Here is a 61,653-nt window from a genome sequence, read left to right as displayed (position 1 = left end):
ATCTGTTGTTTAAATATGACGCTGGCCCAAGAACATGGATTGGTTAGCTTAGCACAAAGACCTGAAACAAGGGTAAATAGCTGGCCTGGCTCTGTTCAAGCGTAAAAAAATATCTTAAACTCACGTTTTATCTTTATACATACAAGGACTTAAGTGTAGAAACGAAAAATTGCACTTTTACGGGGTGTTACGTGCTGGATTATCTCTTGGCCGAGAGCAGTGACTCCAAGCCCCCAGGAATGGAGCTGGGCTGTGAAGTGATTTTTGCATAGTTGTTACTATGGTATTGCAACTTCAGGGTTCATGACATGATGCACAACGGCCCAAAGAGCATTTTTCCCATAAACAGTCATTGGAAAAGAAGCGGCTGTAAAATGATCAATACATTTTTTTCTGTTATCACACATTCCTAAGAATTAGTCTTTTTATCATTAGAATTTGATTCATTTGTGAAGTCTAGAGGAGCCATATGATTAAATTATTTTGTCTCATTCATGTCAGCATGGAGTCAGTCTTGGAGGAGCATGCTCTCAGCTGACTCACCTGCAGAAGGACTCCAGTGCATTTGCCCATAAATGCTTAAATGTGAAGAAAGGCACAAAGGCTTTTTTCACAGTCATACGTTGTGACCTTGGCAAGACCCCCACACATAACCCCCTGCAAACTGTCCTTTTTACACATTGGTTGTTGTACTCTTTAAACGAACAAGAAATTTTTTTTTACGTGTGGTTAAGTAAATAAGTGCTGGCAGGCTAGCTGTTTCTTCCGGTTTCCAGGCCTTATGCTAAGTGAAGTTAACCATTTCCTAGCTATAGCCTCATATTTAATGCACAGATATGAGACTGGTATCAATCTTCTTATCAAACTCTCAGCAAGAAAGCAAATGAGGTTATTTCCCAAAATGTCAAACTAATGCTTTGATAGAGGGCATATTATATTGTATTAAATGAATTAGTATTAACTGATACAGTATACACTGTGACAATTTTTGTTGCCTTGAAACCTGCAGTATTTCTCCTGTTTTAAAAATAAGTAAGTTGTGCCATCTTTCTTTAAAGCACATTTTAGACTTGTTATGCCTACAAAGGCCAGGGGAATTCTGGGCCTAAAATGAAATAAAAGTAATATGAAGGAGTGATAAATAACATAAAAAGTGATTTAAACAGAAAGTGATTCATGGAAATGTTGTGGAGGGACACAATTTTAAAAACAGCAGGCTGTTGACTGTGGCTTGGCCTATAGAGCTTATGAAATAGAGAGTGCATTATTTAATGCGGTTAAAGTGCTTTGGCCTCCAGATACCAGTTTCCTTATCTGATTCTCCATAGGGCTATTTCTGCTACTTGGTTTCACTGGTGCTATTAATGAGCAGAATAGGCACAATAGCTGAATTGCTCTAATTACCTCCATTAGTGTGCATTTAAAATCCAAGATATTCAGCCCAGCAAGACTTCATTTAAAAAAAAAAAAAAAAATTCAGCCACCCTATGAAAGCAGCTGAACAAGATTTGGATTCATGCTCCTAAACCTCTTTACCCAACCTTGTATGAGTCTAACATGTTCTAATTTGTCTCCCTTTCATCTCTGATTACATTTAAATACACTGTATGGGTCTCCCAGTGCCGTATTGAGTTAATCTCTAGTTTTAAAAGCAGGTATCGTATCTAAACTAAAGCTAAAAACAAGCTGGTTTGCCTCCGTCATCATCTGAACCTGAGGCCAGATTCCCTTACAAAGTGTGGGTCTATATCATCAGGCCTGTTTCCACTTCCTCTCTCAATGGCAGACCTGGGACTGCAACGTAGATGTCTATAACAGAAGCACCACGTTTATCATTTCCAAAATGTAAAAAGCAGAACGTTTGGTTTTTTTTTTCCATGTGCAACCCAGGAAGAAGAGAAAGAAAGAAAAGGTCTGTTCTCGGACAGAACATCTGAACAGTATGTTGATACCAAAAAAAGCATTTCTTGATATATCATTCAAAACTGCTAAAGAATAATTAAGTATTTTAGAGTCCATTTTTAGAGGAAGAAAGCAGTGACAGATGGGTGATTTTATTCAGCTATTTTTTTTCTTACCTGGCCTGTCACTCACTCAGTGTTACTGGGGATGTCAGTCTCTCTTTGCCTAGAGCTCTCCCGCCCCGAATCAGCAGCGGGGCAGCATCATTATCAGGTGATAATAATCCAAAATATCTCCCTTGCAGGTGCCAGAAATCAAGATGAGATTATTATATAATCCAGGGTGACAATCCAGTGTACAGTGTTGTTAAAAAGTGAGGTGAGGTGCACTTCAGCGACCTTGTGGATGGGTGGACAGAGTGGGAGGGAACTACCAGGGGGGGAAAGTGTTGGGTTTCACTGCGGGACAAGGTTGCTTCCACTGTTCTCAACTGGGCTGCGCTCACACATAAAAAAAGGCTGAGAGGCACAGCCAATTATAGACCCAACTTTCTGGATATTTTTGTCCTTTTTTCTCTCGCCTGTATGGCTGCACCCGCCTAAAGGGTTGCCCTCAAAGAAAAGGCATGGCTTCTTGGCAACCGCCTCCACTGTCCGGCCTTTGCCACTGTGATAGCCACAGCGGAGCCGCCCTGGGGCTGGTGGTGGGCCGGGCCGCGTCGGCTTCAACCAGCCACACACTTATGAAGAAAGGCTGTATTTAAGTTGGGGAAATGATTACAGAACACTCATGCTTGCAGCTTTGTGTTAGATGTCTGTTCTTGCACTGATTTACAGGAAAGCTCTGTGATCTATATTACTCATGTCTAGCTGTTTTGACAAGTTTACAATCACGTCAGACTGTACGTTTTTCATTCTTTTAAAGACATTTTCATATAGATCATATAAAATGTACATCTTTTTTTATTTACTGTATTTACTAGACTCAGTAGTTTCTGCTGCTCTTAGTCATACTTTTTGTTCTTTTTTTTCTTGTACCATGACCTTTACTGTTTCCTTTTTGCTTATTTCCTTATTTCCTCAGAGAGTATGAAAGTTTTATTTTATCTAGTATCTATTTTGAAGAGCTTATTATTTATTTACAACACGCAAACACTCACACAAAACACAGTGCAAGTTTTTATATTCCCCCTTCATTTTTTTTACTTCTATCCCATCTTCGTTGATGGAAAACAGTACTGCTTCCGAACCTGTAGATCTATATGTGGTTTGATTTGATAAACACTTCTAGAGGATGAGTGTGATTCACATTCAGTGTACACTAAAACAATGTCCTTATCATGTGTGGTCATGTTCCCTAGCAGGGGAGCAAACTGCAGTGAAACACAGCAGCTCTGTCTCTGTCTGTGTCAAACATCCTGCCTTGCAAACAGTCTGTGTTTCTCTTCTAAAGTCCTCTGCATCACCAGTCTCATGTTGGCAGCTCTTGGTTGAAGTTCCCTCTTTAAAGTGCTAGTACAGCTGTCACCACATACTACTGCTGCATTAGAAAACACATCCAAATCTGCTGTGGAGCTGTGGACGCACCAAAATGCTCTAAAACACAGAGCCAATATTTGAATGTCATGGACAACAAACAAGTTGGCCATTTCGTCCAGGCCTATTTACTCTGCCTTTGTAGCCAATGAACATGAGCGCAGGCCAGGCTATGTATAGGCTCAGTGTGAAGTGGATGGGAAGTGGGCTGATGATTCGGGGCAGATGCACGTTATGAGTGATGGTGTCAGTGTGAGGAACCGTCTGTCGCCTTATGTGAGAGGGCTAAAGAGGTGACCAGCATGTAGGTTGAGCAAGAGGCTGCGGGCACCGTGTAGGGTTGGAGAAATCCATGTCATCTGACAGACTTCCAGCTTTCAACCTCCCACATCAGAAAGAGGCTATCCCTCTAAAATATATTCAAAATAGTAATGTGTGTGTTAGTGTTGGAGCAGAACAGATATTTTCATTTGTTAAAGACAGATCTTAGGTTGAAACTTTTCAAAACACCACAGTAACAGCCACATTCATTTTTAAACGTTAGTATAATTATTCTTAAAAAACAAAACAAAAACAAAAAAAAATTGTTTCATAATCTCTACTCCCAGATGCCTCCCACTCGTCTTGGTGTGAAATTGGCTGCACTGCTTTACAGGACAAAACAGCTTAGGGGCGCTGTTCTTACAACACCAACACGGTTTTGAAGAGTTGTTGGTAATGGCAAATTCAAAGCAGTGACTGATTGCCTGTAGACTTGCACTCCTAAACTTGTGGGGATTTTTCTCCTATGAGTTGGACCACAGAGGAACAAATGAGTTTTAAAGTTGTACTAATCAACGTTTTTATTTTAACAATGGATCAAATGACCACACTTAAAGGAGGACTTCAATGATTTTACACATCAAAGTCTGTTTACAGGTGTTGGGGAGTGCCACAGGATATGTAAAAAGTTGCATAAAGCCTTTTGTGACTGTAGAGGGAACTGTGTGAAGTCTGATAAATTGACTCAAGTGATGTCATTTGAGTCAATTGAACACTACAAGTTTGAAAATGAAAATCATCTGGGGATGTGGACTGAGTAAGTGAGTTTACCAGACCTCTGTAGACTGTTCCTCATCTCTGCCTGAGGCTCGAGCCCCAACTACTCTTCGGAATTGTGAATTAACCTTATCAAAGCCAAGAAGCATATTTTTTATGCAAGTTTGGTTTGACAAGTTTTCTATGGATGTTTCAATGTGTTTTTTCTTTATTTTTCTTTGGCCTTGAGCCTGGGACATTACTGGAGCACTTTGTAACTTTTGTGAATGCAAACTGACAAAAGTACGTGAAGGAGGAAGCTACAGACTTTTGTCAGTTTGAATTCAAAAAAGTTAGCTCCAGTAATGACCCAGGATCAAGGCCAAAGAAAAATAAAGAAAAAAACATGTCGCAACATCCATAAAAAACTTATCAAACCAAACACGCATAAAAAATACGCTTCTTGGCTTCGATGCTATTCCTTTAACCATGATAATCAACAGAAAACCCCATGTTTTTATCCGTCCAAAAAAAAAAAAAACCAAAAAAAAAAACCCCCTCTAAACAGTAAACTGTGACACAAAGCCCAGTGGAACAGAGGCTATATCTCGGCAATTTTGGCTCCGTAGGATCTCACAGCGCTCAGCCTGTTTTCTGGTCAGATTCCCCTGAGTGAAAGACAGAGGGGAAACTCACTTTTTAACATGTTTTTTCCTCTTCAGCGAAGTTTAGTAAAGTAAGCAAAAAGCACTGAAGAAAGAAAGATAGTCCTCCACAACAAGGCAAAACACAGAAATGTGTTCTCACATGACTTACACATGATCTGCAGACATATAAGTCATATAATGTGGAAACTGATTTGACAAAGATAAATGAATGATGAATGAACCAGGTAAGACCACAGAAAGCGGGATCATAAGCCTACCTGTCTGGCTAATGACCAAAGGTCAGTTCAAGCATCATTCATGGAGGACTTTGAGCACCACCCAAATCTTCCAGAGTGCAGAGCATTAGAGGACCATCAAACAACAACAAAAACGCAGCTCCTACTTTTTGAACAGCTCTCCGGCTGAGAGCTGGAAGTCATGTTTTAAATTAGAAAAGCAGAAACATTAAAAATAGATCTATTAGGGGAGAGTGAATGGTTTGGTTACCTCTTTTATTATTGAAGTTATATCCAAAAATTGGGAGAAATGAACACGGGACGTTGAGCAGGTAGAACAGGTGGGTCTTCATCATATAAGGATGTCTATTGACTACTGGTTAATCAGTAAACATCCTTTAATTTAATCCCGAAAGCCACAAAAAATATTTTTTCTATGAGGCATTTTTGTGCTTTCATTACCATGGATCAACTATAGTGCTCTAACTCTTCATGTTTTGTGCCAGAAACCTAGCTTTGTGCTGTGCCCGCCTCACCTAATTGAATGAGTGCATACTCTGATCCGGGGAATAGATTTTGGAAATGGGACAGTTCATAACTCAGCGCGACCTGGCATATATTTTTTTATGACACACTGTTCATATATTTATTTATTTTCTATTTTGGGAGCACAATAAAAAAGCCCACTGGACCATTAATGAACTTGAGATCATTCTGGCTTGATGCCAACAATAGTTAAGTGAAGTCAAGTCAATTTTATTTAGCGTCAAATCCTAACGGAAATTATCTCAGGGCACTTTTCATTTAGTGCAGGTATAGAATCTACTCTATAATATTACTTACAGAGACCCACAGATGCTGTTTATATATATATATATATATATATATATTTATATATATATATATATATTTCATTTAACACGGAAAAGAAGAACTAACATTTTACGTTCCCCCTTTTAGTATTTAAGCAGTATACAAATAGTTGATCAATATTTTATAACACAAGTAGTTGTAAGCAGATACAAGGCCATTTTAAGTGTTTGTTTTGTAAGTTTGTAACTTCTCCCGTGAGGGGATACACTTTCCCAGTCATGTCAATGGGAAATGGGTCTCCACTGTGTTTTATATTATTAACTGTGTTTTGCTGTATTGTCATTCACTATCTGTTCATACAGCTGCCTCCACTTCTGGGCGTCCAGGAGGAGTTATGGTTGTTGATAGATACATTAATAAACACTTATATCTGCTTACAACTACGTTACAAAGAGTTTTTCTGGCTTTACTTATTGTCTTTTTGTTAACTAGCAGATCTATTAGATTTGCACCCATCAGCCACAATAATAAAACTAGTTACTGGCTTTATTGTTGTGGCTGCATGGTGTATATATACAGTGCTTTGCGAGGAGAAGGTTATTTTTAAAAGAAAAACTCCTGGGAATTACTTTCTGAACCTTGCTTTATTTGCTCATTTTGTCATGTATAACTAGAAAAAACAAAACCAGTTTTGTAGATGTGAGATATCTGGGCTCATAAAAAGGACTAGTTCTCTAAAGCAATTTGTAATGGCACCGCTTTAGAATGCATTTGGTGCTCAGTTTACATTATTTGCTTCACGTTTCCTTCATAACACTGTTTATTAGACTATAGATTAGCTGTTTCTGCTGGAGCTCCACATGATACAAGTGCATCTTTAAGAGCCCCAAGCTGCAAAAGTGAAATTTCAAGTTTAATTACAGTTGGAGGCGTTCCACAGGGACTGCATTGTTGTGCTTTGTGATCAAGGGTTTTTTCCTCTTTAATCTCCAGTTAGAAGCACTTGTCTTTACACCATCAAGTGCATGTGCACTGCTTCCAACTTCAGCCGACTGCCGGTTCAGAGTGCATCCAGCAGATAGCTGACTGCAGTCATCCTGATGGCTCTTCCTGATGCTTCCATACTCCCAAGAGGCTGCAGGAGGCCCCTGGATGCTTTTTCCAGCGTGCGGCTGCCCTCTCAAAGCCCTCTCTGCCCGCTGCCCTTTGCCTTGGACACTTTGGGCCAGCCTGCCTTCATCTGCAGATAATCCCCCTGTTGACGTGTTTGAATTGCACTGATCCTCTTCTAGGCATTGTGCTCTCCTCAGCCTCATGCGCCTCATGCCCGTCTCCTGCTGGAGCATGCTGGGGTTTTGGCGTGTTGCCTCCCCACCACGTGCGGCCTGAGCTTTAAATCGGGCCGAAAGTAAAGGAGGGGCAGGTTTGCTGCACAGGGGAGCTTGGGTACCTCGGCACACCACATCCTCCAGATGCCTGTCTCCATTCTGTTCTATGGGGCTGGAGCGTGTCAGCTGGGGCCTGTTTTGCTGTTGGGCTTTGAGTGGCTGAGTGGAAGGAGCAGAGGGGCACACTGCAGCTTTCAGCGGTCTCTGTCTCACACAGGACTTCACCTTCCTCGTTTGGGGTTCATTCAGAGTCACATCAATCTTACAGGAAGCAGGTTTAGCTTCTTGCTGGATAAACTTAAGTTTTTGCCTCTGAGCCTCCCTCACCTCCTCTGGCAGATCCAGCGGGGCAAGCTTCAGCGGGTGTCTCACAGGTTGATTCTCAGCCTCTCTCTCTAAGTCAGGCCGGGGCGACTTGAGCAGCAACAAGTCCAACTGTGCTGTGCCCTCCTGGGTCGGCGGGGACGTCGTAAGATGACCCACTGCCTCCTTTCCATGTGTCGCTGACAGATGGAGGCCAGGTGTTTTTGAAATGCGGCCATTCTTAGCTGCCAGTCTGAGGTTTTGACCATTCAGATGCAGCATGGTATTTTTAACTTGGATTGTCAACATTTCTTCTCGCTGGGAAGCCCCCTGAACAAAAGAGACAGCAGTGACTCATTTCAGGCTTATTTATGAAATGATAATTTGGCCTCCCATACTACCTAGAATCCTTCTTTACCACATTACTGCAAAAGATAATGGCAATTATCCAATTAATAACAAGTGCAACACTCTTATAAAGATAAATCATTTCTGTACCACTTTCTATCAAGACACACACTATAAAGAATTTAGGGTTAGGGTTAAATATAGCCCCTAAACCTAACCCTATTCCAAACTAAGTAAAACGTCATTCAAGGGTCATAGGTTTCTTACTTTGTAATAATCATAGACAGCAGTTATAAACACATATTAAGTCATTACTAAATGGTTCTTTCACTACATTCATTGAGATGATTTTGGACTAAATGCTTCGCAGCTATTTCCCCAACCTGGGAATCGGAACCGCTGCAAAGGGTCATGAGACGACTGGCCACCATTTCTCAGAAGCTGATGTCATCAATTGCTTCGTCCCACTAACAGTCCACAGCTTTAAGATTTTCAATTAACTGCCATTTGTGACAAAGAGAAACAGCAGACTGTCACATTTGAGAAGCTGTATCCAGAAAATGCTTGAGATTTTTGCTTGAAACGTTACTGAAACAATTAACTGAATATCAAAATGGCTGCTGATTAATTTCCTGTCGATCAACTAACCAATTAACTGACTGATTAATCGTTGCAGCTCTAATGACTTAGTGTTAGAGCCAAAGAAGCGAGCAAACAAGCAAAGAGGCTTGGGTATAACAGTTCCAGATGGCACGGAGGTTGTTGACGTGTATTGGAGAGCTGTCGATGGTGAACTACAGAGAGGGCTGAAAAGATAAAACAAGTTATGCTGGACACAAGCCACGGGGATTGTCCACTACCTGGCTGACCAACCAGTTGTTCTTAGAAAAGGCTCGATAGAAAAAGCATTGACAAAGGATTCATTAACTAATGACTAGTATGCCTTATTGGAAGGTGGTAACATAGCTCTCTTGGCACAGAGAATACTGTATTTTGATGCTTTGGCAACATTGTTTTTGGAACTTTCATGCCAGTAAAGCACCTTTATGTAATATATGTGTAATTAACCAGCAGTGCCCAAAGTTTTCTAAGATCTTAACAGATTATTTGCACAGGTGCAATAAAACTAATAAAACTTCATCTTTAAAAATCTGCACAATGCATCATTGCATGAAATGTCACATGACATATACGCCTGAAGCAATCGAGAAGGTTGCTGGACCCGACATATTGAAAGCACGTTCCCTCACTTTCACTGCACGTCGCTCTCGCTAACATCAGTCTCGTCGATTGCCGGGGACGACAACTGTCAGGAACTAGATGACAGGTCGTCGATGAGTGACCCCAGTATACTCACGGGCTTGGCGAACGTCTCTCGCTCCATTGTTTGTCGAATCATTTCCTGCGGTGCAGAGGTGCAGTCCGGTCCCTGTGACCGTTTGGCCAGCGTCACCTGGCCGCAGGCGGAGTGACGCTGGGGCTGGAGCAGGGTTTTAGCAGCCCTAATGTAATTAAGCAGATTAGGGTCACGGTGCAGTACGGTGATCTCTAATGACCTCCACCTTAGCGGCAGCCATGGCCAGACCGTGTTGACAGGGGCTTGTTTTCATTACAGGTTGATATAAAATGAGCCCTAAAGTGCAGCTCAAATGACAATAAAGAAGTTAAACGGAATTTCTGTTTTCCACCGGCCACTAGATGGTGCCAGAGACCTCCTTTGCATATCAGCGCCAACAATGGAGTTTTGTGGCCTCATCATCATCATCACCATCATCATCATCTGTAGAACACCTCCAGCTGTCGCGGGGCTGGTGGAGGGCACCACCACAGAGCCTCCTTTTTACTCCTTTAAATTCAGTCCTGTGTCCTTACATAGTCTGTACGAGTTGTCTTCAAATTTTAATATCATGCTCAGATAACAGTGAAATTATTTCAGCGTCTCCATGGGGTTTCCCTCTCCAGTTTACAGCTGTTTAAACATGTCATAAAATAGGACAATATATTGTTAAAAATATCATGTTATCACTGTATGCAGTATTTTTTTTAGAAAATGTTTATGCCAGTGGTTCTCAAGATCCCCCAACAGAGAGACCCAAGAAAAACTTTGAGGAGTCACAAAATAATTGTATTATACAAAATAATATATACTTGTTTTTTGGATGACATTTTTTCTTTTTTTTCCCTTCAGGCCTCCAATCTTCCACATGAAACATTTTGAGAAGGAAAATCAGTTTTTGGTAAATAAATTATGACGAGGGGTCGCAAGGATACATTAACTTTATTTTAAGGGAGTAAGTTAAAAAGGCTGGCAGCAATAGTTTTCTTCCCCATGTAACTTAATATTGAATTGCTCCTTAAAGCTAAATGAGAAATGACTAAACTTACTATTGTTAATTTTGTGTAGTAGCAAAGTGCCTCTATAGTGTTTTTAAATGCAATCATTTTTAAACCAATCATTTACACAGTGTACAATGGAAGTGCACAATATTTTTGTGGATGCTTATTATTCTTTTATCATAATTATTCCTTTATGAAGTGCACTGATGAGATTAATCTAGGTAAAAGCCTTTATATCTTTACCTCACTTCACGGCACAAGTGTTACAGAAGGATTTGAAACTTCGGAAGCGACTGAATAGAGGGTAAAGGTGCTGCAACGCTAGTGTCCTAGAGATGTGCTTAATATTCACTGGAATTAAACTTTGATCAAATTCCTTTCCGAGGGCTGGTGCTGGTAATAGTTTTTCAGCATAAATATCATCAGACAGCCTAGATAAGACAATGATTTGGTGGGTGTTGCCTGCAGGAATATCTGCAGATCTTAATCACTTTCAGACAGCAGCTTGTCTTAAATTTTGGCTCCATTGCTCCCACGCCAGCCTCATTTATTGTATTTAGAGGCAGAGTTTCCCTGCGATGGATGAGGCTTGCGTTAGTGTGCAGTTGTGCCTCCTACGGTAGATCCATTTTTCATCTAGCAGACAGGCTCAATCATCATTGAAAACTTACTGCTCTCTGTTGTCTCGTTCTCTCGCCTTGGGCCCCCCCAAAAAAAGCAGTCGGCACCTGCTTATTGCAATGCTTCATCATATCACTGGCACGGTGGAGATGTTGTCCCACTGCAGAACAACTTGGCTCTGCTTACATGATCATTTAAGAAACAAAATTACAGGCTTAACGCCAAGAGAAGGCCTTAACGCCCCTCTGCCACTGTTCTTATTGTGTCGTCCTCTGCGTTGCCTGATGTTCATGGCTGACAGTATAATTACTGCGGTGTGGGAGGGGATAAAAGGGGATGTTGCTCGCTCATTCTCCCACCTACTGAACATCCAGCTGCACTGCACGGACCACTCAAAGAGAAGAAGAAGGCGACTGGACAGCAGATCTTTTATCAGTCAAATTCTGCCAGGATTTGTGACACATAGCCTAAATGGTCAAAAGGCTGCTGTGAAATGGGCCTTTGAAGACTAATTTAATACTTCCATGTTGTATCCATATTCAGCAATGTCTTAGACTCTGGACTATTTTCATGCCAAAACGTATAATTCCACGGATTCCAGTTACCGATTTCAATGTTTAGTGTTTGATGATCAGTGTCTGATCGGTGTCTGTCTGTTACCTTATACTGTATATAAATTGACAGCGGCCAGTTAGCTTAGCTTACCGCAAAGACCGGATGGGGTAATGGCTAGCCTGGCTCTGTCCAAGGGTAGGCTCTAAGCTCACTAAGATAATAAAATAATGAGATATATGTAAGGTCTTACTTATATCTCATTATTTTAGTATCTACCTTACTTTTACTCTTTGTTTTTGTAAAATTAAAAAAATAAGATGTACTGTGTTATTAAGTGAGCTTTGAAGGTGTTGGTAAGCAGGTTTTGTTGCCTTCAGACAGAGGCAGGATAGTTTTTCCCTGTTTCCAGTCTTTATGCTAAGCTAACCAACTACTGGCTGGTGCTTTAGAGAGTGGAAGAGTAGAATCCATCTTCTCATCTTACTTGCAGCAAGAAAGCAAATAAGCATATTTTCCAAAATTTCAAATCATTCCTTTAACACTGAGACTTATGAAGATAGAGTAACAGTTAAAAAAGCAAAACAGAGGCATAGTGATTGAGTTTGCATAATATTATCTCTCTTTTTTTGCAGCTAAGATTTTTCTACTCTGATCTAATCCCTACCTTAAAGTCTGAATACTTAAAACTGAGACTATTAAGTTTAGCTCACAGTGTCTCTTTGTATACATCAGCAGATACTCTTGGCGGTCCTCTGGCTTGAAATGTTAGAAAGCCACACTTCCCTAAACCTTGACTTTAAAAAACTCTTGCAATCATTAGTCTTAACTTTGTAAATGAAATAATCCCAAGAGGTACTTTTAATTAATTATCACAGTATGAGTAAGTTCAAAGTTGATCTTGAATCAGTTCAGTTTGAGAAGCTGGCCTACGGCACGTTTGAAATCACTGAAACTGTTGTTTTAATGAATGAGTAATAATATAACTCCAGGCCTGAATTTTACAGTTTTTAACAAGAAAAAACGCACTTGTGAATTTGTGAATTAAAATAACGTGTCAGTGGAGCAGCTGGAGATGTTAGACAGTTGTAAGAAGACAGAGGGTTTCAGAAGGAGGCTCATCATTTTTTATTCAAGTGTGTTATGGCTTCACCAAGGCTGTGTAACCCAGTGAGTCATCCACACCAAATCATGCACACAAACGCACCAAAAAAAAAAAAAAAAGAAGAGAAAAGAAAAGAAAAGAAAAGAAAATACACAAATGTAAAATGCTCATTTCACTCTGAACAATTCTCAACTATCTCTTCTCTCTGTCTTAAAAAGAGAGGGGACCCATACCAGAGTGTACTGTACAGACATGAGTTTGTGAAAGAAAACGTCAGTGGGTTCAACATGACGATGATGGGATATAATCTCCTGTAAGGAATATGGTACATGGTATTATTTGTTCATCAGACCAACAGAAGAACGTATTGCAAAGGATATTTAACAAAGTTATGGAACACAGCCTTTCTGTTATATTGTATTACACAGATAGTAGTGCAATTTGTGTCTCTTTGTCCCTGTCATCGAGAAACATGGCACTGTTGACAGAGAAAATGGCCTGCAAATACTGCCACGTGCAGTAAACGACGCCTGGAAGCCAAGCATGGCTACTATGCGTAGGAAACGCCAATAAACAGCACATAACCATACTATCAGAATTCAATTCACCTTTGTGTTGTTTGATGCCATGTCGCAGGGAAACATGAGCGAAAACAAAATGTCGCAATGTTTGTCTGGTGAGGGTGATGGTGTGTGTGGCTGTTTCTCTGCGCCATCTGTGTTATAGAGTAACATTCAGTTGAAGATGATCAGTATGGCATGCAGCATGATGGCAGACAAATCTGAGTAATATGTGTACATGTGGGGGGGAATGAAAAACGATCTGACTTGCAGCTCATGAGGAGCAAATGAGTTCATTTGTTTGCTGCTTCCTTTCAAAAGAAGATCCATTATGGCTGATACATTCCCTAAAATGTTGCTTGGTAAAGTTTGACTGTGAAGTGAACGGAAGGCAGACGACTCATCACCATCAGTGACAATAAATATAGGTAAATATTTTCTTGGAAGTGTGTAAAGGATAATTCTGCTTTATTAGAACTTGGGCCTTATTGTCATACTTTTGGCCATCATTCTTATCAGTTCTGATAATATTGTATTCAATAAAGTGACAGCTGAAACTTGGAAAAAAGCGAACAACGAAGTCCTATGAGGCAAGAAAGGAACATTCAAATGATACAACAGGTCTTAACAAGCCAGTTGTCTAGCCAAATTATCCAAAGCACAGTGTTTTTAGGTAAAACCGACAGTGTGAGCACCGGAAATGTTGGTGATAATCCTTCATAGGACAGGAAAATTGTGTTCACAGAAAACTTTAATAGATTAAATATAAACAAAAAAGTTAACCTGTAAATGGTCGAAGATGTTTTTAACTAACAGTTTCTTAAATTTACCATTTTCTTAACTTTACTTTTACCATTTTTTACCTTCTCTTCCAAGTTTGAATAACATGGGAATTTGTTTAGTGTAAGGCTAGTGATATTCTATATTTTTCTTAGTGAAATCCTATGAAAAGACCAAAACCAAGGATGCATTAAACTGTCTCTCAATACTTTCTGACTTCCTTACCCTGTTGGTGACACTCAGCCCAAAGTCCATATGTTCCTACTAAAGATATAAATCTTTAAAGCTGCACTAGTCAGTATTTTTATGTAAACAATGGCTCATATGACCATGTGTACAGTAAAGTATCACTTGTGGTGACAAACCCACAGAGAATTACCACCCAACTCTACAGTTCCCCTAAGGTCTACAATGTTTTGTAGTGTATTTTGGATAACAAGTGGTTTTTCTGGCCCACTCTCAACAAAATCATTTCCAGATGCAGCAGGCAACTTTTTTCAGTGAAAAAGCTCCGATAAATCCACTGTATGCAATCTGTCCAGCAGCAAACAGCAGATGGACAAAATAGCAATTAGGAGCTAGGATTTTTTTTCCAAAGGAGTTGGTAGAGACCAAAACAGAGCTAAAAGGGGGATTAATATTTTTTCTTAAATTCATCAGGTCTCTAGATACACAACTCCAAATATAATGTAAAATGTAAATGTGAACTCTATAAGGTGCTGATATGTCAATGATGTGTTTTTAAATTTTTCCACTGCCACCCAGTGTCCAAAAAATAAATTAATGCAGCTTTAAAAAGGTTTGTAGGCTCAATAATTTCCTAAAATAGCCAGGCAGTGTACTTTTTAGAAAATGCTACTTAGAGAGAAGTGAACAGCTCATTCGTTGGGGGCTGTTTTCAGACAGGTGGATTAATACACATTTGGTTTGGCAGCAGCGGGACTGACTCAAAATAAACTACAGTGTCCCTCATAATGAAGGCACATATCACCTAGTGACACACTGTGGCTCACTGGTGTGTTTTAATAGTTTTTGGATAACAATAGAGCTTTGTTGCACAGAGGAATAAAATATATCAGGCTGACACTACACAGACAATACTTATTTGTAAGATCAGTACAGTGTTGGTTTTGGTATTTTCTTGGGATCTGAGAGAATATTGCCGGCCTTATTTTTTAAACCTAGCTAATCATCCGACTGCTCATGTTTCAAATCCCAAATCTCAGCAATTGCCTCTCTGAGCTCAGTACCATTCTTACCAATTGGAGTGATAGCCAAAACTATGAAAATAAGACCCAACTTGTTATAAACTGGAATTATCTTAGACGTCATTATAAGATGATTATGACTTTTGAAAGTAAGGAAGTGATTCAATCTGCTTTGGCGCTGGGTGTGTACTTTGTTTTAAAAGGTAGATCAGATGTCGATTTTTCATTTCATCTTTTAATATGAACTTGTTTGTCAGGACTTAGATCTGTCTATACATTAACCACATCTGCTCTCTTGTTAGCCCTAAGGCCAGACCTCGAAAAGCTTCTGATGGGTTTGCTAAAGCACAAACAGATCTGCAGCCATAATATTTAAATGTGCCCACTTCAACAGAAACACTGACTACTGTTTCTTCAAGGCACGTATGCTAATGTGTAAAAATACATATGCATCTCAGCCATGAAAAGGCCATTTTATTCCAAAGGCTGTTATAAACATATTGTACAGGATATTTAGATAAGCCGGTATAGTTCCAATAATGAAACAATGCTTTTAGGGCTTATCGCGGACTCCACGCCTGGTTACGTTTGTCACGACTGAATAGGATCCATGGCATTTTACCATTTGCCCAAACAGAGTGGCATTCACCTTGTGAAGCATGCTCAGCTACCCAGATAATTAATAGAAGCCTCTTAAATACTAAGCTGCAAAGAATACTGAAGGTAACGCTTCATTAAAGTCAAGGTCCAGGAATTTGGTGTAAGAATTGTTGGTTTCCAGAAATATTGAGTGATTCTGAAGGATAGAACTTGCTAAGGGAATAAAATAGCTCCCAACCCTGCGTTAACTTAAAAAAGCTCACTCTTGCTCTAGTCTTTACAAACAATACATACTTAAACATACATTTACAGCTAAAAATGCATTAAGAAATCATGTTTAGCACATTAATCCTGCTTAATTTAGGAGCAAAGTGATAATGAAAATTTTGACGGCTAACACTGAGCCAGCTGTGACAGAAAAGGCGGCTTGGGCTTTAAAACAGGCCTATAATTAACATAAATACCCAGAATTTCATCAAATATTTTCCAGCCCTGTGGCTCTCACAGATGATGCCTATAATACAAACTGACTTCTAGCGTACACATCTGCATCAGACACAGCACTTGCCTCAGTGAGATGATGCATCTCAGTCGCAGTTCTCAGAAAATTCCTTCTATTTGGAAATGAGGATTTGATATGTACATTGTATTGTTTGGGCGATGCACTCGCATTTCTGGGATTGTGTTTGTTATAGGAGTAAACAAAACAAAAAAAGTGATTCATTCAAACCTGAGAACAAACATTATTGTACATTTTCTTTGAATGGAAAATAAGAAAGCAGGTAAATAAAGTGTATCCCTTTACAAACTGCTGGACTTTGGCAAAAGAAACAGCTTATGTTGTAAATCATTCTTTGAGACTATTCGCCATTAAAATACTTTTAAAGTTATTATGAAATAATTTCCCCATTCATCACACAAAGGTCATGCACTTATCAGATCTTTCAAACAAAAAATCCTCCATATCCCTCTTCCTCTGATATTTTACAGACAATGAAAGGATCACACTGATGTTATTAAGTTTTTCTTTTCTGTGATCTTCTGCAGTCCCCTCACATTAACTCGTACTCACTATTTCAGCTTGTTTCTGTGTTGATACATATATCAGGTTGTGTTTCCCTGATGGCTCCAAAGTGCATCCAAACCTGAAGTGTTGTCTGCTTAGATCTGCATGCTTCCCCATCTCAGTAAACAGTTCTGCTGTCAGTACTGCGTGGTTAGATCTGACACAGGGTCAGCTGATACAGGCAGGCATCACGTACTATGCAGGGGTCTGGAGAAGGTCATGCATGCTTATAAATTCAGCCGGAGTAATTTAATTGCACTTTGGTAGCTGCAGGTTAAAGGAAAAAAAATCCACCTTCCGATCCTCTTATGCTGCTTAATGTCAGCAGACTGTGTATGTGTAAATTCACTTCCCTTTATCCTAACTCATCGGCTCAAAGTAGTTAGTACTGGCCAACATTTCCCATAATGCTTCAGTGTTCCGTTTATTCGTCATGCGGAGTACCACTCAACCAACCCTGTCTCTTAAAAATTATTCTTCTATACATCTAAACTGCGGACCCACACTGGGAACTAAAGTGGGGATATCTAAGCCTCTGCTGCATCAATTGAGAACATTCTTTTGTTAATCTGTCCCTTGCATGTCCCCAATTTTAGGGGTTACTAATATACTAGATTAATGCTGTATGACATATCGGTGGCTGCATTCTGCATTCTGGTCTATTAGGGTGACTGTAAATAAAGAAACTGGTCTCTCTGCCTCTTTTACAGTGGAGTTGTCCCTATATGATTGTTGAATATTGGTGCACAAAAGTCAATGTAGAGAGGAGCCAGTGCACTGATTCAGTATAGAGAACCACGAAACAGTTCAAACCCCAAAAACTGGCAAATCTGTTTTAAAGTATAGTGAGGAAAGTGGATTTTCCTTCCTGTAGATCAATTTTAACTCTCATTATGAAAAAGACAGTGGGTGAAATTAAAGCTTTTGGGGCCAGATCTGATTCTAGATGAGGGGGAAACGTCAATAACAGCAGCATTATCCTTTGAATCCAAGACAAACACGCCCGTCATACAGCTGTTCTGAAAACAGACGAAAGAAAGTCACAAAACCATGGCACACTCATTAAATGACATCTAATGCACATGCTAATATTGGCAACAATATTTTGGCTTGATGTGTGGCAAAACCATTGAAATATATGATTGCTTTAGAAAACAATACCTGATGCTTTAAGTCATTTTAAATTCTCTGTCTGCAGTGAGGCAATGGAGTTATACATAACGGTAAAAGTTTCTTCAAGTTAAGGTGAAACAAGCATACTCCCTTTGAAAAATAGCATTTCCCCAAGTGTGCATCATTTGGTATGTAACCAAAGTTAATATATCAATTTTGTACTGTAAATCTGTAATAAGGAAGGTCTTATAGTTTGTGTAGTGTTTTAAATGGAGCAATCTCTTGAAAAAATAGACATCCATGCTTCATGCTTTGCATCCCATTGTGCCCACGCTTGCTGTTCTGCGTAGTGTTCTTCATCTGTTCCCAGGAATACTTTTTATATTACATACAACCAAACAGGGAAAAAAAGTGCTGAAATAAGATTTGGTAAGGAGCAGCATTGGAAATGTTTGACTTTGTGTATAAAACATGGAAACCCATTTGTCCTGTGTGTGTGAGAGTTTAGATAGATTTCCTTCTCCTCATGAGCTGGTGATTGTCTGTGAAGCTGTGAAGGCCCGGAGACACTGAGCTGATGGGCGAAGGGAAGAAGCTGTTTTTCAAGGTGCTGGGCGAGATCTCCTCGATCCTGTAGGAAACCGAGTGAAAGTACTGATTGGGGTTCAGCTGTGAGCTGAATGAGTTCTGATGGGAGAAGGCACAGCCCAGACCTCCCACCCCTTCCCCAGAGCTGCCGAAGTCATGCGAGTGGTAGTGCATGCAGGAGCAGACTGACTGCAAATCAGTCACTTCTGCCCGGTACGGCTCACGTCGCCGCCGGCCACGCTGCAGCGACTCATCTTGGATGTGGATGATCATGCTGTTCCGGTTGCCGGCAAGCGAGGCCCGTTCCTCTGCATCTCGCCGCTCGTCCTCGCTGTTCATAGTCAGGAAGCGGAGCACCACCAGGTTGAGGAAGGCCCCGATGACTGTCAGGCCCACCAGGATATACATGAAGCTAAAGGCCACATACAGGGGCTTCTTCTGGAGGGCCCGGTTCTTTTGGAGGGCCACAAAGTCCCCAAAGCCTATAGTTGTTAATGTGATGAAGCAGTAATAGTAAGACTGGAAGAAGCTCCAGTCCTCGTAATGGGAGAAGGCAGCGGCCCCGATGCACAGCGTGCCGATGCAGGAGAAGAATCCCACAGTCACCATGTTCTCCATGGACACATCGGTGATGCTCATGCCGCAGCACTTCTTGATACGCTTCAGGAGGTACTTGACAAAAGTGTTCATCCTCTCACCCAGACTTTGGAACATGACAAGGGTCAAAGGGATTCCCAGAACGGCATAAAACATGCAAAAGGCCTTCCCTGCGTCGGTCCCCGGCGCTGCGTGCCCATAACCTAGAAGAGAGCAGAATGACACCAAAAATTACGGAGGTGGAAAGATTTCGCCAAAGTGCCGGGTGCTTGTGAAGTGGCAGGGGCGTCACGGGCACTACCCGCTACTCAAAAAGCCCCAGATCAGCTTTTGTTTACAAACATGACCAAGCAAGAAATTTTCCTGAGAGTCTGCGAGCGCTGCCAAAAGGGGTAGTGAATATGTGCATGCCACAGAAATGTTTCTGCTCATTAATCTTATTTGGGCTCAAAGATTATGGCAGGAGGGGCGTTCCAATAAGTCAGAGGCTTACAGTGAGGTAGAAGAATTTGGAAAGGAGTCATGGGGGAGCCAGTGAAGCTTTTAGCTTAATTAAACTTTATCTTTAGACCAAAAGCCGCTGACTCACACACAAACCGACTTTTGAATATCAACCTGTGGGGCTAACAATAGGATTCATACACTATATGAGTTTTAGTTTTCCAATGTGATAGAAATGAATTTGCGTGCTTTAAGGATATTTACAAAATTAGTTGAGAGACTGCATTATGAATGGAGCCCATTGCTGCTGAATATACAGGGCCTAAGATAAAGTCTTATTGATTATCTCTCCTCTGCCACAGCCCATAACTGTGAGTATTAAACACCAAAATCATAGCCAAGAAACACCCACCATCCGTTGGTACTTTTATCACTTCAACTCCTGCCTTCCAAATGACGTCATACTTTTGGTGTACTGTGAAACGTTTTGAAAAAAAACAACAACTTGGCTCTAGAAATCTGATTTGCACTAGTAACCAGAGCAATTATAGTATTTGCTTGAACAATTTGTGTTATTGACCATATGTTTTATCGTTGGAATTTAGAGGAACATACTGTACCAGTATGGATATAATCATTGCATTATCAAGGTTTGAAAGGTAGATTTAAACATCTTTATTGACTTTCATCTGTCTGATTATTATTTGTTTGACACTAAATATTCTGTAAAATCAGAAAGTGTCAGAGTTCAAGCGATTTGTTGTTCTAAATTAATTTAAAGTTGCACTATCAATATGTTTTACGTTACAGTAGGGTATGTGTAATGGGAACAGGGTCACTTATAATGATGAGCCCACAGTGTATTGTCACCCAACTCGGATCTACAGACCTTTTCAGCTTCGTTCAGCTCAGTGTTTTGGTTTTCCAACCGGCAAACTCTTCTCTAATCAACCTCCTTTCCCCTGATGCTGTTTTCAGCAGACAAGAGCTGCTAAGGCCTGTGTACGCTGCCTGTTCAGCACCAAACGGCAGACAGAGAAAGTTAGCCTATAGATGGTAACATAGTAGAGCAGCTAAAGGGACAGATATTCCTTTCGGGAGTTGGTGGAGACAAAAACAAAGCAAAAGGGAGAACTAATATTTGAGTTACATTGACAAAGTAGCCCGAGACATAACTCCCAATGAATGCTATTGTGTAAGCAAGCAATTGTTTGCTAACATATTTGTCATCACAACTTATTATGCTGTTTTTTCAGCTTGTTCACTGATATTGATGTAGAGTAATGAAAGGGCCTCCGAAAAAAGAAAGAAAAGAAAAACTTATCAGCTCATTTCTCAGCATGAACTAGACTGTATTTGGGTCAAAACTCTCCAGAAACCCTGCTTTTTTCTTGTTTGACTAGAGTTACATGACGCACTTGCAGAATTGTATGCACGCAACTTGGAGTAGTGATAGATCTTTTCCATAATAAAATAAAAGCATTAGGAACCAACATGAGGATTAGAATCCCCTTCAGCCTTATTGGTATCTGCTGGAAAAGAACAGCTACAGATTATATGTCAGACCCAGCATAGGTATTGAAATGGCTACCTAATTCAGAGAAAAATCACTTGTAGAGATCTGACTCTGAGACTAGTTCACTAGTTCTGAAAGAACAAATGGAAGTGGAAGAAAAATCCAACCCTCATCGCCATGGACTCAAGTTGTAGCCTGTAGCTAACTGACATGATGGTTTACATCTCCCAAAGCCCTCAGATTATGGGAACTGTAGTCCTTAGAGCATTATTATCCTCCAAATAGTAAGTAGTAAGTAAGACAAAGAATAATATTAGGAGTTATAAAATACATGACATTTTTCATGTTGGACAATTAATATTTTCTGACATTACTAAGGCTCAGAAGGTCCCATCAACATGGTTCTTATATTCCTGAAATGGTGGCACTCTAACCATTAATATACAGATATTTGCCTTTTGTTGAAAACCTCTGGGTGTATGGAGAAAAAACAGTTGTCTTGACTTTAACTATAAGTCATACTATACTGATTACTTTCAAACATGCTCGAGAGTTTGAAGTTTTCTTGCGCTCTCGTATTTTTTTTACCAGTTTCACTTCATTTCGGAGCACTCTGGAAATTACCTTTACTCAGACTCAAAATGCATTTAAGGTGCAGACTTTCTGAAAATTCTGTATAGCATTCAGCAACAGTAATGTTTAAGTGATCCTGATCTTGGAAACAGAATTATCTTAACTCGAGGTCCACTTACTAGAAAAAAAATGTTTTTGAACAGCGACCTTGGTTCTAGTCTCCCTTATACAGTATCTATGACCACCTGTTATCACGTGACCGTAATTCCATACTTAAGTAATTTTACAATTGAGTAAACTTTGCAGCCAGTGGGACCCTGGTGGCTGCCTTGAGAATAGAGAATAAAATCTAAAACACCGTGGCATTTTCTGAAAAATGGTGAGCATAAACGTTAAGCATCAGAGTTTTTAAATGAACTAAAGCATGCAGAATCACTGGCTGGTCCTTGAAGCCTGAGCTCTGTGCAGGAAGCTGTTGGATCAGCTGCAGCAGTAGCCGACCGTGTTGCTGGTGTGTGCTGACTACATATGAACTGATTGAATTCCTTGAACAATGAGCAGCAATGTTCAAATCATTTCCACATACACACTAAGGAAGAGCAGATTCTAATAACAACATCAATAACTCTTATTAAAAATATCTAAAACCCACAATTCTTCCTTGCTCTCTCATGGAACACAGAGAGGATATTAATGGTAACATGCTTTCTGGACATAAGAAAACCGAGCCAAATATGATGCAAATCTGTAACTAGTGGCTTTATCATGGTAGCAGATAGGAGCAATTCATAGAAATGGCCTCTTCAGTGTTCCGACAGAGTTTATGCTAATTCATACAGGAGAAAGACATATTTAAGAGACTTTGCATAGTGTCTGTGAAAAATCCCTTTGGGTCAAAGTAAACATCATGTGCAAGACGCAGCAAAACATACTTGTGGCATCCCGAAAGTGTGAGTCAATTATAATTACCTCTCAGGACAGATTTGCATTCTACGCAGCCATCTGTCTTCTTCCCTCCTTGCTCAAAATTGGCAAATTAATTGATATTGATTCTTATTGCTTAAATTTGTTCTCGTGGAGTAATTAAGACATAATGAATTACAGTGGGGGCCGTTAAGAAAGGACAACTTTCATTTGATTTGCACTACAACAGACTGTGCAGACAGATTACCACAGATCTACTCCACAGACAATCTATTAACATTATGTTTTACACTCAAACACATTGTACCAACGTGCAACTATTTCTGTCTGTACGAGTCATTTGAGGTTTCTGTGGGACTATCGCCCTCAACAGCCTCTCCCTGCTGCAATCAGAGTGGAGTGTATTAGGTATCGATTCAACAGCCACAAAATGCAGGGTCACCACACTTGTATATGTTTCCTGTTAGGTTTGCCATCCGCTTTTCAGTTTAAAACTGGACAGAGCCCGTCTGATGTAGTTTGATGGCATTTTGATGTGCAAGGTCTGGATCTGTAAATGATAAAACTAACACAGGAAGTCATGAAAGTAGTACATTAAAAGTGAAAAAAAAAGCAATGAAATCGCGTCCACAGTGATGTCATATCAGCTTTAGCTCCAACAGTCATTAGTGTCCTTACATTTGCAAGGTAATAAATACAGGATGATTAACAGGGATTTACAGGGAGTCAGGGAGATGACCTGCAGACCTACAGAGCGGATATTAACTTGTATAAAATTATCATCTCTGACATTTTCATATCAAGTAATGTCCACTTGGCTACTGTCTCTCATCGATTGGTACAAGAAAATAAGACACTAAGTACATAAACACTTTTCAGTTTGATTTTTTTTCTTCAAAATATTCCACTCAAAAAGTTGTGATGCCTTTCATGAGTATAGTCTCCTATATAGATTTAAAAAAAAAAAAAAAACCCAAAAAATGATTTCTTAGCCCTAAACAAGTAAAAGGAAAAAAAGATGTAATAGATTATATAGTAAACTGTGCTTTTTATTTTTTCCGAGCCAGTCTCTTAAAGTATTTCTTTGATGTTGTTGATGGGATGTGTGGTTCTCTGTGGCAGAACTGCACTGTGTAATCTGTTTGTCCTGTTATAATCACTCTATTATCTGCTGTTGTCTTGGGAACAGACATATTTGCTCTGCCACACAGAGCCCTGCCATGCACAGGTGCTTTTGTGCTCTTGTGTGCACAGGTGAACGCGCGTGTTTATGTGCAACACAGTGTGTAGTGCCGTGGAAAGAGAATCACACTCTCTAATTAATGATAGAAGCACAAGAAAGGCCCAGTCACTCAAATATTACATAATAAGACACATTTTGAAAACAGAAGGTTGTATTCTGTACATCCGTGCAGGCATCCAAGGTAGGGAAGAAGAAGATGTGACATATTTTCAATCTATATTCTCCTACATGCTGCAGCAGGCAAGATTGTTTGTAAAAACACACCACTCTTATCAGCAAGAAGCACAAAGTGTGTCTGCAACAGAGAGGAGCTCCACAATCCACTAATTGTGGTGCTGGACATTTGCCTAAATGTTATTCGGACGCACAAAAGAAATCTTTGAGAAATTGTCTGCTAAACCGATTTTCGCGAAACAGAAATCTTTATGGGTATCCTCTAGTACATCTTAATATATTCAAGGTAGTTGGATTATAACAAACAATGTAACAATTGATTGCCTTCAGGAAAAATGACACATTTTGTGATTAAAAAACTGCAGCTAAAAATAAATCTGCCATCTGCCATCGCCTAAAAAATAAACATAAAAATTATAATGAGATACCTTAATTTGAGCTTAAAGGAACAGCATTTTAGGTTAGTTTAGTACAGCAGCTTTTCTCACAGAACATTTCCATCTGAACAAGTTTTACCATATCAGGGTGCATCTGTTGAGTCAGTCTTCCAATGTTTGAACAAACCAGAGTGGGAAGTGTGATAACATGTCTACACAAAGGTGCCTCCTGAAAATAGTTTTAGCGTCATTTGGAGTAGGAAGAGGCAAAAGCTGTAGCTCAATACACTGTACATGCCATCATCTTTTTCTACAAGCCTGGTTAATGTAAAACTAGACTAAGAGTCTACAGCCATGCTCCCAAATCTGTGAGGCTGCACTTTGGCACAGCTAAATGTTAATACGTTATGCTTACAAGCTTATGTGCAATGTTGACCATGTTACCCATCTTAGTTTAGCATGTTAGCAAGCTAACATTAGCAAGAAATACAAAGTTGGGCTGAGGCAGATGAGAATAGTTTTGAAGGTATTTGGTCGTAAACTAAAGCGTAAGAAATTGAACTTGAAATGGTGACCTAAAGTTGGCACTAGATGAAAAGTTAAAGGAACACCAAAGCTGTTACAATTCATCCTAAGTGGAACATGAAAGTCTGTTACCAAATTTCAAGACAATCCATCCAATATTTGTCGGAAAATGTCACTAAAAAACAGAAATATCAACCTCTTTGTGGCACTAACAGAAAAGTCTGAAAAATTCAAAAGTCATTGGGATACATTATCTGAGTCCATGACTGTCTCTGCAAAATATTTAGCAAATCAGATCCAAAAGTTGTTGAGATATTTCACTGGATTACCTGCTGGTAACACTAAATAATAATATTATAAAAATAATATTAATAATAATAAAAGTGAAGGAATTGCCAAAGTCACTAGGATTCATCCTCTGTGCACCATAAATATTCTTCCATGTAATGTAATGTAATGTAATGTTAATCCATCCAAGACTTACTGTTACTACATGTTCCAAAAATGGCGACCTCCGGGTGGCGTTAGGAGAAAAGTTCAAATTTACCAAATTTAATTTGAATCTACCCACTGGGGACTGTGAGTGTCTGTACAATATATCATGGCAATCCATCAAATAGTGGTTGAGATTTTCAGTCGGGACCGAAGTGGTGGACCAAGATGATTGTTAAAAACTGAAGAGCAGACATATTAGACAGATACTACATCAAGATGTATATCAAACAGATAAATATAATCCCTCAAAGGGAATGCAAATTCCAGCTATCTCAACTGTATAAATATATCACACCTCATGTGTCTCTCCACAGTCACATACAAAGAGCCTCTAATGGTTTACACATTTATGAATATACAAAGGCAGCTCTCATCATAAACTGTGTGACTCAACCTTTGTTTGGCTTCAATCCACTTTACTATTATTTTGAATGTCTGCCCGCACCCACAATGTGAGCTCCATAGGTCTGTGTGTGTGAGTATGACTCATTGTTACTCAAATTCAAAACTGACACAGCTGGCGGCCAAATTTCAATTATTATACTATATCATACACCAATCAACCACAACATTAAAACCAGTTACAGCGTGTGTGTGTGTGTGTGTGTGTGTGTGTGTGTGTGTGTGTGTGTGTGTGTACAGATGAGTGACAAACTACAGGAAAAATGAACATAAAGTGGCCAATCTCATTATATTGTCTATGTTTATTTTTTAGCAGATGGCCAGCAGATTTAGTTTAATTCCACTTTTAATGCCAGGCTTATGGAGTAATGCCATAAAGTACTGTAAATACACACACACACACACACACACACACACACACACACACACACACACACACACACACACACACACACACACACACACACATATATATATATATATATATATATATGTGTGTGTGTGTGTGTATATATATATATATATGTGTGTGTGTGTGTGTGTGTGTGTGTGTGTGTGTGTGCGCGCACATATATATGTATATATCTTCTCCATCTCATCTCCAACTTTCTTTTCTAGCAAATGTAACATTTCATGTTTTATTCTTGGAATGCATTACGGTGCATAAAATGTGACGTGTCACATTTTATGGTGTGATGTCAGCCTTTACGACGGGTGTGTGGTTTTTATTTGTGTGAGGCTCCTTATCTAACAAATTAGTGAAGGTAAAAAATTACTTTTGCTTGAAGTTACTTTAGTTCGTTCGAACAAACAAGCCTCTCATTTTCTTTCAGTTTGCTCCTTCCTCTGCCATCTTCTTTCATAATGGCTAAGAGACTAGAAGACTATCGGCACAATAGCAGCCCCATGAGGCTGTAATAATAAATACACACCAGAAAACTTGGATGGATGAAAAAATGAAGAGACAAGTTGTAAAGTTTGTCCTGCATGAGATGGCAGAGAAAAAGCGACGTTGTAGGTGAACACAAACAGTTTATCCTCTCTCTGAAGAGGAAAACAATGTCAAGAGATTTGCAGGACAGTCATCCTCATGGTTTGGTCTGGAGAGTTAACAGAGTGACAACGAATCCTCAAGTGCTTAAACAAATTCACAGTAATCTGGTCTTGGAGCGACTTGATTAGTGCGTGATAAAAGGCAGATGCACTGGAAAGGAGTTTTCCATTTGCAGATCATTCTGTGAGGATATGATGGCATATTGCTTTTATTATTATTATTTTAGTCCTGTCTAGTTCCTCTACAGCAAACTAGGAAAAACAATTTCTTGTGCATGAGGCCATGTTGAAACAGGAAATGCTGTCTCCATTACCACAAAGTTGGAAGCACACTATTGTCTCAAATGCATTGTATGCTGCAGCGTTAAGATTCCCTAATATGTGAATTCAAGTGTATACAGCCCAAACCATAGAAAAGACCCAAACCAAATACTAGACAAAAGTGTGTGGACAGGGGTGTATTATTTTACGGTATATTGCTTTTAGGAGATTGGATGGCTAGAGTTGGAAGTTTTTCTAGAACAGTGAACACAGTTGATTCAGGCTGTTACCATTAGAGAAAGGGCTGTTTTACTCAAATCATCCAAATGATCCAATTTGATTTTGGACCCTCTCTGTTGTCAGAGTAAACCGTGCCGACCCAGTGCTTTTCGGGCATTAGGACTAATCTGATTACCAAAATGAGTCGCAAACAGACTTGAAAGAAACATTCCCAGAGAAAAGTGTGACCCTTTTTCCAAACCGCCAAGATTCCTAATGGTATGTTAACTCCTATTGTCACGTGAAGTCTAAAACTAGTGACTTATTTAAAGATAGAAAGAGAACATTATCATATCTGATCCGTTCTTCTAAAACAGATACTGTAACACTGTAGTACCTGCTGAGAGCCATGAATCCTGTATCTATATTCAGAAAGGCAAACACGGGAAGATGTAACTGATTTTAACACAACTGTGTTGAACAGTTTACATGTTTACGGTATGTAATACATGCACATGGAGGGGTAGGAGGTGGATAAAGGGTAGGATTGGGGAAGGGGGGGAGTGGGGATTGGGTAAGGTAAGAAGGGGGGAAGGAGAAAGGGGTGGAGGTTTCAGGGGGAGGGATGCCGCTTCTGTTGCTAACCCCCGTTCTTCTTTTTCTTCCCCCTCCTCTTCTTCGGCCTCTTCTCTGCTTTCTCATTCATTCATCTTCACTCTTCTTTGTCTTCTGTCTTCGTTCTCCATCTTTTCTTCCTTAGGAGTCTTGTTCTCCTTTCGAGTCTTTTGAATCTTGCTCTCCTCCTGTTCCTTTGCATTAGAGAAAAGCTTCTAAAAAGATAGCATAGCAGCATTTTTTATTCAGCATTTGAAAACAAAGTCTCAAGCAGTCTGAAACAAGCTGGCCGTTACTCGGAGGTAAAAGGATCAGCTGAGGCATCGTACCTGAAGCTGTTGTTTTTTGGAGGTTAGGAGGCTGATCTGCTCCTCCGTCTGGTTTTCCCACTTCCTCCATTCTTCCTCCTACCTGAGCCATTTCTCACTGTGCAGGTTCCTCCCATTCTCCACTTCCTGCACTTTCCTCCTCCAGCTCTCGTCTCTCCGAGCCAGCTCCTGTTGCAGGCTCGCCTCCAGTGCGTCACACCTGGTCTTCCACTGCTGTACACTCCTTTTTATCTCTTCGTCTATTTGAGTGAGCGGGGCCGGGCAGTCTATGTACAGTATATACACCATTCAGCCACAACATGAAAACCGGTAACTTGCTTTCATGTTGTGGCTGATCGGTTTAAATATTTTATTTTTCCCGTAGGCTACTGGAAGAAAAAGGAACATCACGGTCAAATGATGATTAATAAATTATCCAGCAGCCTACACCTTAAAAGAGTACCAGAGATGAACAAAGTTAAAGTTTAGGGGGAAAACCCTGAGGTAGTATTTACAAAGAGAGAGAGTTAAACACAATTTAACACATAAGCAAAAGACCCCACAACTGATTTTGAATCTGATTTTGACTTTAATATTGCTGAATCCTGATTGGTGCATGGAATAACATGCTTCAAGTCTGTACTCATGTTATTTCAAACTAGTGAGAATGGATGAGCCACAGCATTAAGGTTGCAGGGTGTAAAATCAAAACAATGAGCTGAAAGATGCTCAAAAGCTCAGTAGAGATGAGAAAAACTACAGCACTGACGATAATCTTCTGTGGGTTTGTCACTACTAGCGACCGATTTCACATTACACATTTGAGCCATTGTTATTATAAAAATATTGATAAGCTGCAGCTTCAATCATTTTGTTCTTGTTCTACTATTATTTTTGTATTACCAAGAACGAGTATAAAGGTAGGAGAAGGGTAGAAGCGGAAACCTAAGTTTGAATTTTATGTTATTTGTATTCTTTATGAGACAACAGTAAATGTAACTTTCCATTTTATGTACTCACTACAACTACACTTCAATTTTTCAATAAAACCCTTCAAAACAAGAAACTGCTGCATCATATCTTTCTTTTTCAACGTTATTGAGAATGTAAATTATTTATGTGGAAAACAGTGTATAATATTCACACTCAATTAAAAGAGAAACAGTTTAATATCTACTTAACATGTGCTCCTCTAAATACATCCTTTTGTCAGAGAGTAGAGCAGAGCAATGGATACATCTGTTTGGTTTTCATTTGTTTTCACACAGAGCTGGTTATATAATATGTATCATCTATTATTCATAACACCATCAAGGTAGCCCCTCATTAGCATCCACACACAGCCTGGGTAGTTACTCTACAAGTGTAGAGCAGTTGCTTAAACCAGCGCCTTTTGCTTGTTTGATCCGCAGGTTAATCTGCCACGTATTACTTCAGGTGCCCCGCATTAATTGCTACAGGCCGTGGCATTTTAATGAAGGTCAAGAAGAGCAGGGAGCACAGAGGTGAGAACACCTTGTTCAGCTCTCTGCCTGAGTCTCCACCACGTCACCGACAAGAGCTTAATGTGTCTGAGAAGTGGGAGCACCATGGTTACCTACTACAGGCAGGGAACATTTCACTATCAGTGCTTTTTGAAACACCAAGTCTCCCTACAATTCCACTTTGTTATGGTACCATAATGGTTATGGTCTTTCAGCTGCTAGTCATCTTAACTCAATTGTTAAGGGAAAAATGTCAAACATGAAATTCTGTGCCAACGAAGACGCAATTCCACCAATATCAGAGATGTCTGCCTGCAGCTTAGAAAGATCACATTTACATTTTAAGTGTTTTGTCCTATGCCGTTATTCAGAAGACTTAAAACGAGTGCAGGATTGCATAAAGTAACATAAGAATTACAGGCAAAAAGCAGATTCACCTTAAAGTAATCCAACAGTCTTATAAATGAATGTTTGTTATAACCGACTGACTTACCACAAAAAAAAAAAAAAAAAAACTCAAACTATAGCTTTTCCATTTATTTTGAGCAGTAGGATGTTCCAGAGAAAAATCATCTGGCTCAGGAAGGGCTGTCTTTAATGTTGTTTATTTGGAATAAACAGAAGAAAAAGCAAGCAGCATGCCAATTGCCACAATGGCTGAGGACACAAAAAGTTCCACGTACAGTACCGAATGCCAAACGTAATCAATAGACAAGGAAGACATGATGGAGAAAAGGGGTTTTCGTCAGCCCTGTCATGTTCTCAAATACCTATTACAGCTTTGGAGAACACAACAGCCACACAAGTGCCATGAAGAAGATGCAATTTCACTATCGGTTGCTAGCAACTGATTCCAAATAATAAACCCTCCGTAAAACACCCAACTTCCCTTTTGACGTAAAACCTTACCCTTCCATAAATAGTTTAGGTCTCAGAATTTCATGGTTTTTAAATGTGTGTCTGGGTGATGGTTAAAAAAAATACTATTATTATTATTAGGACTAAACAGGGTAGGGTAGGTTTGAACATGTACACCTTTCTTTTCAGGTGTCTAAGCCACACTCTATCATGGGCTGCAACTTTCCAACAACTCCTCGTATCTAAACAACAGAAAAGGTTCAAGTGCAATTAAGAAAAAGTGATTTATCATGGCATTTTCTGATCTGGCACTTTTATGGTTTAGGCTTAAGCTTACACAACGAAAACTACTGGGTTAGAGTTAGGGAATGATGGATTTCATGGTTATAAAAAAGACATAGTTATAAAGCAACACTGGCCACTTTGGGGAAGCAGAGCAGGCTGCAACAAAACACGCTGATACATTATCACCTTTAAAAGTTGTCTGTGTGGTGAATATGTTAGCGAACAATTACCAGAAACAAAACAACTTTAGTATTCATCTGGAGTCATGTTTCCGGCCAATTAATGAATGGAAGCACAATAGTCACTCTACTTTTAGCTCTGTTTTGCTCATCAATAGAGGGGGTGTGGGAGAGGTGCAGGAATCGGCTGCTGCTGGGCATGAGGTGAAAGGGACAGCCGCATGCTGGTTTTCAACAGGAGTTAGTTATTGTAGTTTGGCCCACTGATTTGGCCAGTTCCAGCTGCAGCATTAGCTTTGACACACAGCTCATGGATGCATTTAAAGTACTTGAAGCAGCAAAATTAAGTGATTTGTCATACCTAGAGCATTGCCAGCAAAAAGGAGACAGTTCTGTCTGAGGGGAGCATCCACAGTGTCAGAGTTTGAAAAGCTCTGGTTTACATCAACTCCTGAGGGAAATTTCTGGCACTTTAGCTGCTCAGTGCTCCACTATATTCACCAGCTAAGTGCTAACTTTGTCTTTTGGCCTCTTGGTGCTTTGCAGGTAGTGTGCAATGGATTTATCAGAGTTTTTCGATGAAAACAGCTGCAGCTGGAAACAGGATATATGCTGTGAGTGAACAAAACAATAAAAAAAATGTTTGGGGCCACAACAACAGTGAGCTGATGGATTCTAAAACACTCCACAGAGCTGAGTGGTGTAGTAAGTCTCTATGGATTTGCCATTCAAATAACAACCTTTCAAATTCCATTCAAATTTAGCTCAAATTTTAACTGATTTCCAGAAAATTGGCAAAAGAAAACGTGAATTTATATCCACTATTTTATGCAAATATTAGGAGTCGGCATAGTTGGTGGCACTAATTCTCTAGTCAGGCGCCATAAATCATCGTAGAAAAACAAGCCACAACGCGATGACATGATTAAAAGAGCGCCACTCAAACCTCAGACGATCCAAACTATGTGGAAACCCTGATGGAACTATGGCATTTCTGCTTTTATGTATTTGTTTAGAAAGTTAACAGTCTCCTCATCGCTCCGAAAAGATCTGATGTTTTCGTCTGCCAGCAATTTTTGGCTCTTTAGTGGAGTCGAAGCTTCAGTGGACATTTAAGTCGCATCCTTCATGTCAACCATGATTCATTTCCTAGGTCTGTTTCCATTGCACTTTGTCACATTTTGCTTTCATTGATACACCAACTTTTCCACCTCAGCCAAGTGTAATAACATGTTTTGGGATATTTTGAGGATTTTTTTTATATTAAGAGCAGTTCTACTCAGTATCTTTTCTGAACAAATTGAAAATGTGCATAAAAACAGGTAGATGGAAATGTACTCATAGTTATTCTATCCATTGTTAACGTAAAAGTATTGATTTGTGCAGCTTTAAGGTTTGGAAAACATTGCTGTCATTATTTAAAGAAACCAATATGGGCTGCTGGTACCAACTGGATGTAAACTGCAGTCTAATGTGTCAACGTCACACTCTTTGCTGTACCAGCCAGCCTGACCTCCACCCAAAGACTTTTTGCAAATCTACTTCTGTCATGTTCCACTTTTTGTACTTCTAGAAGACAATAATTAACGTTGCAACATCTCTATCTGCTGATCCCACCTCAAACTCCAACTAGACTCTCCACTCTCTTTTCTCAGTTTTGGATTTGCTGGACCCAAGAGTCGATAAAGATATCAGTGTGTGATTCGGCCAAACACAAGGTTCAAAACATAAACCTGTAGGTGACTTGACAAATCAGAGTCATTTTAGGTATCAAACAACGGAAAAGACAGAGTCCATGATTATGACAGTCTGCAATAAGGGGATTCATAAGGCTAATAGCGCACTACTCACCAAACTACTGCTGTGATCCAGCACATCAAAAGCTCACACTGATTGAATTCATATTTACACATTACCTGTCAGGGAGTGAACTTCTCAAGGTCGCTGCATAAGCAAGTGCTGGATTGCCTGCACCACCAATTAAGACTAAATAAACAAGAAATGGAATCACGTGGAGGGTCATTTTGTTTTTGTGTGCCAGGCAGAAAATGTGAGACCAGCTGGATTAAGAGATGTGAGTGGACCCTTGCACAGCCAATTTACAATAAGGACAGTCCTGCCTGGAATTTGCAGTCCCTCAGTTGTCTGTTTGCTCTGGAGAGCTAATTTTTTCTTTGGGAAGACAAGGTAGACAGTGTAAGAAAGGGAGTCTGAGCTAGATTCTGAGTAGCCTGAAAAGAGAAGCGGGTAATCCTCAGTATAGCCTGTGAAAGTTGGGTGATGCAGCTCCGCAGAGAATTTGAGATTCTTTAAATCTTGGAGTAGAGCCAATGTATGCTTGGTATTTAATCCATCTCATGAGTAACTCATGGTATGTCTACCCTCACTGTACTTCTCTCAATGACACTAGCATCACAGGATGGAGATCCATTTATTCCTTGAATGGTTATACTGTTATTATGTGAAACAGGCTCTTCTCACGAGTGTGCTCCCTGATGAAGCCGAGCAGCAGTGCAGGATTAGGCAGGAAGCGCAACAAACAACCCCCCTAAGGCTATAAAGAACAGAAGCCAACAGACACACGTCACTGAGATATGGGATACACAGAATGCAAAAGGCAAGAGATGCCATCGCCAAGTATGGTAATGAAAAAAGCAGAGAAGAGGAAGCTGGGATGGCAGAGCGAGAATCAGGGCTCACAGCTAGAAACAGTGATGTAGAAACAGGCAAACGCAAGAATCGAAAGTTAGCATTGAAAGGCATCAGTGGCATCACGAGTGACAGTGACAGACTTTCAGATTGATGGTCAGCCAGTAAGAATTTGCAGGTCAAAAGATTAATGAACTTTTTTTCAATTACCTACTACATAATTTCCTCATTATTTAATTACAAAAATGTTCTCAATTTCCTTAATAATTACTACCAAATTGCATAGACCTTTCTTGGAAATATCCTACTGATTTACAGCTAAATACCATCTTATACTTTAGGAAATTATAAGGACAATTTCCAGGAAATTAGCTGGAAAATACTTTGATTTTATTCAATTATTCATTCAGACTTTTCACTCCTGCTACACTTGTACTTTTTCACAACAACTTTTATCTGAGATCTTAAATCAGTGGTTAATTTGCTGATAAAGATATTACGTATAAAATATATGACATGCTGTATTCTTTATAAATATGCACGTCTTTATACACAGAGAGAGAGAGAGAGAGAGATTGCTCTTTTTATGTAAATATAGGATCTGAACACTTCTTCCACACTGGCCGAGCCTATATACTATAGACACCAGATACACACAGCACAGATGACTGAACATCTTGTGGGACACACTCTTTTAGTTAGCTGTTCCAAAATATATGTCGTATTATTATTATTACATCAGTATGACGGAGTATAATGAAACACCAGCAACAGTACATTTGCTGGGACTGGAAAAACATATTCTGTTATTGAGAAATGCTGAACGGGATGGTGGATTGCACTTGTCTCGTTGACGCTGCCAATGCTGTTTGACTTCATCGCTTCAGTAATAACGTATTTATGTGCTCGATATCTAGGCCGCCCATGACCTTTCCTGCGACATATACAGTGAACCTTTTACCCAATAGCATCCGGTCCAGGTCAGTCAGTCAGGACTGACCGTTATGACCATGACATTATAGGGGACTGCTCAGAGTGATTACCCGCAGAGCAGCACAGTCACAGGCGACATTCTCACTGGATCTGGGCTGTAGTTCTGCAGAGGGATGTAACCCATATCCACAGAGTAATAATATCAAAAATAACACCCATTTTCGCTCAGAACACAATTCAGTTATGATGTGAAGTTACGGCTGAATTATTTATCGTTCTTTCCTTTGTTGTGTTTTGTTGCTCTCCGTGCTCGCAGTGACTCAGCCAAGCTGCTGCAGATGCCAAAAATATGCCGCAGGTATGTATGTGGCGTCATATGACTTATTGTCATGGTTAATCCCACTTTAAACAGACACATGCTGCAGGCACAGGTGAGATTATTTCAGGATCACCGGAAAAAAAAGTGATTCCTACGCAGCCTCTCCTCCTCAACCAGAGAGATGATTTTTATGTCATTCTGTGTATGACCTGTGGTATGGCTTTGGTGTCAGATTGATGACAGTGATTGGATATAGAGCATCTGAGGTAAACTGCTGATTTAAAAACGTAAGGGTGCTGCCTACTCACTGCCTACTCTATTTCTCTGTTTATCTTTCAGACACTCTCTCTCATATGCATTCAGTCACACCCATACTTTCACAAAGGGGACTTAGAGGCCTACCCATCGCCTGAAAACTACTAATCAACAATGAGTCGCCCGACACCTTATCAGATAGTCATTGTAGCACCGCTCTTCAATCTTCTGCTTTTCACTTCAGCTCCCGGCACAACGCTGCCTGGGAGCAATTTCAGTGATAAAACACAACGGGGGTGATGAGTATTTACAAAGGTGACTCATGCTTCTGCAACCTTGAAGGCAAATCGTAATTCCATATTTCATCTGAAAGGATGTTTCACTAATTTTCTCCTTTTTAAATGCATGCTGTGAGCCGCCTTTGAAGTCTCGCCTCTGAAGACTGTTTGTGTTTGTCCTCCGCCAGTGATCTCAGCCTGTGTGCGAGCTACTACAGCAGCTCCAGTGATAAACATGACTAGAGGAGTTTACTATGAAACGATGAGCTTGTCAGCGGCACACTACAGTGATCGTGTGAGTGTCACAGCGGGTGACCAAACGCAAGCATCCGTTTGGGAGATTACTCGGGTCAAAATTGTATGGTTTGTTTTACTGTGTGAATTAGTGAGAGAAACCTGGATTAACCCTCAGGGAGCTGAACCCATATGAGGCAAACAATATGAGCTCCTTTTAGACTGACGTTTTGTCGCGGCTCTTTTGTGCACTACATTAGTCCTCATGATAATTAAAGCCACGCTAAGTGACATTTTTTGCAATAAAAAGCTGCTCACTTCCAATAAAAATGAATCCTTTGGTAGATATTGGACCAGACAAGCCTGGTCGGTAAAAAATGTAATGTGCTGTGTGCAGTGTTGATGTCTGCTTACAGGATTACTCAGCGTTCAAAATTAAAAACCTTACTTTTTGCTGCCATTTGTCATTGCCAACTCGCAGAGTTCCCCAAGACAGTTTTAAAGGATCATTTCAGTTTATTACAACTGGCGTCTTATAGCCATAATTTTGGTCATTATTCCTTTCGGTAATGCAGACCAGTGTTGGGCAGTTGCACATTACTTAGTGATGCTTAGTAATGTGTTACTAATGCAATATCACATTAGTAACGCATTACTAATGCAGTCTTATAGTAATGCATTACTTAGTAAGTGATTGAAAGTATAAATGGAAGTAATGCAATTCATTTTTCATTATCTTCCCAAAATAGTAAGCTACTGTTGGCCCCAGAAGCCTGATGACTTTGTTTTAAAGTTTTTTCTCTACTCACTGTAATAATTGTGTATTATATTTACATTTGATAAATAAAAATCGACCAACTTTTATGTATATTGCATCGTGACAGTCGCAAAAATGAGACAAGTCATTGTCACTTTAGACTTAGTGCGGGCATATGGCTATTTCCCGGAAAACGGGACGTACCAGTGCCGACCCAGTAGAGATTCAACTTGCAAAACTACTGGTACAGAGGATTTGTTTGTTCATTTTTTGCCATAATTACACAGGTTAAATTCACATTATATTACATGTGGTTGTGATGATTTTGGAGTTGTTTAAAGGCACCTTTGATGGAGCAGTGCTGAGTAACAATGTAACGAGCAATGTCACTGATTCCTTTTGCTACTGAGTCGTAAGTGAAGTGATGCAAATATTTTCATGACTAATATGTAATGAGTAATTGATTACATGTTACAAGTTAAAACTGATCATAACATTGTTGTCACCAAGTTAATTATTAAGAAAATGGATCAAACGGGGAAAGAAGCCGGAGCAGTCTTTTGCCAAACTTTTCATTCACAGTTCACAGACCAACTTCCTCCTCCATTTTTGGCCCGACATACTTGCAACAGTGGTGGGTACACATTCCTGTGCAATGAGAAATTAATACCAAAATTTGTTTCAACTCCAGAAAAAGTGGTTTAGAGAAACTGGCACACTTGTTGACATGTTTACATACAGTTGAGTGCTCCTTGACCAATTGGACTTTGATGCAGCTATTTTGCCATGTTCCCGGATCTCAGTAATTACTTTGGTGAGTATAATGTTATCATAACCGCAACCATTGATAGTCTAAACTATGAAAATAAGCCCCAAAGTTGTAATAAACCAGAATTATCCTTCAGGTCCTTCAGTCCATCAGGGTTGAGAATGTGCTACACTGACAATATGGTTCTGGACTTCATGTTGTCAACAACCCTCAGTCCACTTTCCCATTGGATCCTTTCAGTTTATAGCAAAACGTATTATCTACTAAAGTGACATTTAGCAGAGAGAGCTGCCAGTCTACTTGGATAGCAGCAATTGAAAGAGAAAGCTATTCAGCTATTCAAACTTTAAAGTTATTTCACCAATAAACAGTCCAGGAAATGTCGATGGACTGTCAATAATATAAAAGCCAGTAATTAGTGCTGTGCAGGGAGGCTTACTTGACTGATCTGGGCCAGAGCCGCATGGATTTCTGCTTCATCACTGAAGAGGGAGGTTCCGCACCATGCTACGCCACACAGTTTGTACCTGATTTAACCTCTTGAAACTCGATTTGTGCTTATTTCTCTGCCACTGAAACACTCCTGCTCAGTACACACTGAGCACGTTCAGTACAGTTGTGCTAGGATATTTGCAAGGATATCAATATACCTACAACTCACCAAGGCGTTTCGCAGAGCATTGTAAATCCAAGGTTTTGCGTAAAATGTAATAGTAGGAATATTTATGTTTTCTTAATCAGTGTGTGATGCCGCGTTGATGGTGGTGTGGGGTGTGTACCAATTATGCAGGAAGGAATACATATATTTATAGTCAGTGTTATCGTTATAAAAAATGTGCAGAATATTCTGTATTTGTTCTCTTCCTAATCAACACAATCTTTGACTCTTTGACTTTTTTGCTGATACACCCGAACTTGTTAGCAAAGAGTTGCCATTTTACACACTCTATTCATTCAGAGTCGTGTTTGTGGCCACTTGATGAATGTAAGTCCAATATTTCATTTTAGCTCTGCTCTGGTCCACATCAGCCCCTGAAAAACATACCCGGCCCTTTAGCTGTGAGATGCTCCACTATGTTGACAGCTAGTTGCTCACTCTGTCTGGAAAGTTAGTGTACAGTGGGGGTTTTTTTTTTCAGCTTTTTCATGGAAAACAGCTGTCTGCTGCTGCTGGAGAAGAGGTTGATGAGAGCAGCGAGAGTAAACCAAAACAGGAAAGTCGCTGGCCTAAATCCAAGACAGTGAGCTGAAAGGAGCTAATATGCTCTGTATAGCTGAAGGAATCTTCAGAGCCAGGTGGTAATTCTATGTTCATCATTATGAGGAATACACGTAGTCATGTAATCCTATGTTTATAAAAACAATATAAATACACTCTATGCCAAGTTGATCTTCGCTGTTCTTTTTGTAAAACCAGACATGGCCAAAATTCCCTGACATATTGGAGTGGACCCATGTGGAATGCCCAGATTTTCTAACCATTGGAAAATTTTAACCAGAAACTTTCAAGCCGTTGTATAATATCTGTTTATTATGCTTTGTGTTGACCTCAGGTGTCACATCTCTTCACATCTGTTAAGTGACTGGTTGTAACAGTGAAAAAAAAAAGAATGGATGAAATTAAAATTAAAAAAAGAATAATATTTCTCTAACCCAGGAACATTTTCTTCTCTCTAGCTCTGCTGATAGAAATATAAACCCCTCTAAATTTGCTGCAGGCAATTGTAGTGTTATGTTCTACCAGCTGAACTAGAATCAGGAGAAACCTGCAGCACATTAACGGCATCAGTTCTGCTCAGCGTTGATAACTGTCATTAGCTTCAAAGTCTAATCTCCTTGCGTTTCCTATAAAATGTCTATTAAACGTCTGTACAGAACATTACACTGAATGCATTCTACAGCAGCCGCGGCCCAGTTTGATTATCACAATCCTCCCAGTGCGGAATCATTACAGATTCTTCAGATTTTCAAAGACACGTTGCATTCACATCCTGCGGCCTGCTCCTTGCAGGACTCTGAGCTGTCCCAGGTGTCACTCTATATCCCCGGTTAGGCTTCACCTAATGAAGCTCATTGCCTGGCATCGGGAAATACGGCCATTGAATGCTGCTAAGCAACAGGCACTCGCACTGTAAGCAATAAAATCACCTCTCCAGAGAAACTGACACCACTTGGCCTGGTGTGCCCCGCTGCCTCTCTACAGGATATAACAGGGATATGCTTTGCTCCAGTCAGAAGGTCATCTCAAACTGATGGCTCTGGTATTTATTTTTTGCAAGATGGAGACGTGGGATAATGGTCCCAGCTGGTGTGTGATTATGCTGAACCCCGGCAGCCGGGCAGCCTTCAGTAATGGTCAGCTAGTCACCTCTTGGCTCCATGCTACAGCGTCTTTGTCACGTGGCCTCTCAAGGCTGAAGAAACCGAACAGGCTGTATCTGGCTGTCCCGTGTTCCACCTTTACCTTTGTTCAGTATACTTCACATCCCTTTTTCGTGGCAGTTACTTCTGCAGTGGATCAGCCTTCCTAATACACATGCAATAACTTGAAACCAATCAAGCCTTTTATTTACATGAATTATCATATATATGTCTCAATTACTTTTGCACAAACTGACCCACCAGCATGCATAATGTTGCAGCTATCACACAACTGAGCAGGCTCAAAGAGCCCATGTTGCATATCATGTTCCTAAATAATAATTAACCTGCACATTATATTCCTTTTATTTATCATGTATTGATCATCATACTATTAAGATCAAACTGTTTGCCCTCAGGAACAGCAATGGCATTTTAGAACACAACCTGCAGGTGATGCTTTGAGAACTGTAGCTGTCATTCTGCTGGTTTATCTGCTTTTTGCCAACCTATGTAATTCTACTGTCACTGTGTTATCACACCGTATTTGTTTTCCAGCCTCCGGGGGTACTGGATTTAGTATAAGAGACACTACTCATGTATCAAAAATGCTAACAGACCACACACTGTGCACAAGCCGCCGACGCTGATTTCATGCTGCTGTTCCGTGGCAATAACTCATACAGGAGACCACACACTCCCACTCTTTGTACAGATGGAATAAAGTGGTTGTGATAAGACCGTGTGGGAGTGCATTACCGTGCAGCGCTGCAGAGGGAAGATGATTGTCAGGGTCCAGCAGGAGAGAATTAACAGCAGGTGGTGGGGATGGAGTAGTAGTGGTCATTTGCACTCTTACTATACCTGCTGACAAATTACATAGGATGCCCTGGAGTTTTATGTGCAGGTGATTTAAGAGAATAAAATGTCAGAAAGGAAAATGAGACGAACCGGTGACTCTAGGAAAAAAGTATATGAACATAACAATAAGATGAGATGCAAATCCCTCTTGTGCCTGAGCTTCAAGGAAGAACACCCAGCAGCTTGGCAGCTGGGCACTGTGTCATGCTGACTCACAGCCTGGGGCGGCCATAGTGGATCAAAATGCGACTAACAGCCAAAGGATGCAGTGTCAACTTGATCCTCAGACTCCTGGGAAAAATCTGTTTCAGGTGCTGACGCTCAAAGGCCTTTAGTTATGACAGTGAAAGAACACAGATATCCTCACAATGCAAGGTACTTAAAGGATGGTGTTGTTCTATATTTTTTGTAAACAAATCCCTAAAAAGAACAAAAACAACAATGCATTACACCATCTCAGTACTTTCAGACTTCCCACGAATGCCCATTTGTTGCTACTTAGACATAAAATAAAGGAATCGTTTGACATTTTGGTTAATATGCTTATTTACGTTCTTGCCGAGAGTTAGATGACAAGATTGATATCACTCTCATATCCTTTAAGCATGGAGCGAGAGCCAGCAGACAATTGCTCACCATAGCATAAAGACGGGAGAAATTAACAAATATGCCTACCAGCACCTCTGAATCTCATAATTAACACATATCTTGTTGTATTCATTTTTATAAAAACAGAAAGGCAAAAACGACAAGACGGTGATTTAGGAAGCATTACATGATGTTACCTGACCATAGAGAGCCAAAGTGAGACCAGAACTCCAGGGTTTTGTTCCAGAAATAAGAAAACCTCTCTCCGAATCCCTCTGACATTTGTAATAATGCAGTTAACTAAAAATCCAAGCTTGGAACAAAGCTTTTCTCAACAGAATGTCGGGTGGTTCATTCTTGTCTCGATAAGGACAGCAATTTTTAGAAATATATATATATATATATAATTCTAAAAATTGCTGTTGCTGTAATTATATAATTTTGTTGTTTATTCAGTATTTCTTTTTTCAGCTGCCTTTAAAGAACACCATTTCCCATAATCCCTAGTTCTTCCGTGGCTAAATGTCAGAGTTCGAAAACAAAGGCAGGTCCATGAGCAAGTCAAGGGTTCATGGCTAGTTCAGACATGACTGAAGACAAGTTTTCAGATAGTGTCACCTGTTGTTGTCACCTTGATGTTGCAAGGCAACCAGCCGAGGAAAGCTGTTTCCCTCTGCCTCCAGCCATGATGCTAGGCTACACTAACCATCTCCGGGCTTCCAGCCCCATATTGCATAGACATGAGAGTGGTATCAATCTTCCTGTCTAACTCTGAGCGAGTGCATTCATTGGGAACTATTTTCAGCCGTGGATGAATAGATATTTGGCGCACTAGCGAGTATTTGCAGCATCAGGACATTTATGAAGGGTTTGAATCAAAATAGTCCCTGTGTTTTTTTCATAAAGAAAGACAATGCCACCCAGCGCCAACACGACAGCATCGTTACAACATAATCCAACGAGGCAAGAAAAACGAGGAGTCAGAAGACAGTTTGTACACAAGCAACAGGCTAGCTAGATACTCGAAACCACTTTGTTTGGAGATAAAACTGAAAGTGAGCCCAACCCAAAATGTTGGTTATAATAAATGGATTAATGGTTAAACAAACCGTTTGGGTCATAATTTTATCACTTGCCACTGTTTTCGTTTTTTTTGTCTGATCATCCTGCTAATCAGGTTTCTTGGCTGACATTGCAGCTTTCCCAGATTCCCAACTAACTTTGCGAATACAGTGTTATTACAGCCGATAATAATGATGAAAGACTATGAAAATAAGGCCCAATTTGACTGACTTTAATTTCCCTTTAGAGTGAAGCCCTAAAATGTAGACTTGCTCATACTAGAGTCGGGTATATCTCTATTGGCAACGAATGAGTTTCAGCTCATGAACAAGAATTATCCATAAAGCTTCCTTCCTTATATATTCAACAGCATTTGAGGTATGAATTTAAATGTCTTGCAGTGCATGGTTATGTCACTATTTGATACAGTTGTGTTAGTGCAGTTAAGAAACTGATACCATCTTGTCTCATATATAATGCATGCATTATAAAGATAAGAGCCCATATCAGCATTTTAAAGAAAATGACTGCATTCAATTTTTGTATAGTTAATAAGCAGACCCCATTGCAGTGGGTGTGCTTCATGCTGTTTTGACTTTAATGAAAAGTCACGAGAGTCATGTCATATACGATACTGGCCAATCCCATTTCTAAGCTAGATTTAGTGATGTAGTTATTAATGTCCTGCAGTACATTGGCACAAACTTTTCTCTTCCTTGATCACTCTGTCTATCAAATATGACACTTACATTGGCAGTAGGTGGCGGTACATTGAGCCAGGATGGTATAAGGTGTGCTTGTTCTTTTAACTGCAAAGTGCAGGAGTTCAATGTGCACGTTTGCTAGAACTGCTGGAACAGCTGCATTGAATAACATAAATTTTCTAGCATTTTGATGTTTCTGGCAACTAGAATTTCAGAGATCCTGACAAGACATTTGAACTGCTTGGTCACTGTGATAAACCCTCATAGATATACTTTACAGTAAATCATTCTAGTTATCCTCGGAATATATCTTCATTTCTCACGGATTTCTCCCTCTATCTTCGACTCTCCCGCAACATTCTACCTCAATTTTCTTCTTCAGCGTTCGGCTAATATGACCCTTCTCTGCAATCTGCTTAAAAAGGACACCACCTGGACCTAGGCCCCCCAACTACAAAGAAGCACTATGGTTCATCAAGCAATGGCCCAACTCCACTCTACACTCACACTGGCTCACTTGAGGCTGGTTGAGCCCACTGTGCTTGTCGCTCTGCTCAGCTTTGTCTGTGCTGGAGTGGAACAGCCATTTGCTACCACTTGAATACTTTAAGAAACTGAGTACTAGAGGAGGCCTCTTGCTGGCCTGTGAGCATTTGAACACGTTTATCTCTATGGTAGAGGCTTCTTCTCTTCACACAGATGAGAAGACATACAACATGGTCACAAGCCATCGACATTGTTGTGATGGATAATATCAGTGGCCCAGTGCAGAGTAGTAGTACTAACAATGACGGAGGGAAGCAATAACAACAATACAGTCTAGTGAAGCTAAAATCTGTTCTGCCTGTTTATTTAAGATAACCTACGTTTGCGAGCTGCGTCTTCATCTCTTGTTGTAGCCTCGTGGCTCCCCCCTGCCTCAGCCCCAGGCTAGTTGCTGTCTCAAGGAAGATACCTCTTCAAGATGACTGACAAGTGGTGAGCCAGGAATTAGACTGACTTGAGGAGAGAACAGCAGGATTTACAAACGCACGTCCTGCCTAGAGGTGAGGCGTTAGATACCGTAGCTCTGAAGGTCCTAGCTCCAGGTGAGATGTGTGGCTTATCTCGGCTGCTATGGATGAACATTTTCATATGCCATTCAGACTTCTCAGCAAAGCTGTAACATTCCTGACTTGAATCAGGAGAAGAAATGCAGAACTCTTTTTGTAGTTCAAGCCTTAGTATGAAGTTTCAAGTAAAATTCTATTTTATTACAGTTTGGGGCTTAATTTTTAATAGTTTTGCTCACCATTTCTATTACTTATGACATTAAAAATTAAATTAGACATGTTGTGCAGCCCACCTACCTGTGCAATTATACATCCATATACAGTACCCTTAAATACTTTTTAAGCACTTTAATACTTATACATTTATCATTTTTATTTTTGAGAGTTTTCCTTTATATTTCGGTTTTTTAGCTCAAAGTTGGACCATGATGTCAGTGATGTGTGTGTTTACAACTGACCGTTTGGGTCATTATTTTTAACTTTTAAATTTGTTTTCTGTTCCAAATACATTTGGTCTCTGTCAGCAAAAAAGTCGTTACAATGCTGTGTACCAGATTTCATGGCAGTCATTCCAACAGCTGTCTAGATATTTCACTGAAAGCCAAAAATGTCAACATACTGATAGTGCCAGAAAACAAGTCAGGAGATGACCAAAGTACCCAAACCACGAATGTCTGAACAAAATTTCATGGCAATTCATTTCGTACATGTTGAGATAGTTTAGTCTGGTCCAATACAGTGGACCGACCAACCAACACTGCCAACCCTAAACAGAATGGTCAAAACCAAAGCAGCAGAGGCCAAGATAACTTGATTTTTAGTCTCTTGCACTGGTCGAGCTCCAAAAACTCTGGACCCTTCATTTCCCATAATGCCGAGATAATTATGTTAACAGAAATTATGACATCATGAGGGTTATTTTCTCAGACTTCAAAAAGCTCCCTTCAGAGCTGCAGACGAAATTATATGTGAAGTGTCTTCACAAGCTGAGTAGTATTTCTTATGACAAGTAAACTGACTTTGATGTGTAAAATCGGAAGAGTGCCCCTTTAACATGAAGACCTTTATATCTCTCATTTGGGTTAATAATATCTCATGTCATTTGTTTTTTCAGGATAAAAGCTACAGGAGCAAACTGTGCTGCATTGAGGGACTTTGTGTGCACAGTTTACCCTCAGAGCGGTGAAAACAGACCAGCCAGCTCCAGAGAAGTGACTCCCACAGAGAGCAACAGCACCACGGGAACACATTCTCATCGATCTGTGTGGAGACCTCCATCAAGCTCCCGGTAGGACACACTGGCAAAGGGAAAATAATCTACTGGCTACAAAGTGCAACTAGGGTAAACGCCTCAAATCATTTTTCAATAAGCAGCAGTCAGACAGTATATTAACAACTCTCTTGTTTTGAGAAAAAAAAGGCGAGTACAAATTCATCCAACATTAGTTGGAATTACAGCAGGCTGCCAAACATCAAGGTGTTCATTTAAGGTGTCTCACAAACTGGCAACATGGAAATAAAACCTCAAGTGAACAAAACTGCTAAACACTTCAGAAACACTGATTGATCAAATTTGCTGGATACTTCCAGGTAATAGAACAACAGAGGAATCTTCACTAATTTAGGAAATAGTCCTGCTTGTTGTTTTAATTACTGTTCCATCATTCCACATAAGTCTTTAAACGAAAGCCATGTAATACTGCAACACATTCATACAGTTCACATTCATCAAAAACCCTGAGCTTATGATTGGTCAAATGAATTAAAACAAACATTAATGCATCGTACTTTAAATGATTTTAAAGTGGGGCAAATACTGTATGTGCTTTTTCAGGTTGTGAGATGAAATAATAAGTCCATCCATGAAATAATAAATTAAAGGAAAAGTTTTCCATTTTGAGAAATATGCTTATTCATATTCTTGCTGAGAGTCAGATGAGAAGATTAAATACCACTCTCGTGTCCGTACGGTAATTATCAAGCTACTGCCAGCAGCCATGAGTCATCAGCTTAGCTTAGCTTAGTTTAGCATAAAGACAGGAAACAGGGAAACAGCTAGCATGGTGCCGCACACAGGTTTAAAAAATCCACGTACGTGCAGCCCTGAAACCCACTAAATAAGACATTCCATCCGTACAAAGAACGAGGAGTAAAAACGACTACAGCTGAGGCTGAAGGGAAAGTCATTAGTTTTACAGATGTTAGCTCATAAACAAACATATTGGACAAATTAAAAAAAACTGACCTGATAATGGCACTAGATGAAAAGTCAGGCGATCAACTAAGTTATTACAATTCATATTTAAGGAACCATGGATGTGTGTACTAAATTTCATTTAACAATTCAATAGTTGCCTCAAGGTTTCACTCAAAACCACAAATGTCAACCTCATGCTGGCGCCAGAGGAAAAGTCTGGGATCGACAAAGTCGGTAGGATTCATCCTCTGGGAACCTGTACAAAATTTTTTGCGCCAATCCATCTCGTAGCTGTTGAGATGTTTCAGTCCGGACTAGAGTGTCGGATGGACAGACCAAATTTGCCAGGTATAGAGCCACAGTGCTAGTGTGGCTTAAAAAAGTAACTAGCAAGGTGTCCATCTAAAAATAATGTCCAGCATACATTGCATGATTTACAGAGCTCACTGTGAAATCTCAGTGATCTATAATTTAAAACTTAGTGAAATAAAAGCATATACTAGATAGCAAAGTAAGTGAGGGGGGAAAAAATGTCTTTTTGTAACGTCTGTGGACTGATCCTTTAACGCGATGTCTCAGAAATATCCACAAGGAAGCTTCGCTACGATTAGTTATGAGTCCAGGAAGCGTTAGTGTTTCACTTTCACAGAGGAGGTTGCTGTGTGGTTTAGAAAAAAGGTAAACTGGGTTCATGTCGCATTGCCTATGATATGATGAGCTGAGAAGTGTGTTTTCTATCAAGTCATCTAGTTTATTCATTTGTTTTGCTAAGAGGACTACTAAAGTCTTGCCAGTGAAAAACAGCTCCATGGAATTTAAAAATTTCTCTTTTAATCAGAGCAGCTTTAACCAGACCATAAAAAAACATGACACAAGCCATTAATCATTATAAACAGTACATGTATACACCTATTATGAGAAAATAACCTGGATTTAAAATTTGTTTTATTTACTGATGCTTGCGAAAAGATGCCAAGAAATCCTGTGTCCTGGATGTATCGGAGATTTACCTAATCCATACTAAGTAATGGGTAACCCAGGGTATTACAGCCCATATTGCATCAGGAACATTCAGATGAGTAAGTGGGGTTATTGACCATCCTGGTGTTTGTGCTTTTTGATGTTGCAAAGGGGGCATGAAAAAAGGGACACTAACCAAGCTGGAGAAGCCTCAACAGGTTCTGATGCAAAGGAGAAAATATAATCTATAGTGATATTGTACATCCAGATCTACAATCAATTCTTGTCAGGATGCAGTGTCGAAAGACAATCTGCTTTCCCCTATCCCACTTTACTCATACACACACACACTGTAAACACATGGCAATAACTGTCCACATGCTTCACATGCTCCACCAAACAGCCCCTGTTAAGATTACAGTGTGCCTTGCCAACCAGAGGATGAAAACTGAGCAAAGGCTAAGTGCAGCTTGTAGCAGCCTGTGGCCTGTGTGGAGTAGCAGACAAATCACAGAGAACCCTATTGTATGCCCTACCCTAACCCCCATAGGCACCATATTATTTCCTTGCTTGAATCAAATATGTTTCTTATGTTGCATCTAAGTGATATACAAAATGCTTCTCTGTGCCGTGAAACCGACGGGGTTTTAACCAGACAATGTTGGGCAGGACTGGAGGGTAAACACACATGAACACCTATTTATTTTGTAGAATACAAGAATAAAAATCACATGAATCATAATAAATAACCCCAGCTGTTTTACAGGAAAAACAAGCAGAACTTGATGCTTCTCTTAAAGTATGATTTATGATGTACAACGAGAGACACCAACTGGAAGTCTTACTTTATCAACCTTTTTGTCCACCATTGTATGATTTAAAAATATGATAAGTCAGACACTCTAAGATGACTTTTTTGGAATAATTTGATTCATAACGCACTCTCTTTGAGTGGAGTCTTCCTAAAGGCACATAAACTGGTTTTAATGTGTGACCACGAGTCAAGAAATCCTGCAGGAAGATGTGCTCCAAGTGGCAGTTGCTGTGCAGCGTAATGGAAACTGTGACTGGCACAACAGGTACAGAGACAAGACATCTGACTCATCTTCACAAAGCGCTTTCAGAGGACAGGTGATGAATTTATCTGTGAGCACAGTGCCCACTGGTATAGCACTACAAGATAGTAGCACGTTCTTGTCTCATTGTGGGCAGGAGGTGTCCAGGGGTAAAATGTTACTATGTATCACATTAAAGCTGCACTAATCAATACTTTTCTCATCAGCAGATCATATGACTCTATCTAATATGAAAGGAGTTGCTCCTATTGACAAACCCAACTCTGCTGTTACTCTCAGCTCTACAGAGCGTTTTTAGCATTTTCAGGTCGTAGTGTGGGTTTTCAGGCCCACAAGCTCAAACTGTTGGCAAGGTAAACTTGCAAATCTTTCACTTAAGAGTTGTTGGAGAACAAAACAGAACTAAAGTGAGAGTGAATATTGGACTCAGATATGTCAGTTGGCCAGAAACACAAATTCAAATTAATGCTCAGGTTGCTCCGTAACTGTTGATTGTGTAAATAGGCAAATGGTTGCTAGCATGTCAGATGTTGTGTCCTCAGTTTGTTCTGCTAAAAAAAAAAAAATTAATCAGTGCAGCTTTAATGCTTAATGAACTCCTGTTCCATTTTTATATAAGTGGAATTTTAATACATACATTTACATTATTTTCTATTTCTGTAACCTTTAAAAGTCTAAATGCCACTTTTACTCGGCTCTATGTTTGTTCCATGATTGTTATTCTCTTTTCTTTTTCTGCTCAGGCTTTCACTGCTCATGCTAACCAAGGACTGCTATGCTAATATGTTACTTTGACTATTTTTTTCACTGGCCTCAGGTGTGTACTGTTCCGTATCTGTTTGCCATTACATCTGCCTGATATTGCCCTTTTACTGAATACGACGTATTCAGGGATTAAAGGTCTCCATCGCTTAAACAGATTTCCGTCAACTGGATCCCAGAGAGGCCATGTATGAGCAGAGCCAGGCGGCTCTCTACGCTCACTACGCAAGGGCCCCACCACCCCCTCGTGTCAAAGCGGGTGTCAATGTTTACAACTTCGATGAGAGGATGACAAAATGCTTTTTCATATGTCTGATATGTTTGATTTAGACACAGAATTTTAATGTTTTAAATTGTGTTTTTAATTCTGTGCTGGGCATAAATGTACTGTTGCAGTCTGGGAGATTGGCTGCTCCATTATTCAATAGAAATACAATAGGTACAACCCACAAATGGAATTCAGTCAGGAAAAAAGGCTGCAAAACCGTGACAAATCAGTAGTTTGTCCATGTCTTGACAGAGGAAAGCTCTGACGCGCAGCAAAGGTCCACAACACAAACAATCGCACCCGTAGACTTTCCAACGTACAGCCAATCGTAATGTATGACGTCATCTGTAAATGCAGGACCCCGAGCAAATCTGGTACCTACATGGGCTTTCGTGCTACGGGACTTAGGAATCGCACTGCCAGGTGATTTGGGTTAGCCAGCATGGACGGACTTTTACCTCGATGTATTGGAGATCGATTAAACTGTCAAAAAAAAAACTCAGCAACATGAAATAGGGTGAAACAGCATGCCTTTTAGTTTGTGGTGCAAAAAAAAATCTAACAGCCAGGTGGGTATTGCCTGGTATTCCTCAAGAGAACTTAGTATGGCAATAATGGCAAAAAAGTGGTGGCATTAGAGAACTGCAGCAATGGTTATGCGTGGGGTGGTGCTGGAATCTCATAATTTTACTTGTTAGCAGGTGTCGAGGGCTCAGGGTGTGTACACGCCCTAATGTGGGGGCCCCCTCTGTAACTTGTTCTTCAAATTGTAGATGTGGAATATGTGCGGACCCGGAAAAAATAATCCGTCAACATTTTTTTTTCTCCAATCCCTGTGAATTAGTCAATTTGATATTCATGAACAGAGTGCAGGAAGTTCCAGCTGCAAAAAACAGCCAATTAATTTTAAGTCTCAGAACACTTTTTTAATTAAATTTATGTTTCTAGCAAATATATTGTTCATTAAAAAGCAATTATGTTTTGACTGCCTCTTAATACGACCTTAAAGTGCTACTCACCCCGATTAAACGTCATAATTCTGGGTTTCAGGAAGAGTGTGTCTGATGTTTTGGTACAGCACAGCATTTTAAAGTGGTTTTGCCATAATGATTTACACATTCAAAGAAAAAAATATCACTGGTCTCGGTCTTCAAAAGTCCAATTTCAATCGTATCTTATGCCGCATATCTACTGCATATACACATGTTGATATTTCCAGACATTTAACAAAGATGACTTTCACCTTTTAAGCTGTCTTTAGTCTCCTAGCAACACGAGCGACTCAACACTGTGAGAAGGGGACGTGTGTATACACACACTACTGCATGCTGTAGATAGATGCTTTTCTCCGTCTAAGCAGTTTCGCTGAGAACACCTTGCCCTCCCCACACGCTGTCATCGCTAAGTGTAACATTCGGTGCAATTAGTCGCAGGAATTAATAGAGTCAACTTGCAGGTCAGTCTGGATGGAGGGGTGCTGGGGAGGGTATGTGGGGAGTGCTCCCAACCTCATCATGGCAACCGAGATGGGCCCCTCAAGACAGCTGCTCTGACATGTGCTGAGAGGATCGCAGCTGGGCCCCAGGTCTCCGACCTCCGGCCCGTTTCTCTCATGCTCGCACAGTTTACGGACGTGTAATGATAATGAGGATGAGCATCTGATCGTGGATTACCACCAGGAGCTCCCTACAACTGAATATTTCACTTTGCTTATCCTGTGATCAATTAAAGGCAGGTGAGGCCTCAGGCTGTAGATTATGAATGCTTTAGTCCCCTATGAGAAAGTGCGGATCCTCAGTTGAAATTGCAGGCCTGAGATTCAGCCTTTTTCATACTGCAGCTACTGCTGCTATTACCAGAACTCTTACTGCTGCCACTTCCCCCGCTATTACAACTGCTGCTACTTTTACATCTAGTACTACATGTTTCAATGACAGTGAAGTTATACTCTATCTGTCTGCCATTGCATCTGCCTGAGTCAAAGAGAAGAATTCTGGTACGAATCTCTACTGCTCTAGAGAGCCTCATTCAGTCTTTAAGAAGGCTGACACTGTGTTTTAAATGTTACCTCAATTAAAAATAAGCTTATCTCGCCCATCTAGAAGCAATATAGCTCTACTTACACACTTAAGTAGTAAGTTATTGGGGTATTGAGGCAGATTTTTTGAAAAACAGGTTGTGTGAGCTGTGCGATTTGCGAGAAGCGGAAAGTGAGCCCCATTTTCTTTGCACACTGTGATGATTTAAGAGTCTCAATTTTTCCATGCAATTTCGCAACAAAACCCTGAAATATTCTGCTGTAGCCTACAAATGATCAAAATGTGGAAGGATTTTTTTTTTGTTTTTTTTTTTTGATGTGTTCAAGTTTGTTTACTCTGTCTCAAGTTAGTCAAGATAGCAAGTTGTCTCAAGACAATATGGCTGTTTAATATTTATACAGTACATGTTTTTGCAGTGGTTTCTGGTCAGTGTCTCAAAATCTGATAGTAAAAATGATTTCAATGGTTTTTCTTTATTTTGTGACTGTTTGCAGTATTGTTGTATGTATATGCAGCATAGTGGATCTGGCTTATTATAATTTGAGGCGTCTTGTAAGGCCACGCAGGCTGGCACAGGCAGGCTGCTGCTGCCATTACTACTACTACTAAAACTGCCAGTACTGCTACTTCTACTATGTCTACAACTACATTACGGTCAAACGTTTTTAGAACACCCCAGTTTTTTTTTCTGTTTTTTATTGACATTTCAGCAGCTCAAGTCCAGTGACAAACCTTAAATGGTACAAAGCTCAACTGCCCAAGGTTAAAAAAAAAAGAAAAAAAGTCACGTACATTTCACGGAGACCAGGCCTTTTTCTGGTTAACGCACTTGCAGCTTTCCTGCAGCAATAGAAGTAAATGAAGCTTTGAACGTTAATGCAAACAATGATTACTTACACACCCTCTGTCTGCACAAAGCAAGTGGCAATTGCTACTGATAAACATTATATTTACACTGTAGTTTTACCCTCCCCTTTTATATTTTCATCACGTTATTCTCTTGCGCCAGCTAATTGTAATTTATGAAAATAGGATCTGCCTCTCAGTAGAGACACTCCACCCAATGTAGAGTGTCTCACTGCGGTGTCCGCCAAAGCCCTTCCACTACAGCTTCAGTACGCCTCTCGATATATTCTCCAAGTCGTTGGAACTCTACCGGAGGGACGAACTCTGTCCTTCCGAAAGATGTTCAGCTCTTCAGCGTTATCATGACTAAATAATGATGATAATGTGTGTGGCTCAATGCTCCTCTGTGCACATGCACTGTTGGCTCTTACAGCACTGTGGTGAATTCTATTGCAAATTTTGTCCTGCAGTATTTGGCCTTTCATGTGATTTATTTCTATTGTAAATGTACACATCCGGCAGCGAGCGCCAGCGTGTGGAACCACATATCTTAATAGACATCTTTGTATCTTATTTTTACAGTCCCACAGGATGACACTAAATTTAATTAGTTTCAACAAACAGCTCATAGTTGACACAGTCCAAATTGTTTCTTTATCTTTGCAGTTTCATTTTGCACAAAGCTAGTTTTTCAGTTCTTTCACTTTTAGTGGCTGAAATAATTATTTGAAAATCTGTTGATACAGCGCAGAAGAACAAATCTGGTTTCATTTTTGCTACGAGGAAAATCTCTTTCAAAGGAATTAACAGCTGAGAGTATGTTTGAGTAGGGCCTTCCAATCGTCAAATCAAAGCCGCACTGCCTACGGACCTCCATGGCTGGGTCAAAGACTACCTGCAAATAACTCATAGCCATGGATTTAACCAGTGCCAGACGAAATGGCTCGACCTTATGAAGCCTGGATGATCCGAAAGAAGAAAAAAAATCACAAGAAAAGATATAAAACCGACATCCATTTGTTTTCCTGCGATTGTCTAAACTTCAAGAAAATTCCATCTGTCCCGAACTTAGTGTTAACATCACTGACAGTACCTCCTTGCTAAGATAGGACTGCACGCTGTTGAATCTCATGATGGCCACGACTTTGGAAAATTCTGTTCATTCCTGGATATATATATATTTTTTTTTGTATAAACATTTCCTCGATTTTTATAGCTAGTTACCTCTTGTTTTTCGATAAACGGAAGCGTAGACATACTGCTGGCCAGCAGGAAATCTGGACCATTTCCTCACACTAGAGATGGGGGATGTGGTTAAAGGATAAGGCTGCTGAAATTCTCAGATTTTGTTGGCGTCACTGCATTAGTCCATCTCCCAATGTTTTCCAACTTGCCAAGCTTTTTTTCTGTCGCCCTCAGCCCCAAGCTCATTGGTTCTTACTGAAGACGTACGTCTTTAGCAACGAGGCTAGGTGACCTCCTTAAACAGCTGGCCACTGTAGTTTCTAGCAGATGTTACTCAGACAGGAGTAGAGAGTGCATTTGTTGGCGACTCCCCTCGGCTGCAGATTACACGCTACACATTTGGCGCTCTATAGCAGCAGAATTGTGTATTTGGGATTGAATCTAAATGAACTACAGTGCCCGTGTTCATCATGACAAAGGAACAAGTCACCAATCCAGCTCTGTGGCACAGTGGACTGTGATATATCAGGCTTTGGTTAAACAGACTATACTTGGCAGTACGAACAGTTTGTTGTTGGTTTATGTTCTTTTCGTGGGGTTTGTAGACGATAAGAAAAGTATAGAAAATCACCAAATCTACCCTTTAAGACGAGCTCAAATGATATTACATTGGCTGTGGAGTACTTTTTTGTCAATATCACAATGGAAAGAGTGTTTTTCCAACTTGATCCAAGTGACAATATGTCAAATAATCAAGTTGATGTTCAATGCAGTGAACTGTGTTCTGCTGTTGCTTTACATCAGACAAAACCCTGCAGGAATTCGTTTTGTTGGATCTCAATCCCAATTTTGCTGAGAATCATTCATTTGGAACAGCAGAGTTTCAGGGAGTGATGAGACGGTGCCATTTGATATCTCCACTGGAAGTCGGTAAACCCTAATGTTACCTCCCAACAGTTTCCACCACAAACTGCAGGCCTGCTTTCCCGAGTCATTCGCTTCGCTGAGGTGTGTTTGTTAAAAGGAGTTAAACGTGGACCTACAAACAATGAAATGAAACTTTTGTAATCAACAGTGAACCTGACTATTTCTTTCCTCCTTTACTTCATTGCCGTCTCTTCCAGACACAGAAGAAGTTTTTGTTTCTCATCACTGTAGTGCTGAGATATATATCGTCTGTCCTCTCCAGCTCTCTGCTCCCGGGTGTACCCACATAAACGGGCAGTCAGCGAAGAGTGGTTCTTGTGCCTTTTGCAGGGACCGTCCCCTGAACTGCTGTTACCGCTGCCAAGAGTGTGATAGGGCCTAAAGAGCGTCCCGCTGCCTACGGAGGAGACACGGGCCGCGAACGCGAACGCGAGCACTCCACCTAGCGCGGATGTCACGAGGGCCCTCGTCGCCGTAGCCTGGAAACAACAGCGGAGCCACCGTCACCGCTCCGCGCAGCCGTCCCTTTCCCGTGTTGCCCGGCAAGAGCAGGCCGGCCCTGGCGCACTCGTGTCCCCCGGCTCGGGCTCCTTGTCTTGAGTCACACTGACTGACTTGCACGATGGAGGGAGGCGCGTCTCCGCGGGAAGAGGGGTCGGTTTCGAACGTCGGGCCCGGCACTTCCGCCTGAAAGGTCGAGTTCTAACTCGTCGGGTCGGGACGGTGTCGCGCACAGCAGAATGAATCCAATGAGCTCCAGCTCAACTCGCCGAGGCCTCATTCAGTGTGTGCGGTGGTGGTTAGAACGCAGAAGGGACGCGGGTCTGAACCAAGAGGAACTCGCGATGAAATGAACCTTTCTGGCGCAAGTGCATCCGCATCGAAACCGGTGTGATGTACGTTTCCCTGAACAAATGAAGAAGTAAATGCATGTGTGAAACCTGGACTGAGTAGTTTTTTAAGTTTGGGGTTTGTTTGTTTTCTTTTACAGTCAGCCGCTCTCGCAGTTCGCCCACCTTTCTGTCATTCACTGTCGCCAGTTGTGGTGCCGAAGGGCTCCGTCAGCGACCCCGCGACGTAAGGTGCGTCTAACCTGCGGGGTAAACATTAGCCAGGACGGTCAATGTCCGGAGCGGAAGGGGGGGGGGGGGGCAGAGGCGACGTCAGACGCCAGGCGGCGAGCTCCCGTCCCGCCTGCGGCTGAGGGGGAGCTGTCCTTTCAGCACCGCGGCGCCGCCTGCCGCTCTCACCGCCGCTCTCGGTCCGTCCCGCTCGCTCGCAGAGCCCCCCGTCCGTCCGACGGCCTCGCCTCGGGACGTCTAACACCCCGGGCCCCGGGTGACGCACCGCGAACAGCGCGCGTTGAATCGACAACGTGGGGGACAGGCTTCGTCTCCTGAGTGCGCCCGAGCGCGCCGGGCTACGTCACTCTTCCGTTTTCACACAGGTGATGCTTCGTGGAGTAAATCCAGACACTCTCGTGTTTGACCGCGATGTGACGAAGCCCCGTCCTCGCAGTAAAACTCCCTCCGGACCAACAGACACTGCTGCAACATGTGGCTTAAAAAAAAAACTTTACAGACTTGTGGCACAGTATAAGTGTTTGTCATCAGGGCCGGATTGTTTGTGGCTGCTCTGAATATGAACATGTGCTCCAGCGCAACCGCTGCCCACAGACCGTTTTCACTGCCTCGGAAATGTAAACCAGGTCCTGTTGCGCAACAGCGACTAGACACTGAGAAGCACCTGTAATGATCACGGAGGCTCGCTTACACTGCCGTCAGAGACTGGAGCTCATTAAAAGAGACTGAGACTTACCTATGGTGGTTATGACCGTGATGGCAAAGTAAAATGACCCTGCGAATTTCCACTGCACCCCGGCTCTGTGGGGCTCTGCCTCCATGATGATACTCTCCAGTTTGCGGTAATCATCCTCGCTGATGTTGTACTTGCCCTGGAGACGCTTCTCCTCGGCTTCCAGCTGCTCTTTCTCCCGCATCTCGAAGTCGGACTCCAGGGCGTCAAAGACGGCGGCCCCGACGAGCAGGTAGGTAAACGTGCAAATGATCAGGGACAAGGTCCGCACGTTTTGCCGCTTCATGGCCAACAGGAACCGGCGACCGAGGGGCTCATGTCCCCTCGGATACCTCGGGAAGGCGCAGCAAGCGTGGGGAAAGCCGTGTGGACAGCGCCTGGAGGCGGAGGCGCAGAAAGGTGCGCTCCGGTGACGGTGGCCGCGGTGGACGCCGGAGTCGGGGCAGCGTTGGAAATCCACCGCCTTGTGGTGACCCAGGCGACAAACCCCGAGATCCTGCTCCTGGTTCGCGGAGAGACACAAGAGACTGCTCGATCGCCGGGACCAGGAGCCCTGCAGCCGAGAGACCCTGCGCAAGACCTGCCCAAACCAAGTCCTCCCGGTGCGCAGTGCCATCAACAAGCTGCTTTTCCAAGATCGCCTGTTGGTTGCTCACCTCAAGTGAACTGCGCTGATCCGAATAAATGCTTCCAGCCAAATAAATGATATATTTTTTTATTTCTTTCCTTTGATGTCCCACTCTCACTTTGTCTGTGGTGTGAATCAGAATGTCCTATAACTGAGCATCTTTCCACATGTCTCTAAGTTTCAGCTAAACGCCAACCTGTTCGTTGCAACCTCATCAGCATTCAGGCTATTTTTAGCAGCCATTCTCCACAGAGAGACGAGGGGGGGAAAAAAAAAAAAAAAATCAGTTTACTGTCCGTGAAATCCTTAAATCTTCCTCGCAAACGGCGGGCATCCTCGTCAGAAATGTGCTGAGTCGCCGAGAAGACCGGAGAGTCGCGGAGCAACGGAGAGGAACACCAAGTTGGGAACTGCTACTCGCACAATGCGCAGATCATCGCACCCAACGAATTCACAGCCGTATTCCCCCTTTTTCACTTGCTTTATTCCGGGATCAGCTCACTTGTTACAAGAGTAAAAATATTCCAAGCACGCAACAAATCATCGCTGACAACAGGTTCCATCGCAGCGGAGAGTTCCCTCAAATGATCTGTTTGCTTTGGTTTGTTTTTTTTGTTTTTTTTTCCGGTGGATATGCAGAAGTTGGAGCGGAGGAGAAATGAGATACTTTAGTGCTGGAAAAGCCGAAATTCATAAAAGGGCACAGCGCGCTCCGTGCCTGCAGTGGCACTCATGCTCCGTTGCGCACATCCAAGCGCACTCCAAAGCTCCTCTGCCGTACTGTCCGCGGATCAGTTTGAGCTGATCTCGGGGGGGAAAAAAAGAAAAAAGGGAAAAGAAAAAAGGAAAAACAACACATGTGTGTTCCCTCGTCGTGCGGGGGCCTCTGAGTCAACCATGCGTGTCACGAACTACTCGTATTTTGAAGGCTCCACATTTTATGTCTCCGCGCGCTCCAGACTATAATCGGTGGGCGTTGCTCCTCCCGTCTCTGTGCTCCGCTCTTTCTCCAAGTGTCACGATTCATCCGAGTTCTGGCCTGAGCATCCGCATACTCCTGGGAGCCTCCTCTCCGGAGGGGCAAAACCTGCCGGGGCACAAAAGACCGCATCTCCCCCTCCTCCAGCCAGGCGACCCCTCCCCCGCTGACCACTCCCACTCATTACATGGACAGCGAGGGTTTACTCGGGACTCCGACGGTCGCAGCGGTGTTCTGACATCTCCGGGCAGCTCCAACCCGGACTCGGCTGCACGTGTCGGTGCGCTGTCCATGGTGCTGCGCACGGTGGAGGCCAAAGTTATCGGAAACGCGCCTCGAAGACTCGTAGGCAGACACCACTGGGAAGAGAGCAGAGCCGCCACAGGGCCCCGGTTGAGAATGAAGCAGGGCAGCCGGTGGTAGGCCCCATCCCGGAGGGACCCCTGGTCCAAACCGAAACCTGAAGGCCATTTTACAGTTCACGCTGCAAAGTGTACGACAGCTCTCCTCATCACTCAATACGCATTTTGTAATTGCAACGAGTCTGAAATGATGTGTTTTGGGTTTTATCACTGAGGCGCTGGAAGGAAAAGATTGAACACTGACACTGGAGTCAACCTGAAATGTATAGTTTGTATGAGTTTATAATGGAGCCCCAATGTAGGCCCAAAGCTCCCAGGATGCACTGGGGCCAACAGGCGGACACTATTCCCCTGTTTGTGTTGTTGTGTTTTACATTGCGTAATGGTTACTAAGATTAAATACAGTTACACCACTGGTGAGGTCCTGTGTCGGTGACCTGCTCCCCAGGGCGAGTGCTTATAGCAGACTGACCCGGGTTCAAGTGGACTGATTATTATTCCAGGACTTGGTGGTGAAACCCTGCTGGTTCTTTTGCCCTCTGAAGTAGTTTTGTGGGGGTTTGTTCTTAGCGCCGATGCCACCAGGGGCAGCCCAAGTTGCACACTTATATTGTAGGTGATCCCAGCCTTTAAAAAGAGGAAATGATATGATACAGTCATCGACTCAAGTTAAACAGTTTCCCTCGACCAGTACTTAAATAGTGCATCTTCCTAAATAAATAAGTTCTAAGTCATGATGATAAAGCTGATCAATAGGGGCCTATAGTTCCTTTTTGGCCTGGGGCCCTCTAGGAGGTAGATCCAGTCCTGCAGCAAGATACAGAAGAGGAAAAATGTTTGTGGACAACAGGACAGTAAAGTGAAGTGAAGAGCCTGTTCCACAACCCATCTCAAACCTAAAGGTGCTCTGGGGCAAGGCAGTTAAGCCCCTGCAGCTGCAGGACTGTTGTTATGTAACTGACACATGATCTTGACAGCTGAATTGATCTCCTGGCGCCAACAGAGGGGACAGCGTCATGATGAGAATTTCTCGACAAAGATTTGGAAACGCGGGCCACGTCGGCCCAACCGAAAGATGACGTGCTCGGTCGTATGCAGTTGAAACAAGCATCAACACCGATCATACATTTCTAAATCCATCTACTAATCATGTCTGATCTATAGAATTTCTCCCGGTGCTTTTAGTCACCCTGGTTACATCTGAACGATTCAGTGGCTGGAGTCGTGAAGCGTGCTGATGAAGATCATGCGATGTGGCTGAAAGCTACAGAGCTATAAAGGAGAACTCTTTACTGACCCACAATTAGAAATGAATACTTTTCATAATTAATGTTTCTACACTCAGATGAAATTTGTTGTTTTGTTAGGACGTAACCTGAAAACTTGTTCATGACCGAGAAAATCATCCCGCTGAGTGGATGTAAGAAAGATGTGGAGTGAACTGAGTGATTAAAAAAGCAAATGTGAAAGCTTTTAGGAACTTCTGAATCACTAACGATGTTTTGTGTTTTGGGTGCTAGTGTTTTTAAATGCACTGGTGTCATTTCCTCGTGTTTCAGGCTTTTTAAAGGTTCGCCACAAAGGACTTGAGGGGTTCTTTTTTTTTTTTCCTGTCTGGCTGATTTCAGGTTTGAAATGCAACCGTGAAAACTGTCCAGCTTCTCCACGGCGACGCACTCACCTGCACAGGTGCTCACACACTCAAGGAAAAGCTCGTCTAGCCCAGCCGTCAACCACAGTGTTTCATAAATGCAGTCATTTAAGAGTCTAAACAGCTCCACTAATCAACAGCGTCTGGATCTGTGGTCGCGCTATATTTAGCTCCCCAGCTCTCACGTCTCAAGTCCCTGCTCAGCCCACCCACAGAAATCCTAATGCATTTCTGGAGAAGCTCAGAAATAAAAGTTTAATAATGGCAACTGCTTAGATTGGTCTCCATGGTAATGACGCCGAGCTCACAGTCTCATCACTCTGCCCATCATACGGGCCCGCGCCGCCACGGGGGAGGGACCCTTCCCGGAGGCTGCATGACGGCAGGATTTCTCTGCATGTGATCCAAACTGGCAGCGGAGGAATGTGACGCGGACCCCAGAGTGATGAGCGAGCGACGTTAGAGAGGAATGACTGGCTGACGGCTGAGTATGTCTCTGTTTGGGTTCCGCATCGCGCTCCGGAAATGAACGATTGTCTCTCGGCCGATTTGTGCTGCGCGCTGTGCGGAGAAGTGTCATACATCATCCGCACATCAATAACAGCAACAACGAGACATTTGGTAACATTTGGCCTCGCAAACAACAATAGAAATCAATACATTCAATGCACACGATTTAGTCGTCTTAACTTTAATTATTCCAATAAATACGACATTAACTCCTTTGTAATCTCAAATTTGAATCGATCATTTAGACGCTTCCTTTATTGAACAATGATCAGTGTCTTCAGAGGACATTATTGATTATGAACGCATGTCTTCACATCATTTCTACCAGCTTCCTCTCAGTCTCTTCTGTCATTTTCTTTAGCTCCAGTTCATCTTCAGAACCCTTGCACCCCCCCCCCTTTAGACTGCCTGAAGTCGTGAAGCATGCGGATGTGACCAAAAGCTCCAGAATATCTGCCAAATGGACCTTAAGGTGAGATTGCGTTCTCAAATAAGGCTTCCAACATTAAGAATGAACTTTGACCCTCAGCTCTTAAGCCAACGTGGGCACAAAGTCCTCGAAGTGTTCTGGGGGGAAAAAAGGAAATTGGAACATCTACAATTCCTCATCTGCTGATGAAGATCATGTGATGGGACTGAAAGCTCCAGAGCTACATCAGAGCTAATTTGGCCCTGATTTTAGTTGGCCTTCAAGTAAAAGAGTGCAACCAGACGCCACTCACAAGATACAGGTACCTCAGACTGGTCAAATGATGAAACCAGTTATTGGTCAGTTCCTTGTGGAAAGCAGCCAAAATATATCATTTACAAAATGATATATAATGTGTTTATTTGTTTAATGTATCTTTATATTATTATTCTATTACCACACAGATAATAAACAACAAGAAGAGCTGGTTTCTTAAGAAGCCATCCTTTGGCACACATGAGTTCAGCAAAGAATTAGAGGCAGAACAATCTGGATTCAACATAAACTTAGATTATACAAAAACACACAAACAGTTCTTATTCTTAAAGTTTATTAATAAAATGCTATGATTCTTTAAAGGAATTTAAGTATTTCTCTGCCACAATTATAGTGCTGGCAATATGGAGAGGGCTTTGAAACAGCTTTTCCATCATCAGGGAGATGAAATATGTAGAAAACAGAACTGCACAGTTCAATAACAGCGCTAGGTTGTCTGTATTCTGTTACACTCGTCTGTTTAGTCTGACGAAAAAATAAAGTAAAGTAAAGCAGAAGAAAAAAATCAAGGTCCACTTGCTACACTTGTGCTCCCTTTTTCCAAAGTTTTCCCCTGCATCTTTTGGTCTTCCTCTGCGGATAGAATTTGCTCAGTTGTCGTCATGTCACTCAAGTATGGAACGTTTAATCAAA

General features: G+C 41.2%; 2 protein-coding genes across 2 annotated transcripts; both read right to left on the bottom strand.

Annotated features, from left to right (window-relative positions):
* Positions 1-7,067: 7,067 nt before the first annotated feature.
* On the bottom strand, positions 7,068-9,766 carry LOC120786391. Its single transcript, XM_040121835.1, has 3 exons — positions 9,752-9,766; positions 9,547-9,669; positions 7,068-8,171 (listed from the first exon to the last, which is right to left on the bottom strand). The coding sequence occupies exons 1-3, from the start codon at positions 9,764-9,766 to the stop codon at positions 7,068-7,070; spliced, it is 1,242 nt and encodes a 413-aa protein (XP_039977769.1).
* Positions 9,767-18,635: 8,869 nt separating this feature from the next.
* On the bottom strand, positions 18,636-56,761 carry kcnk9 (potassium channel, subfamily K, member 9). The gene is made up of 2 exons (XM_040122310.1): positions 56,149-56,761; positions 18,636-19,519 (listed from the first exon to the last, which is right to left on the bottom strand). The coding sequence occupies exons 1-2, from the start codon at positions 56,759-56,761 to the stop codon at positions 18,636-18,638; spliced, it is 1,497 nt and encodes a 498-aa protein (XP_039978244.1).
* Between the last annotated feature and the right edge of the window lie 4,892 nt (positions 56,762-61,653).

Source organism: Xiphias gladius, chromosome 24 (assembly GCF_016859285.1).
Source record: "Xiphias gladius isolate SHS-SW01 ecotype Sanya breed wild chromosome 24, ASM1685928v1, whole genome shotgun sequence".
Lineage (NCBI taxonomy): Eukaryota > Metazoa > Chordata > Actinopteri > Istiophoriformes > Xiphiidae > Xiphias > Xiphias gladius.
The sequence above is the reverse complement of the archived record's forward strand: the minus strand, read 5'-3'. Positions and strand labels throughout refer to the sequence as shown.

Bases quoted from the DNA above. Each gene is read 5' to 3' on its own strand.
- LOC120786391 (XM_040121835.1), bottom strand. The intron at 8,172-9,546 runs GTGAGTATACTG...TCTTTTGTTCAG, and splicing joins GAGAGACGTTCGCCAAGCCC to GGGGCTTCCCAGCGAGAAGA.
- kcnk9 (XM_040122310.1), bottom strand. From the start codon at position 56,761: ATGGCACTGCGCACCGGGAGGACTTGGTTTGGGCAGGTCTTGCGCAGG. The intron at 19,520-56,148 runs GTAAGTCTCAGT...GCTCTCTTCTAG, and splicing joins CACGGTCATAACCACCATAG to GTTATGGGCACGCAGCGCCG.